Source organism: Ambystoma mexicanum, chromosome 11, assembly GCF_040938575.1.
Source record: "Ambystoma mexicanum isolate Mex_15411 chromosome 11, UKY_AmexF1_1, whole genome shotgun sequence".
Classification (NCBI taxonomy): domain Eukaryota; kingdom Metazoa; phylum Chordata; class Amphibia; order Caudata; family Ambystomatidae; genus Ambystoma; species Ambystoma mexicanum.
Window position 1 is genome coordinate 252,076,918 of NC_090934.1, and position 72,089 is coordinate 252,149,006.

The window sequence follows — 72,089 nt, forward strand, 5'->3', positions numbered from 1 at the left end:
ATCAGAGATACAGTACCCTTCTTACTGCCAGTAAGGAATATGGCACCTTTTCCAATCTCAATCAGAAATAGAGTACCCTTCTCACTTCTAGTAAGGAATAATGCACCCTCACTCTCAATCAGAGATACATTACCCTTCTCACTCCCAGTAATGAATAATGCACCCTTCTCATTCTCAATCAGATATACAGTACCCTTCCCACTCCCAGTAATGAATATGGCACCCTTTCCAAGCTCAATCAGAGATAGAGTACCCTTCTCACTCCCAGTAAGGAATATGGCACCCTTTTCAATCGCATTCAGAAATACAGTACCCTCTCACTGCCAGTAAGAAATATGGCACATTTTTCAATCTCAATCGGAGATACAGTACCCTTTTCACTCTCAGTAAGGAATAATGCACCCTTCTCACTCTCAATCAGAGAAACAGTACCCTTCTCACCACCAGTAAGGGATATGGCACCCTTTCCAATCTCAATCAGAGAAAGAGGACCGTCTCACTGCCAGTAAGGAATATGGCACTCTTTCCAATCTCAATCAGAGATAGGGTACCCTTCCTACTGCCAGTAAGGAATATGGCACAATTTTCAATCGCATTCAGAGATACAGTACCCTTCTCACTGCCAGTAATAAATATGGCACATTTTTCAATCTCAATCGGAGATACAGCAGCCTTTTCACTCCCAGTAAGGAATAATGAACTCTCAATCAGAGATACAGTACCCTTCTCACTCCCAGTAAGGAATAATGCACCCTTCTCATTCTCAATCAGAGATACAGTACCCTTCTCACTCCCAGTAATGAATATGGCACCCTTTCCAAGCTCAATCAGAGATAGAGTACCCTTCTCACTCCCAGTTAGGAATATGGCACCCTTTTCAATCGCATTCAGAGATACAGTACCCTTCTCACTGTCAGTAAGAAATATGGCACATTTTTCAATCTCAATTGGAGATACAGTACCATTTTCACTCCCAGTAAGGAATAATGCACCCTTCTCACTCTCAATCAGAGATACAGTACCCTTCTCACTCCCAGTAAGGAATAATGCATCCTTCTCATTCTCAATCAGAGATACAGTACCCTTCTGACTCCCAGTAATAAATATGGCAGCCTTTCCAAGCTCAATCAGAGATAGAGTACCCTTCTCACTTCCAGTAAGGAATATGGCACCCTTTTCAATCGCATTCAGAGATAGAGGACCCGTCTCACTGCCAGTAAGGTATATGGCACCCTTTCCATTCTAAATCAGAGATAAAGTACCCTTCTTACTGCCACTAAGGAATATGGCACTTTTTTCAATCTCAATCAGAGATACAGAAACCTTTTCACTTCCAGTAAGGAATATGGCACCCTTGCCATGCTCAATCAAACATACAGTACCATTCACACTCTCAGTATCCTTCTCACTTCCAGTAAGGAATATGGCACCCTTCTCACTCTCAATCAGAGATACAGTACCGTTCTCACTCTCAGTAAAGAATATAGGACCCTTCTCACTCTCAATCAGAGAAACCATACACTTCCCACTCCCAGTAAGGGATATGGCACCCTTTCCAATCTCAATTAGAGAGAGACTACCCTTCGCACTGCCAGTATGGAATATGGCACCCTTTTCAATCTCAATCAGAGATACAGTATCCATCTCACTCCCAGTAAGGAATATGGCACCCTTCCCATGCTCAATCAAACATACAGTACCATTCACACTCTCAGTATCCTTCTCACTCCCAGTAAGGAATATGGCACCCTTTTCAATAGCATTCAGAAATACAGTACCCTTCTCACTGCCAGTAGGAAATATGGCACATTTTTCAATCTCAATCGGAGATACAGTACCATTCTCACTCCGAGTAAGGAATATGGCACCCTTTCCAATCTCAATCAGAGATAGAGGACCCGTCTCACTGCCAGTAAGGAATATGGCACCCTTTCCAATCTAAATCAGAGATAAACTACCCATCTTACTGCCAGTAAGGAATATGGCACCTTTTCCAATCTCAATCACAAATAGAATACCCTTCTCACTCCCAGTAAGGAATAATGCACTCTCACTCTCAATCAGCGATACAGTGCCCTTCTCACTCCCAGTAAAGAATATAGGACCTTTCTCACTCTCAATCAGAGATACAGTGCCCTTCTCACTCCCAGTAAGGAATAATTCACCCTTCTCGCTCTCAATCCGAGATACAGTACCCTTCTCACTCCCTGTAAGGAATATGGCACCCTTTCCAAGCTCAATCAGAGATAGAGTACCCTTCTCACTCCCAGTAAGGAATATGGCACCCTTTTCAATCTCATTCAGAGATAGAGTACCCTTCTCACTGCCAGTAAGGAATATGGCACCTTTTCCAATCTCAATCAGAAATAGAGTACCCTTCTCACTCCCAGTAAGGAATAATGCACTCTCACTCTCAATCAGAGATACAGTACCCTTCTCACTCCCAGTAAGGAAGAATGCACCCTTCTCATTCTCAATCAGAGATACAGTACCCTTCTCACTCCCAGTAATAGATATGACACCTTTCCAAGCTCAATCAGAGATAGAGTACCCTTCTCACCCCCAGTAAGGAATATGGCACCCTTTTCAATCGCATTCAGAGATAGAGTACCCTTCTCACTGCCAGTATGAAATATGGCACATTGTTCAATCTTAATCGGAGATACAGTACCATTCTCACTCCCAGTAAGGAATATGGCATCCTTCTCACTCTCAATCAGAGAAACAGTACCCTTCTCACCCCCAGTAAGGGATATGGCACCCTTTCCAATCTCAATCAGAGATAGAGGAACCCGTCTCACTGCCAGTAAGGAATATGGCACCCTTTCCAATCTCAATCAGAGATGAAGTACCCTTCTTACTGCAAGTAAGGAATATGGCACCTTTTCCAATCTCAATCAGAAATAGAATACCCTTCTCACTCCCAGTAAGGAATAATGCACTCTCACTCTCAATCAGAGATACAGTACCCTTCTCACTCCCAGTAAGGAATAATGCACCCTTCTCATTCTCAATCAGAGATACAGTACCCTTCTCACTCCCAGTAATGAATATGGCTCCCTTTCCATGCTCAATCAGAGATAGAGTACCCTTCTCACTCCCAGTAAGCAATATGGCACCCTTTTCAATCGCATTCAGAGATAGAGTACCCTTCTCACAGCCAGTAAGAAATATGGCACATTTTTCAATCTTAATCGGAGATACAGTACCATTCTCACTCCGAGTAAGGAATATGGCACCCTTCTCACTCTCAATCAGAGAAACAGTACCCTTCTCACCACCAGTAAGGGATATGGCACCCTTTCCAATCTCAATCAGAGATAGAGGACCCGTCTCACTGCCAGTAAGGAATATGGCACCCTTTCCAATCTCAATCAGAGATAAAGTACCCTTCTTACTGCCAGTAAGGAATATGGCACCTTTTCCAATCTCAATCAGAAATAAAGTACCCTTTTCACTCCTAGTAAGGAATAATGCACCCTCACTCTCAATCAGAGATACATTACCCTTCTCACTCCCAGTAATGAATAATGCACCCTTCGCATTCTCAATCAGAGATAAAGTACCGTTCCCACTCCCAGTAATGAATATGGCACCCTTTCCAAGCTCAATCAGAGATAGAGTACCCTTCTCACTCCCAGTAAGGAATATGGCACGCTTTTCAAACGCATTCAGAGATAGAGTACCCTTCTCACTCCCATTAAGGAATAATGCACTCTCACTCTCAATCAGAGATACAGTACCCTTCTCACTCCCAGTAAGGAATAATGCACCCTTCTCATTCTCAATCAAGATACAGTACCCTTCTCACTCCCAGTAATAAATATGGCACCCTTTCCAATCTCAATCAGAGATAGAGGACCCGTCTCACTGCCAGTAAGGAATATGGCACCATTTCCAATATCAATCAGAGATAAAGTACCTTTCTTACTACCAGGAAGGAATATGGCACCTTTTCCAATCTCAATCAGAAATAGAATACCCTTCTCATTCCCAGTAAGGAATAATGCACTCTCACTCTCAATCAGAGATACAGTACCCTTCTCACTCCCAGTAAGGAATAATGCACCCTTCTCATCGCATTCAGAGATACAGTACCCTTCTCACTGCCAGTAAGAAATATGGCACATTTTTCAATCTCAATCGGAGATACAGTACCCTTTTCACTCCCAGTAAGGAATAATGCACCCTTCTCACTCTCAATCAGAGATACAGTACCCTTCTCACTCCCAGTAAGGAATAATGCACCCTTCTCATTCTCAATCAGAGATACAGTACCCTCTCACTGCCAGTAAGAAATATGGCACATTTTTCAATCTCAATCGGAGATACAGTACCCTTTTCACTCTCAGTAAGGAATAATGCACCCTTCTCACTCTCAATCAGAGAAACAGTACCCTTCTCCCCACCAGTAAGGGATATGGCACCCTTTCCAATCTCAATCAGAGATAGAGGACCGTCTCACTGCCAGTAAGGAATATGGCACTCTTTCCAATCTCAATCAGAGATAGGGTACCCTTCTTACTGCCAGTAAGGAATATGGCACCATTTTCAATCGCATTCAGAGATACAGTACCCTTCTCACTTCCAGTAATAAATATGGCACATTTTTCAATCTCAATCGGAGATACAGCACCCTTTTCACTCCCAGTAAGGAATAATGCACTCTCAATCAGAGATACAGTACCCTTTTCACTCCCAGTAAGGAATAATGCACGCTTCTCATTCTCAATCAGAGATACAGTACCCTTCTCACTCCCAGTAAGGAATAATGCACCCTTCTCATTCTCAATCAGAGATACAGTACCCTTCTCACTCCCAGTAAAATATATGGCACCCTTTCCAAGCTCAATCAGAGATAGAGTACCCTTCTCACTCCCAGTAAGGAATATGGCAGCCTTTTCAATCGCATTCAGAGATAGAGTACCCTTCTCACAGCCAGTAAGAAATATGGCATATTTTTCAATCTTAATCGGAGATACAGTACCATTCTCACTCCGAGTAAGGAATATGGCACCCTTCTCACTCTCAATCAGAGAAACAGTACCCTTCTCACCCCCAGTAAGGGATATGGCACCCTTTCCAATCTCAATCAGAGATAGAGGACCCGTCTCACTGCCAGTAAGGAATATGGCACCCTTTCCAATCTCAATCAGAGATAAAGTACCCTTCTTACTGCCAGTAAGGAATATGGCACCCTTTTCAATCGCAATCAGAAATACAGTACCCTCTCACTGCCAGTAAGAAATATGGCACATTTTTCAATCTCAATTGGAGATACAGTACCCTTTTCACTCTCAATAAGGAATAATGCGCCCTTCTCACTCTCAATCAGAGAAACAGTACCCTTCTCACCACCAGTAAGGGATATGGCACCCTTTCCAATCTCAATCAGAGATAGAGGACCGTCTCACTGCCAGTAAGGAATATGGCACTCTTTCCAATCTCAATCAGAGATAGGGTACCCTTCTTACTGCCAGTAAGGAATATGGCACCATTTTCAATCGCATTCAGAGATACAGTACCCTTCTCACTGCCAGTAATAAATATGGCACATTTTTCAATCTCAATCGGAGATACAGCACCCTTTTCACTCCAAGTAAGGAATAATGCACTCTCAATCAGAGATACAGTACCCTTCTCACTCCCAGTAAGGAATAATGCACCCTTCTCATTCTCAATCAGCGATACAGTACCCTTCTCACTCCCAGTAATGAATATGGCACCCTTTCCAAGCTCAATCAGAGATAGAGTACCCTTCTCACTCCCAGTTAGGAATATGGCACCCTTTTCAATCGCATTCAGAGATACAGTACCCTTCTCACTGCCAGCAAGAAATATGGCACATTTTTCAATCTCAATTGGAGATACAGTACCATTTTCACTCCCAGTAAGGAATAATGCACCCTTCTCACTCTTAATCAGAGATACAGTACCCTTCTAACTCCCAGTAAGGAATAATGCATCCTTCTCATTCTCAATCAGAGATACAGTACCCTTCTCACTCCCAGTAATAAATATGGCACCCTTTCCAAGCTCAATCAGAGATAGAGTACCCTTCTCACTTCCAGTAAGGAATATGGCACCCTTTTCAATCGCATTCAGAGATAGAGGACCCGTCTCACTGCCAGTAAGGAATATGGCACCTTTTTCAATCTCAATCAGAGATACAGAAACCTTTTCACTTCCAGTAAGGAATATGGAACCCTTCCCATGCTCAATCAAACATACAGTACCGTTCACACTCTCAGTATCCTTCTCACTTCCAGTAAGGAATATGGCACCCTTCTCACTCTCAATCAGAGATACAGTACCGTTCTCACTCTCAGTAAAGAATATAGGACCCTTCTCACTCTCAATCAGAGAAACCATACACTTCCCACTCCCAGTAAGGGATATGGCACCCTTTCCAATCTCAATTAGAGAGAGACTACCCTTCTCACTGCCAGTAAGGAATATGGCACCCTTTTCAATCTCAATCAGAGATACAGTATCCTTTTCACTCCCAGTAAGGAATATGGCACCCTTCCCATGCTCAATCAAACATACAGTACCATTCACACTCCCAGTACCCTTCTCACTCCCAGTAAGGAATATGGCACCCTTCTAACTCTCAATCAGTGATACAGTGCCCTTCTCAGTCCCAGTAAAGAATATAGGACCTTTCTCACTCTCAAACAGAGATAGAGTACCCTTCTCACTCCCAGTAAGGAATATGGCACCCTTTTCAATCGCATTCAGAAATACAGTACCCTTCTCACTCCCAGTAAGAAATATGGCACATTTTTCAATCTTAATTGGAGATACAGTACCATTCTCACTCCCAGTAAGGAATATGGCACCCTTCTCACTCTCAATCAGAGAAACAGTACCCTTCTCACCCCCAGTAAGGGATATTGCACCCTTTCCAATCTCAATCAGAGATAAAGTACCCTTCTTACTACCAGGAAGGAATATGGCACCTTTTCCAATCTCAATCAGAAATAGAACACCCTTCTCATTCCCAGTAAGGAATAATGCACTCTCACTCTCAATCAGAGATACAGTACCCTTCTCACTCCCAGTAAGGAATAATGCACCCTTCTCATCGCATTCAGAGATACAGTACCCTTCTCACTCCCAGTAAGGAATATGGCACCCTTTTCAATCGCATTCACAGATACAGTACCCTTCTCACTGCCAGTAAGAAATATGGCACATTTTTCAATCTCAATCGGAGATACAGTACCCTTTTCGCTCCCAGTAAGGAATAATGCACCCTTCTCACTCTCAATCAGAGATAGAGTACCCTTCTCACTCCCAGTAAGGAATAATGCACCCTTCTCATTCTCAATCAGAGATACAGTACCCTTCTCACTCCCAGTAAAAAATATGGCACCCTTTCCAAGCTCAATCAGAGTTAGAGTACCCTTCTCACTCCCAGTAAGCAATATGGCACCCTTTTCAATCGCATTCAGAGATAGAGTACCCTTCTCACAGCCAGTAAGAAATATGGCACATTTTTCAATCTTAATCGGAGATACAGTACCATTCTCACTCCGAGTAAGGAATATGGCACCCTTCTCACTCTCAATCAGAGAAACAGTACCCTTCTCACCACCAGTAAGGGATATGGCACCCTTTCCAATCTCAATCAGAGATAGAGGACCCGTCTCACTGCCAGTAAGGAATATGGCACCCTTTCCAATCTCAATCAGAGATAAAGTACCCTTCTTACTGCCAGTAAGGAATATGGCACCTTTTCCAATCTCAATCAGAAATAAAGTACCCTTTTCACTCCTAGTAAGGAATAATGCACCCTCACTCTCAATCAGAGATACATTACCCTTCTCACTCCCAGTAATGAATAATGCACCCTTCGCATTCTCAATCAGAGATAAAGTACCGTTCCCACTCCCAGTAATGAATATGGCACCCTTTCCAAGCTCAATCAGAGATAGAGTACCCTTCTCACTCCCAGTAAGGAATATGGCACGCTTTTCAAACGCATTCAGAGATAGAGTACCCTTCTCACTCCCATTAAGGAATAATGCACTCTCACTCTCAATCAGAGATACAGTACCCTTCTCACTCCCAGTAAGGAATAATGCACCCTTCTCATTCTCAATCAAGATACAGTACCCTTCTCACTCCCAGTAATAAATATGGCACCCTTTCCAATCTCAATCAGAGATAGAGGACCCGTCTCACTGCCAGTAAGGAATATGGCACCATTTCCAATATCAATCAGAGATAAAGTACCCTTCTTACTACCAGGAAGGAATATGGTACCTTTTCCAATCTCAATCAGAAATAGAATACCCTTCTCATTCCCAGTAAGGAATAATGCACTCTCACTCTCAAACAGAGATACAGTACCCTTCTCACTCCCAGTAAGGAATAATGCACCCTTCTCATCGCATTCAGAGATACAGTAACCTTCTCACTGCCAGTAAGAAATATGGCACATTTTTCAATCTCAATCGGAGATACAGTACCCTTTTCACTCCCAGTAAGGAATAATGCACCCTTCTCACTCTCAATCAGAGATACAGTACCCTTCTCACTCCCAGTAAGGAATAATGCACCCTTCTCATTCTCAATCAGAGATACAGTACCCTCTCACTGCCAGTAAGAAATATGGCACATTTTTCAATCTCAATCGGAGATACAGTACCCTTTTCACTCTCAGTAAGGAATAATGCACCCTTCTCACTCTCAATCAGAGAAACAGTACCCTTCTCCCCACCAGTAAGGGATATGGCACCCTTTCCAATCTCAATCAGAGATAGAGGACCGTCTCACTGCCAGTAAGGAATATGGCACTCTTTCCAATCTCAATCAGAGATAGGGTACCCTTCTTACTGCCAGTAAGGAATATGGCACAATTTTCAATCGCATTCAGAGATACAGTACCCTTCTCACTTCCAGTAATAAATATGGCACATTTTTCAATCTCAATCGGAGATACAGCACCCTTTTCACTCCCAGTAAGGAATAATGCACTCTCAATCAGAGATACAGTACCCTTCTCACTCCCAGTAAGGAATAATGCACGCTTCTCATTCTCAATCAGAGATACAGTACCCTTCTCACTCCCAGTAATGAATATGGCACCCTTTCCAAGCTCAATCAGAGATAGAGTATCCTTCTCACTCCCAGTAAGAAATATGGCACATTTTTCAATCTTAATTGGAGATACAGTACCATTCTCACTCCCAATAAGGAATATGGCACCCTTCTCACTCTCAATCAGAGAAACAGTACCCTTCTCACCCCCAGTAAGGGATATGGCACCCTTTCCAATCTCAATCAGAGATAGAGGACCCGTCTCACTGCCAGTAAGGAATATGGCACCCTTCTCACTCTCAATCAGAGATACAGTACCCTTCTCACTCCCAGTAAGGAATAATGCACCCTTCTCATTCTCAATCAAGATACAGTACCCTTCTCACTCCCAGTAATAAATATGGCACCCTTTCCAATCTCAATCAGAGATAGAGGACCCGTCTCACTGCCAGTAAGGAATATGGCACCATTTCCAATATCAATCAGAGATAAAGTACCCTTCTTACTACCAGGAAGGAATATGGCACCTTTTCCAATCTCAATCAGAAATAGAATACCCTTCTCATTCCCAGTAAGGAATAATGCACTCTCACTCTCAATCAGAGATACAGTACCCTTCTCACTCCCAGTAAGGAATAATGCACGCTTCTCATTCTCAATCAGAGATACAGTACCCTTCTCACTCCCAGTAATGAATATGGCACCCTTTCCAAGCTCAATCAGAGATAAAGTATCCTTCTCACTCCCAGTAAGAAATATGGCACATTTTTCAATCTTAATTGGAGATACAGTACCATTCTCACTCCCAATAAGGAATATGGCACCCTTCTCACTCTCAATCAGAGAAACAGTACCCTTCTCACCCCCAGTAAGGGATATGGCACCCTTTCCAATCTCAATCAGAGATAGAGGACCCGTCTCACTGCCAGTAAGGAATATGGCACCCTTCTCACTCTCAATCAGAGATACAGTACCCTTCTCACTCCCAGTAAGGAATAATGCACCCTTCTCATTCTCAATCAGAGATACAGTACCCTTCTCACTCCCAGTAATATATATGGCACCCTTTCCAAGCTCAATCAGAGATAGAGTACCCTTCTCACTCCCAGTAAGAAATATGGCACATTTTTCAATCTTAATTGGAGATACAGTACCATTCTCACTCCCAGTAAGGAATATGGCACCCTTCTCACTCTCAATCAGAGAAACAGTACCCTTCTCACCCCCAGTAAGGGATATGGCACCCTTTCCAATCTCAATCAGAGATAGAGGACCCGTCTCACTGCCAGTAAGGAATATGGCACCCTTCTCACTCTCAATCAGAGATACAGTACCCTTCTCACTCCCAGTAAGGAATAATGCACCCTTCTCATTCTCAATCAGAGATACAGTACCCTTCTCACTCCCAGTAATAAATATGGCACCCTTTCCAAGCTCAATCAGAGATAGAGTACCCTTCTCACTCCCAGTAAGGAATATGGCACCCTTTTCAATCACATTCAGAGATAGAGTACCCTTCTCACAGCCAGTAAGAAATATGGCACATTTTTCAATCTTAATCGGAGATACAGTACCATTCTCACTCCGAGTAAGGAATATGGCACCCTTCTCACTCTCAATCAGAGAAACAGTACCCTTCTCACCCCCAGTAAGGGATATGGCATCCTTTCCAATCTCAATCAGAGATAGAGGACCCGTCTCACTGCCAGTAAGAAATATGGCACCCTTTCGAATCTCAATCAGAGATAAAGTACCCTTCTTACTACCAGGAAGGAATATGGCACCTTTTCCAATCTCAATCAGAAATAGAATACCCTTCTCATTCCCAGTAAGGAATAATGCACTCTCACTTTCAATCAGAGATACAGTACCCTTCTCACTCCCAGTAAGGAATATGGCACCCTTTTCAATCGCATTCAGAGATACAGTACCCTTCTCACTGCCAGTAAGAAATATGGCACATTTTTCAATCTCAATCGGAGATACAGTACCCTTTTCACTCCCAGTAAGGAATAATGCACCCTTCTCACTCTCAATCAGAGATACAGTACCCTTCTCACTCCCAGTAAGGAATAATGCACCCTTCTCATTCTCAATCAGAGATAGAGGACCCGTCTCACTGCCAATAAGGAATATGGCACCCTTCTCACTCTCAATCAGAGATACAGTACCCTTCTTACTGCCAGTAAGGAATATGGCACCTTTTCCAATCTCAATCAGAAATAGAGTACCCTTCTCACTTCTAGTAAGGAATAATGCACCCTCACTCTCAATCAGAGATACATTACCCTTCTCACTCCCAGTAATGAATAATGCACCCTTCTCATTCTCAATCAGAGATACAGTACCCTTCCCACTCCCAGTAATGAATATGGCACCCTTTCCAAGCTCAATCAGAGATAGAGTACCCTTCTCACTCCCAGTAAGGAATATGGCACCCTTTTCAATCGCATTCAGAAATACAGTACCCTCTCACTGCCAGTAAGAAATATGGCACATTTTTCAATCTCAATCGGAGATACAGTACCCTTTTCACTCTCAGTAAGGAATAATGCACCCTTCTCACTCTCAATCAGAGAAACAGTACCCTTCTCACCACCAGTAAGGGATATGGCACCCTTTCCAATCTCAATCAGAGAAAGAGGACCGTCTCACTGCCAGTAAGGAATATGGCACTCTTTCCAATCTAAATCAGAGATAGGGTACCCTTCCTACTGCCAGTAAGGAATATGGCACAATTTTCAATCGCATTCAGAGATACAGTACCCTTCTCACTGCCAGTAATAAATATGGCACATTTTTCAATCTCAATCGGAGATACAGCAGCCTTTTCACTCCCAGTAAGGAATAATGCACTCTCAATCAGAGATACAGTACCCTTCTCACTCCCAGTAAAAAATATGGCACCCTTTCCAAGCTCAATCAGAGTTAGAGTACCCTTCTCACTCCCAGTAAGCAATATGGCACCCTTTTCAATCGCATTCAGAGATAGAGTACCCTTCTCACAGCCAGTAAGAAATATGGCACATTTTTCAATCTTAATCGGAGATACAGTACCATTCTCACTCCGAGTAAGGAATATGGCACCCTTCTCACTCTCAATCAGAGAAACAGTACCCTTCTCACCACCAGTAAGGGATATGGCACCCTTTCCAATCTCAATCAGAGATAGAGGACCCGTCTCACTGCCAGTAAGGAATATGGCACCCTTTCCAATCTCAATCAGAGATAAAGTACCCTTCTTACTGCCAGTAAGGAATATGGCACCTTTTCCAATCTCAATCAGAAATAGAGTACCCTTTTCACTCCTAGTAAGGAATAATGCACCCTCACTCTCAATCAGAGATACATTACCCTTCTCACTCCCAGTAATGAATAATGCACCCTTCGCATTCTCAATCAGAGATAAAGTACCCTTCCCACTCCCAGTAATGAATATGGCACCCTTTCCAAGCTCAATCAGAGATAGAGTACCCTTCTCACTCCCAGTAAGGAATATGGCACGCTTTTCAAACGCATTCAGAGATAGAGTACCCTTCTCACTCCCATTAAGGAATAATGCACTCTCACTCTCAATCAGAGATACAGTACCCTTCTCACTCCCAGTAAGGAATAATGCACCCTTCTCATTCTCAATCAAGATACAGTACCCTTCTCACTCCCAGTAATAAATATGGCACCCTTTCCAATCTCAATCAGAGATAGAGGACCCGTCTCACTGCCAGTAAGGAATATGGCACCATTTCCAATATCAATCAGAGATAAAGTACCCTTCTTACTACCAGGAAGGAATATGGCACCTTTTCCAATCTCAATCAGAAATAGAATACCCTTCTCATTCCCAGTAAGGAATAATGCACTCTCACTCTCAATCAGAGATACAGTACCCTTCTCACTCCCAGTAAGGAATAATGCACCCTTCTCATCGCATTCAGAGATACAGTACCCTTCTCACTGCCAGTAAGAAATATGGCACATTTTTCAATCTCAATCGGAGATACAGTACCCTTTTCACTCCCAGTAAGGAATAATGCACCCTTCTCACTCTCAATCAGAGATACAGTACCCTTCTCACTCCCAGTAAGGAATAATGCACCCTTCTCATTCTCAATCAGAGATACAGTACCCTCTCACTGCCAGTAAGAAATATGGCACATTTTTCAATCTCAATCGGAGATACAGTACACTTTTCACTCTCAGTAAGGAATAATGCACCCTTCTCACTCTCAATCAGAGAAACAGTACCCTTCTCCCCACCAGTAAGGGATATGGCACCCTTTCCAATCTCAATCAGAGATAGAGGACCGTCTCACTGCCAGTAAGGAATATGGCACTCTTTCCAATCTCAATCAGAGATAGGGTACCCTTCTTACTGCCAGTAAGGAATATGGCACCATTTTCAATCGCATTCAGAGATACAGTACCCTTCTCACTTCCAGTAATAAATATGGCACATTTTTCAATCTCAATCGGAGATACAGCACCCTTTTCACTCCCAGTAAGGAATAATGCACTCTCAATCAGAGATACAGTACCCTTCTCACTCCCAGTAAGGAATAATGCACGCTTCTCATTCTCAATCAGAGATACAGTACCCTTCTCACTCCCAGTAATGAATATGGCACCCTTTCCAAGCTCAATCAGAGATAGAGTATCCTTCTCACTCCCAGTAAGAAATATGGCACATTTTTCAATCTTAATTGGAGATACAGTACCATTCTCACTCCCAATAAGGAATATGGCACCCTTCTCACTCTCAATCAGAGAAACAGTACCCTTCTCACCCCCAGTAAGGGATATGGCACCCTTTCCAATCTCAATCAGAGATACAGTACCCTTCTCACTCCCAGTAAGGAATAATGCACCCTTCTCATTCTCAATCAAGATACAGTACCCTTCTCACTCCCAGTAATAAATATGGCACCCTTTCCAATCTCAATCAGAGATAGAGGACCCGTCTCACTGCCAGTAAGGAATATGGCACCATTTCCAATATCAATCAGAGATAAAGTACCCTTCTTACTACCAGGAAGGAATATGGCACCTTTTCCAATCTCAATCAGAAATAGAATACCCTTCTCATTCCCAGTAAGGAATAATGCACTCTCACTCTCAATCAGAGATACAGTACCCTTCTCACTCCCAGTAAGGAATAATGCACCCTTCTCATCGCATTCAGAGATACAGTACCCTTCTCACTGCCAGTAAGAAATATGGCACATTTTTCAATCTCAATCGGAGATACAGTACCCTTTTCACTCCCAGTAAGGAATAATGCACCCTTCTCACTCTCAATCAGAGATACAGTACCCTTCTCACTCCCAGTAAGGAATAATGCACCCTTCTCATTCTCAATCAGAGATACAGTACCCTCTCACTGCCAGTAAGAAATATGGCACATTTTTCAATCTCAATCGGAGATACAGTACCCTTTTCACTCTCAGTAAGGAATAATGCACCCTTCTCACTCTCAATCAGAGAAACAGTACCCTTCTCACCACCAGTAAGGGATATGGCACCCTTTCCAATCTCAATCAGAGATAGAGGACCGTCTCACTGCCAGTAAGGAATATGGCACTCTTTCCAATCTCAATCAGAGATAGGGTACCCTTCTTACTGCCAGTAAGGAATATGGCACCATTTTCAATCGCATTCAGAGATACAGTACCCTTCTCACTTCCAGTAATAAATATGGCACATTTTTCAATCTCAATCGGAGATACAGCACCCTTTTCACTCCCAGTAAGGAATAATGCACTCTCAATCAGAGATACAGTACCCTTCTCACTCCCAGTAAGGAATAATGCACGCTTCTCATTCTCAATCAGAGATACAGTACCCTTCTCACTCCCAGTAATGAATATGGCACCCTTTCCAAGCTCAATCAGAGATAGAGTATCCTTCTCACTCCCAGTAAGAAATATGGCACATTTTTCAATCTTAATTGGAGATACAGTACCATTCTCACTCCCAATAAGGAATATGGCACCCTTCTCACTCTCAATCAGAGAAACAGTACCCTTCTCACCCCCAGTAAGGGATATGGCACCCTTTCCAATCTCAATCAGAGATAGAGGACCCGTCTCACTGCCAGTAAGGAATATGGCACCCTTCTCACTCTCAATCAGAGATACAGTACCCTTCTCACTCCCAGTAAGGAATAATGCACCCTTCTCATTCTCAATCAGAGATACAGTACCCTTCTCACTCCCAGTAATATATATGGCACCCTTTCCAAGCTCAATCAGAGATAGAGTACCCTTCTCACTCCCAGTAAGAAATATGGCACATTTTTCAATCTTAATTGGAGATACAGTACCATTCTCACTCCCAGTAAGGAATATGGCACCCTTCTCACTCTCAATCAGAGAAACAGTACCCTTCTCACCCCCAGTAAGGGATATGGCACCCTTTCCAATCTCAATCAGAGATAGAGGACCCGTCTCACTGCCAGTAAGGAATATGGCACCCTTCTCACTCTCAATCAGAGATACAGTACCCTTCTCACTCCCAGTAAGGAATAATGCACCCTTCTCATTCTCAATCAGAGATACAGTACCCTTCTCACTCCCAGTAATAAATATGGCACCCTTTCCAAGCTCAATCAGAGATAGAGTACCCTTCTCACTCCCAGTAAGGAATATGGCACCCTTTTCAATCACATTCAGAGATAGAGTACCCTTCTCACAGCCAGTAAGAAATATGGCACATTTTTCAATCTTAATCGGAGATACAGTACCATTCTCACTCCGAGTAAGGAATATGGCACCCTTCTCACTCTCAATCAGAGAAACAGTACCCTTCTCACCCCCAGTAAGGGATATGGCATCCTTTCCAATCTCAATCAGAGATAGAGGACCCGTCTCACTGCCAGTAAGAAATATGGCACCCTTTCGAATCTCAATCAGAGATAAAGTACCCTTCTTACTACCAGGAAGGAATATGGCACCTTTTCCAATCTCAATCAGAAATAGAATACCCTTCTCATTCCCAGTAAGGAATAATGCACTCTCACTCTCAATCAGAGATACAGTACCCTTCTCACTCCCAGTAAGGAATATGGCTCCCTTTTCAATCGCATTCAGAGATACAGTACCCTTCTCACTGCCAGTAAGAAATATGGCACATTTTTCAATCTCAATCGGAGATACAGTACCCTTTTCACTCCCAGTAAGGAATAATGCACCCTTCTCACTCTCAATCAGAGATAGAGTACCCTTCTCACTCCCAGTAAGAAATATGGCACATTTTTCAATCTTAATTGGAGATACAGTACCATTCTCACTCCCAGTAAGGAATATGGCACCCTTCTCACTCTCAATCAGAGAAACAGTACCCTTCTCACCCCCAGTAAGGGATATGGCACCCTTTCCAATCTCAATCAGAGATAGAGGACCCGTCTCACTGCCAGTAAGGAATATGGCACCCTTCTCACTCTCAATCAGAGATACAGTACCCTTCTCACTCCCAGTAAGGAATAATGCACCCTTCTCATTCTCAATCAGAGATACAGTACCCTTCTCACTCCCAGTAATAAATATGGCACCCTTTCCAAGCTCAATCAGAGATAGAGTACCCTTCTCACTCCCAGTAAGGAATATGGCACCCTTTTCAATCACATTCAGAGATAGAGTACCCTTCTCACAGCCAGTAAGAAATATGGCACATTTTTCAATCTTAATCGGAGATACAGTACCATTCTCACTCCGAGTAAGGAATATGGCACCCTTCTCACTCTCAATCAGAGAAACAGTACCCTTCTCACCCCCAGTAAGGGATATGGCATCCTTTCCAATCTCAATCAGAGATAGAGGACCCGTCTCACTGCCAGTAAGAAATATGGCACCCTTTCGAATCTCAATCAGAGATAAAGTACCCTTCTTACTACCAGGAAGGAATATGGCACCTTTTCCAATCTCAATCAGAAATAGAATACCCTTCTCATTCCCAGTAAGGAATAATGCACTCTCACTCTCAATCAGAGATACAGTACCCTTCTCACTTCCAGTAAGGAATATGGCACCCTTTTCAATCGCATTCAGAGATACAGTACCCTTCTCACTGCCAGTAAGAAATATGGCACATTTTTCAATCTCAATCGGAGATACAGTACCCTTTTCACTCCCAGTAAGGAATAATGCACCCTTCTCACTCTCAATCAGAGATACAGTACCCTTCTCACTCCCAGTAAGGAATAATGCACCCTTCTCATTCTCAATCAGAGATAGAGGACCCGTCTCACTGCCAATAAGGAATATGGCACCCTTCTCACTCTCAATCAGAGATACAGTACCCTTCTTACTGCCAGTAAGGAATATGGCACCTTTTCCAATCTCAATCAGAAATAGAGTACCCTTCTCACTTCTAGTAAGGAATAATGCACCCTCACTCTCAATCAGAGATACATTACCCTTCTCACTCCCAGTAATGAATAATGCACCCTTCTCATTCTCAATCAGATATACAGTACCCTTCCCACTCCCAGTAATGAATATGGCACCCTTTCCAAGCTCAATCAGAGATAGAGTACCCTTCTCACTCCCAGTAAGGAATATGGCACCCTTTTCAATCGCATTCAGAAATACAGTACCCTCTCACTGCCAGTAAGAAATATGGCACATTTTTCAATCTCAATCGGAGATACAGTACCCTTTTCACTCTCAGTAAGGAATAATGCACCCTTCTCACTCTCAATCAGAGAAACAGTACCCTTCTCACCACCAGTAAGGGATATGGCACCCTTTCCAATCTCAATCAGAGAAAGAGGACCGTCTCACTGCCAGTAAGGAATATGGCACTCTTTCCAATCTCAATCAGAGATAGGGTACCCTTCCTACTGCCAGTAAGGAATATGGCACAATTTTCAATCGCATTCAGAGATACAGTACCCTTCTCACTGCCAGTAATAAATATGGCACATTTTTCAATCTCAATCGGAGATACAGCAGCCTTTTCACTCCCAGTAAGGAATAATGAACTCTCAATCAGAGATACAGTACCCTTCTCACTCCCAGTAAGGAATAATGCACCCTTCTCATTCTCAATCAGAGATACAGTACCCTTCTCACTCCCAGTAATGAATATGGCACCCTTTCCAAGCTCAATCAGAGATAGAGTACCCTTCTCACTCCCAGTTAGGAATATGGCACCCTTTTCAATCGCATTCAGAGATACAGTACCCTTCTCACTGTCAGTAAGAAATATGGCACATTTTTCAATCTCAATTGGAGATACAGTACCATTTTCACTCCCAGTAAGGAATAATGCACCCTTCTCACTCTCAATCAGAGATACAGTACCCTTCTCACTCCCAGTAAGGAATAATGCATCCTTCTCATTCTCAATCAGAGATACAGTACCCTTCTGACTCCCAGTAATAAATATGGCAGCCTTTCCAAGCTCAATCAGAGATAGAGTACCCTTCTCACTTCCAGTAAGGAATATGGCACCCTTTTCAATCGCATTCAGAGATAGAGGACCCGTCTCACTGCCAGTAAGGTATATGGCACCCTTTCCATTCTAAATCAGAGATAAAGTACCCTTCTTACTGCCACTAAGGAATATGGCACTTTTTTCAATCTCAATCAGAGATACAGAAACCTTTTCACTTCCAGTAAGGAATATGGCACCCTTGCCATGCTCAATCAAACATACAGTACCATTCACACTCTCAGTATCCTTCTCACTTCCAGTAAGGAATATGGCACCCTTCTCACTCTCAATCAGAGATACAGTACCGTTCTCACTCTCAGTAAAGAATATAGGACCCTTCTCACTCTCAATCAGAGAAACCATACACTTCCCACTCCCAGTAAGGGATATGGCACCCTTTCCAATCTCAATTAGAGAGAGACTACCCTTCGCACTGCCAGTATGGAATATGGCACCCTTTTCAATCTCAATCAGAGATACAGTATCCATCTCACTCCCAGTAAGGAATATGGCACCCTTCCCATGCTCAATCAAACATACAGTACCATTCACACTCTCAGTATCCTTCTCACTCCCAGTAAGGAATATGGCACCCTTTTCAATAGCATTCAGAAATACAGTACCCTTCTCACTGCCAGTAGGAAATATGGCACATTTTTCAATCTCAATCGGAGATACAGTACCATTCTCACTCCGAGTAAGGAATATGGCACCCTTTCCAATCTCAATCAGAGATAGAGGACCCGTCTCACTGCCAGTAAGGAATATGGCACCCTTTCCAATCTAAATCAGAGATAAACTACCCATCTTACTGCCAGTAAGGAATATGGCACCTTTTCCAATCTCAATCACAAATAGAATACCCTTCTCACTCCCAGTAAGGAATAATGCACTCTCACTCTCAATCAGCGATACAGTGCCCTTCTCACTCCCAGTAAAGAATATAGGACCTTTCTCACTCTCAATCAGAGATACAGTGCCCTTCTCACTCCCAGTAAGGAATAATTCACCCTTCTCGCTCTCAATCCGAGATACAGTACCCTTCTCACTCCCTGTAAGGAATATGGCACCCTTTCCAAGCTCAATCAGAGATAGAGTACCCTTCTCACTCCCAGTAAGGAATATGGCACCCTTTTCAATCTCATTCAGAGATAGAGTACCCTTCTCACTGCCAGTAAGGAATATGGCACCTTTTCCAATCTCAATCAGAAATAGAGTACCCTTCTCACTCCCAGTAAGGAATAATGCACTCTCACTCTCAATCAGAGATACAGTACCCTTCTCACTCCCAGTAAGGAAGAATGCACCCTTCTCATTCTCAATCAGAGATACAGTACCCTTCTCACTCCCAGTAATAGATATGACACCTTTCCAAGCTCAATCAGAGATAGAGTACCCTTCTCACCCCCAGTAAGGAATATGGCACCCTTTTCAATCGCATTCAGAGATAGAGTACCCTTCTCACTGCCAGTATGAAATATGGCACATTGTTCAATCTTAATCGGAGATACAGTACCATTCTCACTCCCAGTAAGGAATATGGCATCCTTCTCACTCTCAATCAGAGAAACAGTACCCTTCTCACCCCCAGTAAGGGATATGGCACCCTTTCCAATCTCAATCAGAGATAGAGGAACCCGTCTCACTGCCAGTAAGGAATATGGCACCCTTTCCAATCTCAATCAGAGATGAAGTACCCTTCTTACTGCAAGTAAGGAATATGGCACCTTTTCCAATCTCAATCAGAAATAGAATACCCTTCTCACTCCCAGTAAGGAATAATGCACTCTCACTCTCAATCAGAGATACAGTACCCTTCTCACTCCCAGTAAGGAATAATGCACCCTTCTCATTCTCAATCAGAGATACAGTACCCTTCTCACTCCCAGTAATGAATATGGCTCCCTTTCCATGCTCAATCAGAGATAGAGTACCCTTCTCACTCCCAGTTAGGAATATGACACCCTTTTCAATCGCATTCAGAGATACAGTACCCTTCTCACTGCCAGTAAGAAATATGGCACATTTTTCAATCTCAATCGTAGATACAGTACCCTTTTCACTCCCAGTAAGGAATAATGCACCCTTCTCACTCTCAATCAGAGATACAGTACCCTTCTCACTCCCAGTAAGGAATAATGCATCCTTCTCATTCTCAATCAGAGATACAGTACCCTTCTCACTCCCAGTAATAAATATGGCACCCTTTCAAAGCTCAATCAGAGATAGAGTACCCTTTTCACTCCCAGTAAGGAATATGGCACCCTTTTCAATCACATTCAGAGATAGAGGACCCATCTCACTGCCAGTAAGGAATATGGCACCCTTTCCAATCTCAATCAGAGATAAAGTACCCTTCTTATTGCCAATAAGGAATATGGCACCTTTTTCAATCTCAATCAGCGATACAGTACCATTCACACTCTCAGTATCCTTCTCACTTCCAGTAAGGAATATGGCACCCTTCTCACTCTCAATCAGAGATACAGTACCGTTTTCACTCTCAGTACAGAATATAGGGCCCTTCTCACTCTCAATCAGAGAAACCATACACTTCCCACTCCCAGTAAGGGATATGGCACCCTTTCCAATCTCAATTAGAGGACGACAACCCTTCTCACTGCCAGTAAGGAATATGGCACCCTTTTCAATCTCAATCAGAGATACAGTATCCTTTACACTCCCAGTAAGGAATATGGCACCCTTCCCACGCTCAATCAAACATACAGTACCATTCAGACTCCCAGTACCCTTCTCACTCCCAGTAGGGAATATGGCACCCTTCTAACTCTCAATCAGAGATACAGAAACCTTTTCACTTCCAGTAAGGAATATGGCACCCTTCCCATGCTCAATCAAACATACAGTACCATTCACACTCCGAGTATCCTTCTCACTTCCAGTAAGGAATATGGCACCCTTCTCACTCTCAATCAGAGATACAGTACCGTTCTCACTCTCAGTAAAGAATATAGGACCCTTCTCACTCTCAATCAGAGAAACCGTACACTTCCCACTCCCAGTAAGGGATATGGCACCCTTTCCAATCTCAATTAGAGAGAGACTACCCTTCTCACTGCCAGTAAGGAATATGGCACCCTTTTCAATCTCAATCACAGATACAGTACCCTTTTCACTCCCAGTAAGGAATATGGCACCCTTCCCACGCTCAATCAAACATACAGTACCATTCACACTCCCAGTACCCTTCCTACTCCCAGTAAGGAATATGGCACCCTTCTAACTCTCAATCAGCGATACAGTGCCCTTCTCAGTCCCATTAAAGAATTTAGGACCTTTCTCACTCTCAATCAGAGATACAGTACCCTTCTCACTCCCAGTAAGGAATAATGCACCCTTCTCATCTCAATCAGAGATACAGTACCCTTCTCACTCCCAGTAATGAATATGGCACCCTTTCCAAGCTCAATCAGAGATAGAGTACCCTTCTCACTCCGAGTAAGGAATATAGCACCCTTTTCAATCGCATTCAGAGATACAGTACCCTTTTCACTGCCAGTAAGAAATATGGCACATTTTTCAATCCCAATCGGAGATACAGTAGCCTTTTCACTCCCAGTAAGGAATAATGCACCCTTCTCACTCTCAATCAGAGATACAGTACCCTTCTCACTCCCAGTAAGGAATAATGCACCCTTCTCATTCTCAATCAGAGATACAGTACCCTTCTCACTCCCAGTAAAATATATGGCACCCTTTCCAAGCTCAATCAGAGATAGAGTACCCTTCTCACTCCCAGTAAGGAATATGGCACCCTTTTCAATCGCATTCAGAGATAGAGTACCCTTCTCACAGCCAGTAAGAAATATGGCATATTTTTCAATCTTAATCGGAGATACAGTACCATTCTCACTCCGAGTAAGGAATATGGCACCCTTCTCACTCTCAATCAGAGAAACAGTACCCTTCTCACCCCCAGTAAGGGATATGGCACCCTTTCCAATCTCAATCAGAGATACAGTACCCTTCTCACTCCCAGTAAGGAATAATGCACCCTTCTCATTCTCAATCAGAGATACAGTACCCTTCTCACTCCCAGTAATAAATATGGCACCCTTTCCAAGCTCAATCAGAGATAGAGTACCCTTCTCACTCCCAGTAAGGAATATGGCACCCTTTTCAATCGCATTCAGAGATAGAGTACCCTTCTCACAGCCAGTAAGAAATATGGCACATTTTTCAATCTTAATCGGAGATACAGTACCATTCTCACTCCGAGTAAGGAATATGGCACCCTTCTCACTCTCAATCAGAGAAACAGTACCCTTCTCACCCCCAGTAAGGGATATGGCACCCTTTCCAATCTCAATCAGAGATAGAGGACCCGTCTCACTGCCAGTAAGGAATATGGCACCCTTTCCAATCTCAATCAGAGATAAAGTACCCTTCTTACTACCAGGAAGGAATATGGCACCTTTTCCAATCCCAATCAGAAATAGAATACCCTTCTCATTCCCAGTAAGGAATAATGCACTCTCACTCTCAATCAGAGATACAGTACCCTTCTCACTCCCAGTAAGGAATAATGCACCCTTCTCATCTCAATCAGAGATACAGTACCCTTCTCACTCCCAGTAATGAATATGGCACCCTTTCCAAGCTCAATCAGAGATAGAGTACCCTTCTCACTCCCAGTAAGGAATATGGCACCCTTTTCAATCGCATTCAGAGATACAGTACCCTTCTCACTGCCAGTAAGAAATATGGCACATTATTCAATCCCAATCGGAGATACAGTACCCTTTTCACTCCCAGTAAGGAATAATGCACCCTTCTCACTCTCAATCAGAGATACAGTACCCTTCTCACTCCCAGTAAGGAATAATGCACCCTTCTCATTCTCAATCAGAGATACAGTAACCTTCTCACTCCCAGTAAAATATATGGCACCCTTTCCAAGCTCAATCAGAGATAGAGTACCCTTCTCACTCCCAGTAAGGAATATGGCACCCTTTTCAATCGCATTCAGAGATAGAGTACCCTTCTCACAGCCAGTAAGAAATATGGCACATTTTTCAATCTTAATCGGAGATACAGTACCGTTCTCACTCCGAGTAAGGAATATGGCACCCTTCTCACTCTCAATCAGAGAAACAGTACCCTTCCCACCCCCAGTAAGGGATATGGCACCCTTTCCAATCTCAATCAGAGATAGAGGACCCGTCTCACTGCCAGTAAGGAATATGGCACCCTTTCCAATCTCAATCAGAGATAAAGTACCCTTCTTACTGCCAGTAAGGAATATGGCACCCTTTTCAATCGCAATCAGAAATACAGTACCCTCTCACTGCCAGTAAGAAATATGGCACATTTTTCAATCTCAATTGGAGATACAGTACCCTTTTCACTCTCAATAAGGAATAATGCACCCTTCTCACTCTCAATCAGAGAAACAGTACCCTTCTCACCACCAGTAAGGGATATGGCACCCTTTCCAATCTCAATCAGTGATAGAGGACCGTCTCACTGCCAGTAAGGAATATGGCACTCTTTCCAATCTCAATCAGAAATAGGGTACCCTTCTTACTGCCAGTAAGGAATATGGCACCATTTTCAATCGCATTCAGAGATACAGTACCCTTCTCACTGCCAGTAATAAATATGGCACATTTTTCAATCTCAGTCGGAGATACAGCACCCTTTTCACTCCCAGTAAGGAATAATGCACTCTCAATCAGAGATACAGTACCCATCTCACTCCCAGTAAGGAATAATGCACGCTTCTCAATCTCAATCAGAGATACAGTACCCTTCTCACTCCCAGTAATGAATATGGCACCCTTTCCAAGCTCAATCAGAGATAGAGTACCCTTCTCACTCCCAGTAAGAAATATGGCACATTTTGTCAATCTTAATTGGAGATACAGTACCATTCTCACTCCCAGTAAGGAATATGGCACCCTTCTCACTCTCAATCAGAGAAACAGTACCCTTCTCACCCCCAGTAAGGGATATGGCACCCTTTCCAATCTCAATCAGAGATAGAGGACCCGTCTCACTGCCAGTAAGGAATATGGCACCCTTTCCAATCTCAATCAGAGATAAAGTACCCTTCTTACTGCCAGTAAGGAATATGGCACCCTTTTCAATCGCAATCAGAAATACAGTACTCTCTCACTGCCAGTAAGAAATATGGCACATTTTTCAATCTCAATTGGAGATACAGTACCCTTTTCACTCTCAATAAGGAATAATGCACCCTTCTCACTCTCAATCAGAGAAACAGTACCCTTCTCACCACCAGTAAGGGATATGGCACCCTTTCCAATCTCAATCAGAGATAGAGGACCGTCTCACTGCCAGTAAGGAATATGGCACTCTTTCCAATCTCAATCAGAAATAGGGTACCCTTCTTACTGCCAGTAAGGAATATGGCACCATTTTCAATCGCATTCAGAGATACAGTACCCTTCTCACTGCCAGTAATAAATATGGCACATTTTTCAATCTCAGTCAGAGATACAGCACCCTTTTCACTCCCAGTAAGGAATAATGCACTCTCATTCAGAGATACAGTACCCTTCTCACTCCCAGTAAGGAATAATGCACGCTTCTCAATCTCAATCAGAGATACAGTACCCTTCTCACTCCCAGTAATGAATATGGCACCCTTTCCAAGCTCAATCAGAGATAGAGTACCCTTCTCACTCCCAGTAAGAAATATGGCACATTTTGTCAATCTTAATTGGAGATACAGTACCATTCTCACTCCCAGTAAGGAATATGGCACCCTTCTCACTCTCAATCAGAGAAACAGTACCCTTCTCACCCCCAGTAAGGGATATGGCACCCTTTCCAATCTCAATCAGAGATAGAGGACCCGTCTCATTGCCAGTAAGGAATATGGCACCCTTCTCACTCTCAATCAGAGATACAGTACCCTTCTCACTCCCAGTAAGGAATAATGCACCCTTCTCATTCTCAATCAGAGATACAGTACCCTTCTCACTCCCAGTAATAAATATGGCACCCTTTCCAAGCTCAATCAGAGATAGAGTACCCTTCTCACTCCCAGTAAGAAATATGGCACATTTTTCAATCTTAATTGGAGATACAGTACCATTCTCACTCCCAGTAAGGAATATGGCACCCTTCTCACTCTCAATCAGAGAAACAGTACCCTTCTCACCCCCAGTAAGGGATATGGCACCCTTTCCAATCTCAATCAGAGATAGAGGACCCGTCTCACTGCCAGTAAGCAATATGGCACCCTTCTCACTCTCAATCAGAGATACAGTACCCTTCTCACTCCCAGTAAGGAATAATGCACCCTTCTCATTCTCAATCAGAGATACAGTACCCTTCTCACTCCCAGTAATAAATATGGCACCCTTTCCAAGCTCAATCAGAGATAGAGTACCCTTCTCACTCCCAGTAAGGAATATGGCACCCTTTTCAATCGCATTCAGAGATAGAGTACCCTTCTCACAGCCAGTAAGAAATATGGCACATTTTTCAATCCTAATCGGAGATACAGTACCATTCTCACTCCGAGTAAGGAATATGGCACCCTTCTCACACTCAATCAGAGAAACAGTACCCTTCTCACCCCCAGTAAGGGATATGGCACCCTTTCCAATCTCAATCAGAGATAGAGGACCCGTCTCACTGTCAGTAAGGAATATGGCACCCTTTCCAATCTCAATCAGAGATAAAGTACCCTTCTTACTACCAGGAAGGAATATGGCACCTTTTCCAATCTCAATCAGAAATAGAATACCCTTCTCATTCCCAGTAAGGAATAATGCACTCTCACTCTCAATCAGAGATACAGTACCCTTCTCACTCCCAGTAAGGAATAATGCACCCTTCTCATCTCAATCAGAGATACAGTACCCTTCTCACTCCCAGTAATGAATATGGCACCCTTTCCAATCTCAATCAGAGATAGAGGACCCGTCTCACTGCCAGTAAGGAATATGGCACCCTTTCCAATCTCAATCAGAGATAAAGTACCCTTCTTACTGCCAGTAAGGAATATGGCACCCTTTTCAATCGCAATCAGAAATACAGTACCCTCTCACTGCCAGTAAGAAATATGGCACATTTTTCAATCTCAATTGGAGATACAGTACCCTTTTCACTCTCAATAAGGAATAATGCGCCCTTCTCACTCTCAATCAGAGAAACAGTACCCTTCTCACCACCAGTAAGGGATATGGCACCCTTTCCAATCTCAATCAGAGATAGAGGACCGTCTCACTGCCAGTAAGGAATATGGCACTCTTTCCAATCTCAATCAGAGATAGGGTACCCTTCTTACTGCCAGTAAGGAATATGGCACCATTTTCAATCGCATTCAGAGATACAGTACCCTTCTCACTGCCAGTAATAAATATGGCACATTTTTCAATCTCAATCGGAGATACAGCACCCTTTTCACTCCAAGTAAGGAATAATGCACTCTCAATCAGAGATACAGTACCCTTCTCACTCCCAGTAAGGAATAATGCACCCTTCTCATTCTCAATCAGCGATACAGTACCCTTCTCACTCCCAGTAATGAATATGGCACCCTTTCCAAGCTCAATCAGAGATAGAGTACCCTTCTCACTCCCAGTTAGGAATATGGCACCCTTTTCAATCGCATTCAGAGATACAGTACCCTTCTCACTGCCAGTAAGAAATATGGCACATTTTTCAATCTCAATTGGAGATACAGTACCATTTTCACTCCCAGTAAGGAATAATGCACCCTTCTCACTCTCAATCAGAGATACAGTACCCTTCTAACTCCCAGTAAGGAATAATGCATCCTTCTCATTCTCAATCAGAGATACAGTACCCTTCTCACTCCCAGTAATAAATATGGCACCCTTTCCAAGCTCAATCAGAGATAGAGTACCCTTCTCACTTCCAGTAAGGAATATGGCACCCTTTTCAATCGCATTCAGAGATAGAGGACCCGTCTCACTGCCAGTAAGGAATATGGCACCTTTTTCAATCTCAATCAGAGATACAGAAACCTTTTCACTTCCAGTAAGGAATATGGAACCCTTCCCATGCTCAATCAAACATACAGTACCGTTCACACTCTCAGTATCCTTCTCACTTCCAGTAAGGAATATGGCACCCTTCTCACTCTCAATCAGAGATACAGTACCGTTCTCACTCTCAGTAAAGAATATAGGACCCTTCTCACTCTCAATCAGAGAAACCATACACTTCCCACTCCCAGTAAGGGATATGGCACCCTTTCCAATCTCAATTAGAGAGAGACTACCCTTCTCACTGCCAGTAAGGAATATGGCACCCTTTTCAATCTCAATCAGAGATACAGTATCCTTTTCACTCCCAGTAAGGAATATGGCACCCTTCCCATGCTCAATCAAACATACAGTACCATTCACACTCCCAGTACCCTTCTCACTCCCAGTAAGGAATATGGCACCCTTCTAACTCTCAATCAGTGATACAGTGCCCTTCTCAGTCCCAGTAAAGAATATAGGACCTTTCTCACTCTCAAACAGAGATAGAGTACCCTTCTCACTCCCAGTAAGGAATATGGCACCCTTTTCAATCGCATTCAGAAATACAGTACCCTTCTCACTCCCAGTAAGAAATATGGCACATTTTTCAATCTTAATTGGAGATACAGTACCATTCTCACTCCCAGTAAGGAATATGGCACCCTTCTCACTCTCAATCAGAGAAACAGTACCCTTCTCACCCCCAGTAAGGGATATGGCACCCTTTCCAATCTCAATCAGAGATAGAGGACCCGTCTCACTGTCAGTAAGGAATATGGCACCCTTTCCAATCTCAATCAGAGATAAAGTACCCTTCTTACTACCAGGAAGGAATATGGCACCTTTTCCAATCTCAATCAGAAATAGAATACCCTTCTCATTCCCAGTAAGGAATAATGCACTCTCACTCTCAATCAGAGATACAGTACCCTTCTCACTCCCAGTAAGGAATAATGCACCCTTCTCATCTCAATCAGAGATACAGTACCCTTCTCACTCCCAGTAATGAATATGGCACCCTTTCCAAGCTCAATCAGAGATAGAGTACCCTTCTCACTCCCAGTAAGGAATATGGCACCCTTTTCAATCGCATTCAGAGATACAGTACCCTTCTCACTGCCAGTAAGAAATATGGCACATTTTTCAATCCCAATCGGAGATACAGTACCCTTTTCACTCCCAGTAAGGAATAATGCACCCTTCTCACTCTCAATCAGAGATACAGTACCCTTCTCACTCCCAGTAAGGAATAATGCACCCTTCTCATTCTCAATCAGAGATACAGTACCCTTCTCACTCCCAGTAAAATATATGGCACCCTTTCCAAGCTCAATCAGAGATAGAGTACCCTTCTCACTCCCAGTAAGGAATATGGCAGCCTTTTCAATCGCATTCAGAGATAGAGTACCCTTCTCACAGCCAGTAAGAAATATGGCATATTTTTCAATCTTAATCGGAGATACAGTACCATTCTCACTCCCAGTAAGGAATAATGCACCCTTCTCATTCTCAATCAGAGATACAGTACCCTTCTCACTCCCAGTAAAATATATGGCACCCTTTCCAAGCTCAATCAGAGATAGAGTACCCTTCTCACTCCCAGTAAGGAATATGGCAGCCTTTTCAATCGCATTCAGAGATAGAGTACCCTTCTCACAGCCAGTAAGAAATATGGCATATTTTTCAATCTTAATCGGAGATACAGTACCATTCTCACTCCCAGTAAGGAATATGGCACCCTTCTCACTCTCAATCAGAGATACAGTACCCTTCTCACTCCCAGTAAGGAATAATGCACCCTTCTCATTCTCAATCAGAAATACAGTACCCTTCTCACTCCCAGTAATAAATATGGCACCCTTTCCAAGCTCAATCAGAGATAGAGTACCCTTCTCACTCCCAGTAAGGAATATGGCACCCTTTTCAATCACATTCAGAGATAGAGTACCCTTCTCACAGCCAGTAAGAAATATGGCACATTTTTCAATCTTAATCGGAGATACAGTACCATTCTCACTCCGAGTAAGGAATATGGCACCCTTCTCACTCTCAATCAGAGAAACAGTACCCTTCTCACCCCCAGTAAGGGATATGGCATCCTTTCCAATCTCAATCAGAGATAGAGGACCCGTCTCACTGCCAGTAAGAAATATGGCACCCTTTCGAATCTCAATCAGAGATAAAGTACCCTTCTTACTACCAGGAAGGAATATGGCACCTTTTCCAATCTCAATCAGAAATAGAATACCCTTCTCATTCCCAGTAAGGAATAATGCACTCTCACTCTCAATCAGAGATACAGTACCCTTCTCACTCCCAGTAAGGAATATGGCACCCTTTTCAATCGCATTCAGAGATACAGTACCCTTCTCACTGCCAGTAAGAAATATGGCACATTTTTCAATCTCAATCGGAGATACAGTACCCTTTTCACTCCCAGTAAGGAATAATGCACCCTTCTCACTCTCAATCAGAGATACAGTACCCTTCTCACTCCCAGTAAGGAATAATGCACCCTTCTCATTCTCAATCAGAGATAGAGGACCCGTCTCACTGCCAATAAGGAATATGGCACCCTTCTCACTCTCAATCAGAGATACAGTACCCTTCTTACTGCCAGTAAGGAATATGGCACCTTTTCCAATCTCAATCAGAAATAGAGTACCCTTCTCACTTCTAGTAAGGAATAATGCACCCTCACTCTCAATCAGAGATACATTACCCTTCTCACTCCCAGTAATGAATAATGCACCCTTCTCATTCTCAATCAGAGATACAGTACCCTTCCCACTCCCAGTAATGAATATGGCACCCTTTCCAAGCTCAATCAGAGATAGAGTACCCTTCTCACTCCCAGTAAGGAATATGGCACCCTTTTCAATCGCATTCAGAAATACAGTACCCTCTCACTGCCAGTAAGAAATATGGCACATTTTTCAATCTCAATCGGAGATACAGTACCCTTTTCACTCTCAGTAAGGAATAATGCACCCTTCTCACTCTCAATCAGAGAAACAGTACCCTTCTCACCACCAGTAAGGGATATGGCACCCTTTCCAATCTCAATCAGAGAAAGAGGACCGTCTCACTGCCAGTAAGGAATATGGCACTCTTTCCAATCTCAATCAGAGATAGGGTACCCTTCCTACTGCCAGTAAGGAATATGGCACAATTTTCAATCGCATTCAGAGATACAGTACCCTTCTCACTGCCAGTAATAAATATGGCACATTTTTCAATCTCAATCGGAGATACAGCAGCCTTTTCACTCCCAGTAAGGAATAATGCACTCTCAATCAGAGATACAGTACCCTTCTCACTCCCAGTAAGGAATAATGCACCCTTCTCATTCTCAATCAGAGATACAGTACCCTTCTCACTCCCAGTAATGAATATGGCACCCTTTCCAAGCTCAATCAGAGATAGAGTACCCTTCTCACTCCCAGTTAGGAATATGGCACCCTTTTCAATCGCATTCAGAGATACAGTACCCTTCTCACTGTCAGTAAGAAATATGGCACATTTTTCAATCTCAATTGGAGATACAGTACCATTTTCACTCCCAGTAAGGAATAATGCACCCTTCTCACTCTCAATCAGAGATACAGTACCCTTCTCACTCCCAGTAAGGAATAATGCATCCTTCTCATTCTCAATCAGAGATACAGTACCCTTCTCACTCCCAGTAATAAATATGGCAGCCTTTCCAAGCTCAATCAGAGATAGAGTACCCTTCTCACTTCCAGTAAGGAATATGGCACCCTTTTCAATCGCATTCAGAGATAGAGGACCCGTCTCACTGCCAGTAAGGTATATGGCACCCTTTCCATTCTAAATCAGAGATAAAGTACCCTTCTTACTGCCACTAAGGAATATGGCACTTTTTTTCAATCTCAATCAGAGATACAGAAACCTTTTCACTTCCAGTAAGGAATATGGCACCCTTGCCATGCTCAATCAAACATACAGTACCATTCACACTCTCAGTATCCTTCTCACTTCCAGTAAGGAATATGGCACCCTTCTCACTCTCAATCAGAGATACAGTACCGTTCTCACTCTCAGTAAAGAATATAGGACCCTTCTCACTCTCAATCAGAGAAACCATACACTTCCCACTCCCAGTAAGGGATATGGCACCCTTTCCAATCTCAATTAGAGAGAGACTACCCTTCGCACTGCCAGTATGGAATATGGCACCCTTTTCAATCTCAATCAGAGATACAGTATCCATCTCACTCCCAGTAAGGAATATGGCACCCTTCCCATGCTCAATCAAACATACAGTACCATTCACACTCTCAGTATCCTTCTCACTCCCAGTAAGGAATATGGCACCCTTTTCAATAGCATTCAGAAATACAGTACCCTTCTCACTGCCAGTAGGAAATATGGCACATTTTTCAATCTCAATCGGAGATACAGTACCATTCTCACTCCGAGTAAGGAATATGGCACCCTTTCCAATCTCAATCAGAGATAGAGGACCCGTCTCACTGCCAGTAAGGAATATGGCACCCTTTCCAATCTAAATCAGAGATAAACTACCCATCTTACTGCCAGTAAGGAATATGGCACCTTTTCCAATCTCAATCACAAATAGAATACCCTTCTCACTCCCAGTAAGGAATAATGCACTCTCACTCTCAATCAGCGATACAGTGCCCTTCTCACTCCCAGTAAAGAATATAGGACCTTTCTCACTCTCAATCAGAGATACAGTGCCCTTCTCACTCCCAGTAAGGAATAATTCACCCTTCTCGCTCTCAATCCGAGATACAGTACCCTTCTCACTCCCTGTAAGGAATATGGCACCCTTTCCAAGCTCAATCAGAGATAGAGTACCCTTCTCACTCCCAGTAAGGAATATGGCACCCTTTTCAATCTCATTCAGAGATAGAGTACCCTTCTCACTGCCAGTAAGGAATATGGCACCTTTTCCAATCTCAATCAGAAATAGAGTACCCTTCTCACTCCCAGTAAGGAATAATGCACTCTCACTCTCAATCAGAGATACAGTACCCTTCTCACTCCCAGTAAGGAAGAATGCACCCTTCTCATTCTCAATCAGAGATACAGTACCCTTCTCACTCACAGTAATAGATATGACACCTTTCCAAGCTCAATCAGAGATAGAGTACCCTTCTCACCCCCAGTAAGGAATATGGCACCCTTTTCAATCGCATTCAGAGATAGAGTACCCTTCTCACTGCCAGTATGAAATATGGCACATTGTTCAATCTTAATCGGAGATACAGTACCATTCTCACTCCCAGTAAGGAATATGGCATCCTTCTCACTCTCAATCAGAGAAACAGTACCCTTCTCACCCCCAGTAAGGGATATGGCACCCTTTCCAATCTCAATCAGAGATAGAGGAACCCGTCTCACTGCCAGTAAGGAATATGGCACCCTTTCCAATCTCAATCAGAGATGAAGTACCCTTCTTACTGCCAGTAAGGAATATGGCACCTTTTCCAATCTCAATCAGAAATAGAATACCCTTCTCACTCCCAGTAAGGAATAATGCACTCTCACTCTCAATCAGAGATACAGTACCCTTCTCACTCCCAGTAAGGAATAATGCACCCTTCTCATTCTCAATCAGAGATACAGTACCCTTCTCACTCCCAGTAATGAATATGGCTCCCTTTCCAAGCTCAATCAGAGATAGAGTACCCTTCTCACTCCCAGTTAGGAATATGACACCCTTTTCAATCGCATTCAGAGATACAGTACCCTTCTCACTGCCAGTAAGAAATATGGCACATTTTTCAATCTCAATCGTAGATACAGTACCCTTTTCACTCCCAGTAAGGAATAATGCACCCTTCTCACTCTCAATCAGAGATACAGTACCCTTCTCACTCCCAGTAAGGAATAATGCATCCTTCTCATTCTCAATCAGAGATACAGTACCCTTCTCACTCCCAGTAATAAATATGGCACCCTTTCAAAGCTCAATCAGAGATAGAGTACCCTTTTCACTCCCAGTAAGGAATATGGCACCCTTTTCAATCACATTCAGAGATAGAGGACCCATCTCACTGCCAGTAAGGAATATGGCACCCTTTCCAATCTCAATCAGAGATAAAGTACCCTTCTTATTGCCAATAAGGAATATGGCACCTTTTTCAATCTCAATCAGCGATACAGTACCATTCACACTCTCAGTATCCTTCTCACTTCCAGTAAGGAATATGGCACCCTTCTCACTCTCAATCAGAGATACAGTACCGTTTTCACTCTCAGTACAGAATATAGGGCCCTTCTCACTCTCAATCAGAGAAACCATACACTTCCCACTCCCAGTAAGGGATATGGCACCCTTTCCAATCTCAATTAGAGGACGACAACCCTTCTCACTGCCAGTAAGGAATATGGCACCCTTTTCAATCTCAATCAGAGATACAGTATCCTTTACACTCCCAGTAAGGAATATGGCACCCTTCCCACGCTCAATCAAACATACAGTACCATTCACACTCCCAGTACCCTTCTCACTCCCAGTAGGGAATATGGCACCCTTCTAACTCTCAATCAGAGATACAGAAACCTTTTCACTTCCAGTAAGGAATATGGCACCCTTCCCATGCTCAATCAAACATACAGTACCATTCACACTCCGAGTATCCTTCTCACTTCCAGTAAGGAATATGGCACCCTTCTCACTCTCAATCAGAGATACAGTACCGTTCTCACTCTCAGTAAAGAATATAGGACCCTTCTCACTCTCAATCAGAGAAACCGTACACTTCCCACTCCCAGTAAGGGATATGGCACCCTTTCCAATCTCAATTAGAGAGAGACTACCCTTCTCACTGCCAGTAAGGAATATGGCACCCTTTTCAATCTCAATCACAGATACAGTACCCTTTTCACTCCCAGTAAGGAATATGGCACATTTTTCAATCCCAATCGGAGATACAGTAGCCTTTTCACTCCCAGTAAGGAATAATGCACCCTTCTCACTCTCAATCAGAGATACAGTACCCTTCTCACTCCCAGTAAGGAATAATGCACCCTTCTCATTCTCAATCAGAGATACAGTACCCTTCTCACTCCCAGTAAAATATATGGCACCCTTTCCAAGCTCAATCAGAGATAGAGTACCCTTCTCACTCCCAGTAAGGAATATGGCACCCTTTTCAATCGCATTCAGAGATAGAGTACCCTTCTCACAGCCAGTAAGAAATATGGCATATTTTTCAATCTTAATCGGAGATACAGTACCATTCTCACTCCGAGTAAGGAATATGGCACCCTTCTCACTCTCAATCAGAGAAACAGTACCCTTCTCACCCCCAGTAAGGGATATGGCACCCTTTCCAATCTCAATCAGAGATACAGTACCCTTCTCACTCCCAGTAAGGAATAATGCACCCTTCTCATTCTCAATCAGAGATACAGTACCCTTCTCACTCCCAGTAAGGAATAATGCACCCTTCTCATTCTCAATCAGAGATACAGTACCCTTCTCACTCCCAGCAATAAATATGGCACCCTTTCCAAGCTCAATCAGAGATAGAGTACCCTTCTCACTCCCAGTAAGGAATATGGCACCCTTTTCAATCGCATTCAGAGATAGAGTACCCTTCTCACAGCCAGTAAGAAATATGGCACATTTTTCAATCTTAATCGGAGATACAGTACCATTCTCACTCCGAGTAAGGAATATGGCACCCTTCTCACTCTCAATCAGAGAAACAGTACCCTTCTCACCCCCAGTAAGGGATATGGCACCCTTTCCAATCTCAATCAGAGATAGAGGACCCGTCTCACTGCCAGTAAGGAATATGGCACCCTTTCCAATCTCAATCAGAGATAAAGTACCCTTCTTACTACCAGGAAGGAATATGGCACCTTTTCCAATCCCAATCAGAAATAGAATACCCTTCTCATTCCCAGTAAGGAATAATGCACTCTCACTCTCAATCAGAGATACAGTACCCTTCTCACTCCCAGTAAGGAATAATGCACCCTTCTCATCTCAATCAGAGATACAGTACCCTTCTCACTCCCAGTAATGAATATGGCACCCTTTCCAAGCTCAATCAGAGATAGAGTACCCTTCTCACTCCCAGTAAGGAATATGGCACCCTTTTCAATCGCATTCAGAGATACAGTACCCTTCTCACTGCCAGTAAGAAATATGGCACATTATTCAATCCCAATCGGAGATACAGTACCCTTTTCACTCCCAGTAAGGAATAATGCACCCTTCTCACTCTCAATCAGAGATACAGTACCCTTCTCACTCCCAGTAAGGAATAATGCACCCTTCTCATTCTCAATCAGAGATACAGTAACCTTCTCACTCCCAGTAAAATATATGGCACCCTTTCCAAGCTCAATCAGAGATAGAGTACCCTTCTCACTCCCAGTAAGGAATATGGCACCCTTTTCAATCGCATTCAGAGATAGAGTACCCTTCTCACAGCCAGTAAGAAATATGGCACATTTTTCAATCTTAATCGGAGATACAGTACCGTTCTCACTCCGAGTAAGGAATATGGCACCCTTCTCACTCTCAATCAGAGAAACAGTACCCTTCTCACCCCCAGTAAGGGATATGGCACCCTTTCCAATCTCAATCAGAGATAGAGGACCCGTCTCACTGCCAGTAAGGAATATGGCACCCTTTCCAATCTCAATCAGAGATAAAGTACCCTTCTTACTGCCAGTAAGGAATATGGCACCCTTTTCAATCGCAATCAGAAATACAGTACCCTCTCACTGCCAGTAAGAAATATGGCACATTTTTCAATCTCAATTGGAGATACAGTACCCTTTTCACTCTCAATAAGGAATAATGCACCCTTCTCACTCTCAATCAGAGAAACAGTACCCTTCTCACCACCAGTAAGGGATATGGCACCCTTTCCAATCTCAATCAGTGATAGAGGACCGTCTCACTGCCAGTAAGGAATATGGCACTCTTTCCAATCTCAATCAGAAATAGGGTACCCTTCTTACTGCCAGTAAGGAATATGGCACCATTTTCAATCGCATTCAGAGATACAGTACCCTTCTCACTGCCAGTAATAAATATGGCACATTTTTCAATCTCAGTCGGAGATACAGCACCCTTTTCACTCCCAGTAAGGAATAATGCACTCTCAATCAGAGATACAGTACCCTTCTCACTCCCAGTAAGGAATAATGCACGCTTCTCAATCTCAATCAGAGATACAGTACCCTTCTCACTCCCAGTAATGAATATGGCACCCTTTCCAAGCTCAATCAGAGATAGAGTACCCTTCTCACTCCCAGTAAGAAATATGGCACATTTTGTCAATCTTAATTGGAGATACAGTACCATTCTCACTCCCAGTAAGGAATATGGCACCCTTCTCACTCTCAATCAGAGAAACAGTACCCGTCTCACTGCCAGTAAGGAATATGGCACCCTTTCCAATCTCAATCAGAGATAAAGTACCCTTCTTACTGCCAGTAAGGAATATGGCACCCTTTTCAATCGCAATCAGAAATACAGTACCCTCTCACTGCCAGTAAGAAATATGGCACATTTTTCAATCTCAATTGGAGATACAGTACCCTTTTCACTCTCAATAAGGAATAATGCACTCTTCTCACTCTCAATCAGAGAAACAGTACCCTTCTCACCACCAGTAAGGGATATGGCACCCTTTCCAATCTCAATCAGAGATAGAGGACCGTCTCACTGCCAGTAAGGAATATGGCACTCTTTCCAATCTCAATCAGAAATAGGGTACCCTTCTTACTGCCAGTAAGGAATATGGCACCATTTTCAATCGCATTCAGAGATACAGTACCCTTCTCACTGCCAGTAATAAATATGGCACATTTTTCAATCTCAGTCAGAGATACAGCACCCTTTTCACTCCCAGTAAGGAATAATGCACTCTCATTCAGAGATACAGTACCCTTCTCACTCCCAGTAAGGAATAATGCACGCTTCTCAATCTCAATCAGAGATACAGTACCCTTCTCACTCCCAGTAATGAATATGGCACCCTTTCCAAGCTCAATCAGAGATAGAGTACCCTTCTCACTCCCAGTAATAAATATGGCACATTTTGTCAATCTTAATTGGAGATACAGTACCATTCTCACTCCCAGTAAGGAATATGGCACCCTTCTCACTCTCAATCAGAGAAACAGTACCCTTCTCACCCCCAGTAAGGGATATGGCACCCTTTCCAATCTCAATCAGAGATAGAGGACCCGTCTCACTGCCAGTAAGGAATATATCACCCTTCTCACTCTCAATCAGAGATACAGTACCCTTCTCACTCCCAGTAAGGAATAATGCACCTTTCTCATTCTCAATCAGAGATACAGTACCCTTCTCACTCCCAGTAATAAATATGGCACCCTTTCCAAGCTCAATCAGAGATAGAGTACCCTTCTCACTCGCAGTAAGAAATATGGCACATTTTTCAATCTTAATTGGAGATACAGTACCATTCTCACTCCCAGTAAGGAATATGGCACCCTTCTCACTCTCAATCAGAGAAACAGTACCCTTCTCACCCCCAGTAAGGGATATGGCACCCTTTCCAATCTCAATCAGAGATAGAGGACCCGTCTCACTGCCAGTAAGCAATATGGCACCCTTCTCACTCTCAATCAGAGATACAGTACCCTTCTCACTCCCAGTAAGGAATAATGCACCCTTCTCATTCTCAATCAGAGATACAGTACCCTTCTCACTCCCAGTAATAAATATGGCACCCTTTCCAAGCTCAATCAGAGATAGAGTACCCTTCTCACTCCCAGTAAGGAATATGGCACCCTTTTCAATCGCATTCAGAGATAGAGTACCCTTCTCACAGCCAGTAAGTAATATGGCACATTTTTCAATCCTAATCGGAGATACAGTACCATTCTCACTCCGAGTAAGGAATATGGCACCCTTCTCACACTCAATCAGAGAAACAGTACCCTTCTCACCCCCAGTAAGGGATATGGCACCCTTTCCAATCTCAATCAGAGATAGAGGACCCGTCTCACTGTCAGTAAGGAATATGGCACCCTTTCCAATCTCAATCAGAGATAAAGTACCCTTCTTACTACCAGGAAGGAATATGGCACCTTTTCCAATCTCAATCAGAAATAGAATACCCTTCTCATTCCCAGTAAGGAATAATGCACTCTCACTCTCAATCAGAGATACAGTACCCTTCTCACTCCCAGTAAGGAATAATGCACCCTTCTCATCTCAATCAGAGATACAGTACCCTTCTCACTCCCAGTAATGAATATGGCACCCTTTCCAAGCTCAATCAGAGATAGAGTACCCTTCTCACTCCCAGTAAGGAATATGGCACCCTTTTCAATCGCATTCAGAGATACAGTACCCTTCTCACTGCCAGTAAGAAATATGGCACATTTTTCAATCCCAATCGGAGATACAGTACCCTTTTCACTCCCAGTAAGGAATAATGCACCCTTCTCACTCTCAATCAGAGATACAGTACCCTTCTCACTCCCAGTAAGGAATAATGCACCCTTCTCATTCTCAATCAGAGATACAGTACCCTTCTCACTCCCAGTAAAATATATGGCACCCTTTCCAAGCTCAATCAGAGATAGAGTACCCTTCTCACTCCCAGTAAGGAATATGGCAGCCTTTTCAATCGCATTCAGAGATAGAGTACCCTTCTCACAGCCAGTAAGAAATATGGCATATTTTTCAATCTTAATCGGAGATATAGTACCATTCTCACTCCGAGTAAGGAATATGGCACCCTTCTCACTCTCAATCAGAGAAACAGTACCCTTCTCACCCCCAGTAAGGGATATGGCACCCTTTCCAATCTCAATCAGAGATAGAGGACCCGTCTCACTGCCAGTAAGGAATATGGCACCCTTTCCAATCTCAATCAGGGATAAAGTACCCTTCTTACTGCCAGTAAGGAATATGGCACCCTTTTCAATCGCAATCAGAAATACAGTACCCTCTCACTGCCAGTAAGAAATATGGCACATTTTTCAATCTCAATTGGAGATACAGTACCCTTTTCACTCTCAATAAGGAATAATGCGCCCTTCTCACTCTCAATCAGAGAAACAGTACCCTTCTCACCACCAGTAAGGGATATGGCACCCTTTCCAATCTCAATCAGAGATAGAGGACCGTCTCACTGCCAGTAAGGAATATGGCACTCTTTCCAATCTCAATCAGAGATAGGGTACCCTTCTTACTGCCAGTAAGGAATATGGCACCATTTTCAATCGCATTCAGAGATACAGTACCCTTCTCACTGCCAGTAATAAATATGGCACATTTTTCAATCTCAATCGGAGATACAGCACCCTTTTCACTCCAAGTAAGGAATAATGCACTCTCAATCAGAGATACAGTACCCTTCTCACTCCCAGTAAGGAATAATGCACCCTTCTCATTCTCAATCAGCGATACAGTACCCTTCTCACTCCCAGTAATGAATATGGCACCCTTTCCAAGCTCAATCAGAGATAGAGTACCCTTCTCACTCCCAGTTAGGAATATGGCACCCTTTTCAATCGCATTCAGAGATACAGTACCCTTCTCACTGCCAGTAAGAAATATGGCACATTTTTCAATCTCAATTGGAGATACAGTACCATTTTCACTCCCAGTAAGGAATAATGCACCCTTCTCACTCTCAATCAGAGATACAGTACCCTTCTAACTCCCAGTAAGGAATAATGCATCCTTCTCATTCTCAATCAGAGATACAGTACCCTTCTCACTCCCAGTAATAAATATGGCACCCTTTCCAAGCTCAATCAGAGATAGAGTACCCTTCTCACTTCCAGTAAGGAATATGGCACCCTTTTCAATCGCATTCAGAGATAGAGGACCCGTCTCACTGCCAGTAAGGAATATGGCACCTTTTTCAATCTCAATCAGAGATACAGAAACCTTTTCACTTCCAGTAAGGAATATGGAACCCTTCCCATGCTCAATCAAACATACAGTACCGTTCACACTCTCAGTATCCTTCTCACTTCCAGTAAGGAATATGGCACCCTTCTCACTCTCAATCAGAGATACAGTACCGTTCTCACTCTCAGTAAAGAATATAGGACCCTTCTCACTCTCAATCAGAGAAACCATACACTTCCCACTCCCAGTAAGGGATATGGCACCCTTTCCAATCTCAATTAGAGAGAGACTACCCTTCTCACTGCCAGTAAGGAATATGGCACCCTTTTCAATCTCAATCAGAGATACAGTATCCTTTTCACTCCCAGTAAGGAATATGGCACCCTTCCCATGCTCAATCAAACATACAGTACCATTCACACTCCCAGTACCCTTCTCACTCCCAGTAAGGAATATGGCACCCTTCTAACTCTCAATCAGTGATACAGTGCCCTTCTCAGTCCCAGTAAAGAATATAGGACCTTTCTCACTCTCAAACAGAGATAGAGTACCCTTCTCACTCCCAGTAAGGAATATGGCACCCTTTTCAATCGCATTCAGAAATACAGTACCCTTCTCACTCCCAGTAAGAAATATGGCACATTTTTCAATCTTAATTGGAGATACAGTACCATTCTCACTCCCAGTAAGGAATATGGCACCCTTCTCACTCTCAATCAGAGAAACAGTACCCTTCTCACCCCCAGTAAGGGATATGGCACCCTTTCCAATCTCAATCAGAGATAGAGGACCCGTCTCACTGTCAGTAAGGAATATGGCACCCTTTCCAATCTCAATCAGAGATAAAGTACCCTTCTTACTACCAGGAAGGAATATGGCACCTTTTCCAATCTCAATCAGAAATAGAATACCCTTCTCATTCCCAGTAAGGAATAATGCACTCTCACTCTCAATCAGAGATACAGTACCCTTCTCACTCCCAGTAAGGAATAATGCACACTTCTCATCTCAATCAGAGATACAGTACCCTTCTCACTCCCAGTAAGGAATATGGCACCCTTTTCAATCGCATTCAGAGATACAGTACCCTTCTCACTGCCAGTAAGAAATATGGCACATTTTTCAATCCCAATCGGAGATACAGTACCCTTTTCACTCCCAGTAAGGAATAATGCACCCTTCTCACTCTCAATCAGAGATACAGTACCCTTCTCACTCCCAGTAAGGAATAATGCACCCTTCTCATTCTCAATCAGAGATACAGTACCCTTCTCACTCCCAGTAAAATATATGGCACCCTTTCCAAGCTCAATCAGAGATAGAGTACCCTTCTCACTCCCAGTAAGGAATATGGCAGCCTTTTCAATCGCATTCAGAGATAGAGTACCCTTCTCACAGCCAGTAAGAAATATGGCATATTTTTCAATCTTAATCGGAGATACAGTACCATTCTCACTCCCAGTAAGTAATATGGCACCCTTCTCACTCTCAATCAGAGAAACAGTACCCTTCTCACCCCCAGTAAGGGATATGGCACCCTTTCCAATCTCAATCAGAGATAGAGGACCCGTCTCACTGCCAGTAAGGAATATGGCACCCTTCTCACTCTCAATCAGAGATACAGTACCCTTCTCACTCCCAGTAAGGAATAATGCACCCTTCTCATTCTCAATCAGAGATACAGTACCCTTCTCACTCCCAGTAATAAATATGGCACCCTTTCCAAGCTCAATCAGAGATAGAGTACCCTTCTCACTCCCAGTAAGGAATATGGCACCCTTTTCAATCACATTCAGAGATAGAGTACCCTTCTCACAGCCAGTAAGAAATATGGCACATTTTTCAATCTTAATCGGAGATACAGTACCATTCTCACTCCGAGTAAGGAATATGGCACCCTTCTCACTCTCAATCAGAGAAACAGTACCCTTCTCACCCCCAGTAAGGGATATGGCATCCTTTCCAATCTCAATCAGAGATAGAGGACCCGTCTCACTGCCAGTAAGAAATATGGCACCCTTTCGAATCTCAATCAGAGATAAAGTACCCTTCTTACTACCAGGAAGGAATATGGCACCTTTTCCAATCTCAATCAGAAATAGAATACCCTTCTCATTCCCAGTAAGGAATAATGCACTCTCACTCTCAATCAGAGATACAGTACCCTTCTCACTCCCAGTAAGGAATATGGCACCCTTTTCAATCGCATTCAGAGATACAGTACCCTTCTCACTGCCAGTAAGAAATATGGTACATTTTTCAATCTCAATCGGAGATACAGTACCCTTTTCACTCCCAGTAAGGAATAATGCACCCTTCTCACTCTCAATCAGAGATACAGTACCCTTCTCACTCCCAGTAAGGAATAATGCACCCTTCTCATTCTCAATCAGAGATAGAGGACCCGTCTCACTGCCAATAAGGAATATGGCACCCTTCTCACTCTCAATCAGAGATACAGTACCCTTCTTACTGCCAGTAAGGAATATGGCACCTTTTCCAATCTCAATCAGAAATAGAGTACCCTTCTCACTTCTAGTAAGGAATAATGCACCCTCACTCTCAATCAGAGATACATTACCCTTCTCACTCCCAGTAATGAATAATGCACCCTTCTCATTCTCAATCAGAGATACAGTACCCTTCCCACTCCCAGTAATGAATATGGCACCCTTTCCAAGCTCAATCAGAGATAGAGTACCCTTCTCACTCCCAGTAAGGAATATGGCACCCTTTTCAATCGCATTCAGAAATACAGTACCCTCTCACTGCCAGTAAGAAATATGGCACATTTTTCAATCTCAATCGGAGATACAGTACCCTTTTCACTCTCAGTAAGGAATAATGCACCCTTCTCACTCTCAATCAGAGAAACAGTACCCTTCTCACCACCAGTAAGGGATATGGCACCCTTTCCAATCTCAATCAGAGAAAGAGGACCGTCTCACTGCCAGTAAGGAATATGGCACTCTTTCCAATCTCAATCAGAGATAGGGTACCCTTCCTACTGCCAGTAAGGAATATGGCACAATTTTCAATCGCATTCAGAGATACAGTACCCTTCTCACTGCCAGTAATAAATATGGCACATTTTTCAATCTCAATCGGAGATACAGCAGCCTTTTCACTCCCAGTAAGGAATAATGCACTCTCAATCAGAGATACAGTACCCTTCTCACTCCCAGTAAGGAATAATGCACCCTTCTCATTCTCAATCAGAGATACAGTACCCTTCTCACTCCCAGTAATGAATATGGCACCCTTTCCAAGCTCAATCAGAGATAGAGTACCCTTCTCACTCCCAGTTAGGAATATGGCACCCTTTTCAATCGCATTCAGAGATACAGTACCCTTCTCACTGTCAGTAAGAAATATGGCACATTTTTCAATCTCAATTGGAGATACAGTACCATTTTCACTCCCAGTAAGGAATAATGCACCCTTCTCACTCTCAATCAGAGATACAGTACCCTTCTCACTCCCAGTAAGGAATAATGCATCCTTCTCATTCTCAATCAGAGATACAGTACCCTTCTCACTCCCAGTAATAAATATGGCAGCCTTTCCAAGCTCAATCAGAGATAGAGTACCCTTCTCACTTCCAGTAAGGAATATGGCACCCTTTTCAATCGCATTCAGAGATAGAGGACCCGTCTCACTGCCAGTAAGGTATATGGCACCCTTTCCATTCTAAATCAGAGATAAAGTACCCTTCTTATTGCCACTAAGGAATATGGCACTTTTTTCAATCTCAATCAGAGATACAGAAACCTTTTCACTTCCAGTAAGGAATATGGCACCCTTGCCATGCTCAATCAAACATACAGTACCATTCACACTCTCAGTATCCTTCTCACTTCCAGTAAGGAATATGGCACCCTTCTCACTCTCAATCAGAGATACAGTACCGTTCTCACTCTCAGTAAAGAATATAGGACCCTTCTCACTCTCAATCAGAGAAACCATACACTTCCCACTCCCAGTAAGGGATATGGCACCCTTTCCAATCTCAATTAGAGAGAGACTACCCTTCGCACTGCCAGTATGGAATATGGCACCCTTTTCAATCTCAATCAGAGATACAGTATCCATCTCACTCCCAGTAAGGAATATGGCACCCTTCCCATGCTCAATCAAACATACAGTACCATTCACACTCTCAGTATCCTTCTCACTCCCAGTAAGGAATATGGCACCCTTTTCAATAGCATTCAGAAATACAGTACCCTTCTCACTGCCAGTAGGAAATATGGCACATTTTTCAATCTCAATCGGAGATACAGTACCATTCTCACTCCGAGTAAGGAATATGGCACCCTTTCCAATCTCAATCAGAGATAGAGGACCCGTCTCACTGCCAGTAAGGAATATGGCACCCTTTCCAATCTAAATCAGAGATAAACTACCCATCTTACTGCCAGTAAGGAATATGGCACCTTTTCCAATCTCAATCACAAATAGAATACCCTTCTCACTCCCAGTAAGGAATAATGCACTCTCACTCTCAATCAGCGATACAGTGCCCTTCTCACTCCCAGTAAAGAATATAGGACCTTTCTCACTCTCAATCAGAGATACAGTGCCCTTCTCACTCCCAGTAAGGAATAATTCACCCTTCTCGCTCTCAATCCGAGATACAGTACCCTTCTCACTCCCTGTAAGGAATATGGCACCCTTTCCAAGCTCAATCAGAGATAGAGTACCCTTCTCACTCCCAGTAAGGAATATGGCACCCTTTTCAATCTCATTCAGAGATAGAGTACCCTTCTCACTGCCAGTAAGGAATATGGCACCTTTTCCAATCTCAATCAGAAATAGAGTACCCTTCTCACTCCCAGTAAGGAATAATGCACTCTCACTCTCAATCAGAGATACAGTACCCTTCTCACTCCCAGTAAGGAAGAATGCACCCTTCTCATTCTCAATCAGAGATACAGTACCCTTCTCACTCCCAGTAATAGATATGACACCTTTCCAAGCTCAATCAGAGATAGAGTACCCTTCTCACCCCCAGTAAGGAATATGGCACCCTTTTCAATCGCATTCAGAGATAGAGTACCCTTCTCACTGCCAGTATGAAATATGGCACATTGTTCAATCTTAATCGGAGATACAGTACCATTCTCACTCCCAGTAAGGAATATGGCATCCTTCTCACTCTCAATCAGAGAAACAGTACCCTTCTCACCCCCAGTAAGGGATATGGCACCCTTTCCAATCTCAATCAGAGATAGAGGAACCCGTCTCACTGCCAGTAAGGAATATGGCACCCTTTCCAATCTCAATCAGAGATGAAGTACCCTTCTTACTGCCAGTAAGGAATATGGCACCTTTTCCAATCTCAATCAGAAATAGAATACCCTTCTCACTCCCAGTAAGGAATAATGCACTCTCACTCTCAATCAGAGATACAGTACCCTTCTCACTCCCAGTAAGGAATAATGCACCCTTCTCATTCTCAATCAGAGATACAGTACCCTTCTCACTCCCAGTAATGAATATGGCTCCCTTTCCAAGCTCAATCAGAGATAGAGTACCCTTCTCACTCCCAGTTAGGAATATGACACCCTTTTCAATCGCATTCAGAGATACAGTAGCCTTCTCACTGCCAGTAAGAAATATGGCACATTTTTCAATCTCAATCGTAGATACAGTACCCTTTTCACTCCCAGTAAGGAATAATGCACCCTTCTCACTCTCAATCAGAGATACAGTACCCTTCTCACTCCCAGTAAGGAATAATGCATCCTTCTCATTCTCAATCAGAGATACAGTACCCTTCTCACTCCCAGTAATAAATATGGCATCCTTTCAAAGCTCAATCAGAGATAGAGTACCCTTTTCACTCCCAGTAAGGAATATGGCACCCTTTTCAATCACATTCAGAGATAGAGGACCCATCTCACTGCCAGTAAGGAATATGGCACCCTTTCCAATCTCAATCAGAGATAAAGTACCCTTCTTATTGCCAATAAGGAATATGGCACCTTTTTCAATCTCAATCAGCGATACAGTACCATTCACACTCTCAGTATCCTTCTCACTTCCAGTAAGGAATATGGCACCCTTCTCACTCTCAACCAGAGATACAGTACCGTTTTCACTCTCAGTACAGAATATAGGGCCCTTCTCACTCTCAATCAGAGAAACCATACACTTCCCACTCCCAGTAAGGGATATGGCACCCTTTCCAATCTCAATTAGAGGACGACAACCCTTCTCACTGCCAGTAAGGAATATGGCACCCTTTTCAATCTCAATCAGAGATACAGTATCCTTTACACTCCCAGTAAGGAATATGGCACCCTTCCCACGCTCAATCAAACATACAGTACCATTCACACTCCCAGTACCCTTCTCACTCCCAGTAGGGAATATGGCACCCTTCTAACTCTCAATCAGAGATACAGAAACCTTTTCACTTCCAGTAAGGAATATGGCACCCTTCCCATGCTCAATCAAACATACAGTACCATTCACACTCTGAGTATCCTTCTCACTTCCAGTAAGGAATATGGCACCCTTCTCACTCTCAATCAGAGATACAGTACCGTTCTCACTCTCAGTAAAGAATATAGGACCCTTCTCACTCTCAATCAGAGAAACCGTACACTTCCCACTCCCAGTAAGGGATATGGCACCCTTTCCAATCTCAATTAGAGAGAGACTACCCTTCTCACTGCCAGTAAGGAATATGGCACCCTTTTCAATCTCAATCACAGATACAGTACCCTTTTCACTCCCAGTAAGGAATATGGCACCCTTCCCACGCTCAATCAAACATACAGTACCATTCACACTCCCAGTACCCTTCCTACTCCCAGTAAGGAATATGGCACCCTTCTAACTCTCAATCAGCGATACAGTGCCCTTCTCAGTCCCATTAAAGAATTTAGGACCTTTCTCACTCTCAATCAGAGATACAGTACCCTTCTCACTCCCAGTAAGGAATAATGCACCCTTCTCATCTCAATCAGAGATACAGTACCCTTCTCACTCCCAGTAATGAATATGGCACCCTTTCCAAGCTCAATCAGAGATAGAGTACCCTTCTCACTCCCAGTAAGGAATATAGCACCCTTTTCAATCGCATTCAGAGATACAGTACCCTTTTCACTGCCAGTAAGAAATATGGCACATTTTTCAATCCCAATCGGAGATACAGTAGCCTTTTCACTCCCAGTAAGGAATAATGCACCCTTCTCACTCTCAATCAGAGATACAGTACCCTTCTCACTCCCAGTAAGGAATAATGCACCCTTCTCATTCTCAATCAGAGATACAGTACCCTTCTCACTCCCAGTAAAATATATGGCACCCTTTCCAAGCTCAATCAGAGATAGAGTACCCTTCTCACTCCCAGTAAGGAATATGGCACCCTTTTCAATCGCATTCAGAGATAGAGTACCCTTCTCACAGCCAGTAAGAAATATGGCATATTTTTCAATCTTAATCGGAGATACAGTACCATTCTCACTCCGAGTAAGGAATATGGCACCCTTCTCACTCTCAATCAGAGAAACAGTACCCTTCTCACCCCCAGTAAGGGATATGGCACCCTTTCCAATCTCAATCAGAGATACAGTACCCTTCTCACTCCCAGTAAGGAATAATGCACCCTTCTCATTCTCAATCAGAGATACAGTACCCTTCTCACTCCCAGTAAGGAATAATGCACCCTTCTCATTCTCAATCAGAGATACAGTACCCTTCTCACTCCCAGTAATAAATATGGCACCCTTTCCAAGCTCAATCAGAGATAGAGTACCCTTCTCACTCCCAGTAAGGAATATGGCACCCTTTTCAATCGCATTCAGAGATAGAGTACCCTTCTCACAGCCAGTAAGAAATATGGCACATTTTTCAATCTTAATCGGAGATACAGTACCATTCTCACTCCGAGTAAGGAATATGGCACCCTTCTCACTCTCAATCAGAGAAACAGTACCCTTCTCACCCCCAGTAAGGGATATGGCACCCTTTCCAATCTCAATCAGAGATAGAGGACCCGTCTCACTGCCAGTAAGGAATATGGCACCCTTTCCAATCTCAATCAGAGATAAAGTACCCTTCTTACTACCAGGAAGGAATATGGCACCTTTTCCAATCCCAATCAGAAATAGAATACCCTTCTCATTCCCAGTAAGGAATAATGCACTCTCACTCTCAATCAGAGATACAGTACCCTTCTCACTCCCAGTAAGGAATAATGCACCCTTCTCATCTCAATCAGAGATACAGTACCCTTCTCACTCCCAGTAATGAATATGGCACCCTTTCCAAGCTCAATCAGAGATAGAGTACCCTTCTCACTCCCAGTAAGGAATATGGCACCCTTTTCAATCGCATTCAGAGATACAGTACCCTTCTCACTGCCAGTAAGAAATATGGCACATTATTCAATCCCAATCGGAGATACAGTACCCTTTTCACTCCCAGTAAGGAATAATGCACCCTTCTCACTCTCAATCAGAGATACAGTACCCTTCTCACTCCCAGTAAGGAATAATGCACCCTTCTCATTCTCAATCAGAGATACAGTAACCTTCTCACTCCCAGTAAAATATATGGCACCCTTTCCAAGCTCAATCAGAGATAGAGTACCCTTCTCACTCCCAGTAAGGAATATGGCACCCTTTTCAATCGCATTCAGAGATAGAGTACCCTTCTCACAGCCAGTAAGAAATATGGCACATTTTTCAATCTTAATCGGAGATACAGTACCGTTCTCACTCCGAGTAAGGAATATGGCACCCTTCTCACTCTCAATCAGAGAAACAGTACCCTTCTCACCCCCAGTAAGGGATATGGCACCCTTTCCAATCTCAATCAGAGATAGAGGACCCGTCTCACTGCCAGTAAGGAATATGGCACCCTTTCCAATCTCAATCAGAGATAAAGTACCCTTCTTACTGCCAGTAAGGAATATGGCACCCTTTTCAATCGCAATCAGAAATACAGTACCCTCTCACTGCCAGTAAGAAATATGGCACATTTTTCAATCTCAATTGGAGATACAGTACCCTTTTCACTCTCAATAAGGAATAATGCACCCTTCTCACTCTCAATCAGAGAAACAGTACCCTTCTCACCACCAGTAAGGGATATGGCACCCTTTCCAATCTCAATCAGTGATAGAGGACCGTCTCACTGCCAGTAAGGAATATGGCACTCTTTCCAATCTCAATCAGAAATAGGGTACCCTTCTTACTGCCAGTAAGGAATATGGCACCATTTTCAATCGCATTCAGAGATACAGTACCCTTCTCACTGCCAGTAATAAATATGGCACATTTTTCAATCTCAGTCGGAGATACAGCACCCTTTTCACTCCCAGTAAGGAATAATGCACTCTCAATCAGAGATACAGTACCGTTCTCACTCCCAGTAAGGAATAATGCACGCTTCTCAATCTCAATCAGAGATACAGTACCCTTCTCACTCCCAGTAATGAATATGGCACCCTTTCCAAGCTCAATCAGAGATAGAGTACCCTTCTCACTCCCAGTAAGAAATATGGCACATTTTGTCAATCTTAATTGGAGATACAGTACCATTCTCACTCCCAGTAAGGAATATGGCACCCTTCTCACTCTCAATCAGAGAAACAGTACCCTTCTCACCCCCAGTAAGGGATATGGCACCCTTTCCAATCTCAATCAGAGATAGAGGACCCGTCTCACTGCCAGTAAGGAATATGGCACCCTTTCCAATCTCAATCAGAGATAAAGTACCCTTCTTACTGCCAGTAAGGAATATGGCACCCTTTTCAATCGCAATCAGAAATACAGTACCCTCTCACTGCCAGTAAGAAATATGGCACATTTTTCAATCTCAATTGGAGATACAGTACCCTTTTCACTCTCAATAAGGAATAATGCACCCTTCTCACTCTCAATCAGAGAAACAGTACCCTTCTCACCACCAGTAAGGGATATGGCACCCTTTCCAATCTCAATCAGAGATAGAGGACCGTCTCACTGCCAGTAAGGAATATGGCACTCTTTCCAATCTCAATCAGAAATAGGGTACCCTTCTTACTGCCAGTAAGGAATATGGCACCATTTTCAATCGCATTCAGAGATACAGTACCCTTCTCACTGCCAGTAATAAATATGGCACATTTTTCAATCTCAGTCAGAGATACAGCACCCTTTTCACTCCCAGTAAGGAATAATGCACTCTCATTCAGAGATACAGTACCCTTCTCACTCCCAGTAAGGAATAATGCACGCTTCTCAATCTCAATCAGAGATACAGTACCCTTCTCACTCCCAGTAATGAATATGGCACCCTTTCCAAGCTCAATCAGAGATAGAGTACCCTTCTCACTCCCAGTAAGAAATATGGCACATTTTGTCAATCTTAATTGGAGATACAGTACCATTCTCACTCCCAGTAAGGAATATGGCACCCTTCTCACTCTCAATCAGAGAAACAGTACCCTTCTCACCCCCAGTAAGGGATATGGCACCCTTTCCAATCTCAATCAGAGATAGAGGACCCGTCTCACTGCCAGTAAGGAATATGGCACCCTTCTCACTCTCAATCAGAGATACAGTACCCTTCTCACTCCCAGTAAGGAATAATGCACCCTTCTCATTCTCAATCAGAGATACAGTACCCTTCTCACTCCCAGTAATAAATATGGCACCCTTTCCAAGCTCAATCAGAGATAGAGTACCCTTCTCACTCCCAGTAAGAAATATGGCACATTTTTCAATCTTAATTGGAGATACAGTACCATTCTCACTCCCAGTAAGGAATATGGCACCCTTCTCACTCTCAATCAGAGAAACAGTACCCTTCTCACCCCCAGTAAGGGATATGGCACCCTTTCCAATCTCAATCAGAGATAGAGGACCCGTCTCACTGCCAGTAAGCAATATGGCACCCTTCTCACTCTCAATCAGAGATACAGTACCCTTCTCACTCCCAGTAAGGAATAATGCACCCTTCTCATTCTCAATCAGAGATACAGTACCCTTCTCACTCCCAGTAATAAATATGGCACCCTTTCCAAGCTCAATCAGAGATAGAGTACCCTTCTCACTCCCAGTAAGGAATATGGCACCCTTTTCAATCGCATTCAGAGATAGAGTACCCTTCTCACAGCCAGTAAGAAATATGGCACATTTTTCAATCCTAATCGGAGATACAGTACCATTCTCACTCCGAGTAAGGAATATGGCACCCTTCTCACACTCAATCAGAGAAACAGTACCCTTCTCACCCCCAGTAAGGGATATGGCACCCTTTCCAATCTCAATCAGAGATAGAGGACCCGTCTCACTGTCAGTAAGGAATATGGCACCCTTTCCAATCTCAATCAGAGATAAAGTACCCTTCTTACTACCAGGAAGGAATATGGCACCTTTTCCAATCTCAATCAGAAATAGAATACCCTTCTCATTCCCAGTAAGGAATAATGCACTCTCACTCTCAATCAGAGATACAGTACCCTTCTCACTCCCAGTAAGGAATAATGCACCCTTCTCATCTCAATCAGAGATACAGTACCCTTCTCACTCCCAGTAATGATTATGGCACCCTTTCCAAGCTCAATCAGAGATAGAGTACCCTTCTCACTCCCAGTAAGGAATATGGCACCCTTTTCAATCGCATTCAGAGATACAGTACCCTTCTCACTGCCAGTAAGAAATATGGCACATTTTTCAATCCCAATCGGAGATACAGTACCCTTTTCACTCCCAGTAAGGAATAATGCACCCTTCTCACTCTCAATCAGAGATACAGTACCCTTCTCACTCCCAGTAAGGAATAATGCACCCTTCTCATTCTCAATCAGAGATACAGTACCCTTCTCACTCCCAGTAAAATATATGGCACCCTTTCCAAGCTCAATCAGAGATAGAGTACCCTTCTCACTCCCAGTAAGGAATATGGCAGCCTTTTCAATCGCATTCAGAGATAGAGTACCCTTCTCACAGCCAGTAAGAAATATGGCATATTTTTCAATCTTAATCGGAGATACAGTACCATTCTCACTCCGAGTAAGGAATATGGCACCCTTCTCACTCTCAATCAGAGAAACAGTACCCTTATCACCCCCAGTAAGGGATATGGCACCCTTTCCAATCTCAATCAGAGATAGAGGACCCGTCTCACTGCCAGTAAGGAATATGGCACCCTTTCCAATCTCAATCAGAGATAAAGTACCCTTCTTACTGCCAGTAAGGAATATGGCACCCTTTTCAATCGCAATCAGAAATACAGTACCCTCTCACTGCCAGTAAGAAATATGGCACATTTTTCAATCTCAATTGGAGATACAGTACCCTTTTCACTCTCAATAAGGAATAATGCGCCCTTCTCACTCTCAATCAGAGAAACAGTACCCTTCTCACCACCAGTAAGGGATATGGCACCCTTTCCAATCTCAATCAGAGATAGAGGACCGTCTCACTGCCAGTAAGGAATATGGCACTCTTTCCAATCTCAATCAGAGATAGGGTACCCTTCTTACTGCCAGTAAGGAATATGGCACCATTTTCAATCGCATTCAGAGATACAGTACCCTTCTCACTGCCAGTAATAAATATGGCACATTTTTCAATCTCAATCGGAGATACAGCACCCTTTTCACTCCAAGTAAGGAATAATGCACTCTCAATCAGAGATACAGTACCCTTCTCACTCCCAGTAAGGAATAATGCACCCTTCTCATTCTCAATCAGCGATACAGTACCCTTCTCACTCCCAGTAATGAATATGGCACCCTTTCCAAGCTCAATCAGAGATAGAGTACCCTTCTCACTCCCAGTTAGGAATATGGCACCCTTTTCAATCGCATTCAGAGATACAGTACCCTTCTCACTGCCAGTAAGAAATATGGCACATTTTTCAATCTCAATTGGAGATACAGTACCATTTTCACTCCCAGTAAGGAATAATGCACCCTTCTCACTCTCAATCAGAGATACAGTACCCTTCTAACTCCCAGTAAGGAATAATGCATCCTTCTCATTCTCAATCAGAGATACAGTACCCTTCTCACTCCCAGTAATAAATATGGCACCCTTTCCAAGCTCAATCAGAGATAGAGTACCCTTCTCACTTCCAGTAAGGAATATGGCACCCTTTTCAATCGCATTCAGAGATAGAGGACCCGTCTCACTGCCAGTAAGGAATATGGCACCTTTTTCAATCTCAATCAGAGATACAGAAACCTTTTCACTTCCAGTAAGGAATATGGAACCCTTCCCATGCTCAATCAAACATACAGTACCGTTCACACTCTCAGTACCCTTCTCACTTCCAGTAAGGAATATGGCACCCTTTTCAATCGCATTCAGAGATAGAGGACCCGTCTCACTGCCAGTAAGGAATATGGCACCTTTTTCAATCTCAATCAGAGATACAGAAACCTTTTCACTTCCAGTAAGGAATATGGCACCCTTCTCACTCTCAATCAGAGATACAGTACCGTTCTCACTCTCAGTAAAGAATATAGGACCCTTCTCACTCTCAATCAGAGAAACCATACACTTCCCACTCCCAGTAAGGGATATGGCACCCTTTCCAATCTCAATTAGAGAGAGACTACCCTTCTCACTGCCAGTAAGGAATATGGCACCCTTTTCAATCTCAATCAGAGATACAGTATCCTTTTCACTCCCAGTAAGGAATATGGCACCCTTCCCATGCTCAATCAAACATACAGTACCATTCACACTCCCAGTACCCTTCTCACTCCCAGTAAGGAATATGGCACCCTTCTAACTCTCAATCAGTGATACAGTGCCCTTCTCAGTCCCAGTAAAGAATATAGGACCTTTCTCACTCTCAAACAGAGATAGAGTACCCTTCTCACTCCCAGTAAGGAATATGGCACCCTTTTCAATCGCATTCAGAAATACAGTACCCTTCTCACTCCCAGTAAGAAATATGGCACATTTTTCAATCTTAATTGGAGATACAGTACCATTCTCACTCCCAGTAAGGAATATGGCACCCTTCTCACTCTCAATCAGAGAAACAGTACCCTTCTCACCCCCAGTAAGGGATATGGCACCCTTTCCAATCTCAATCAGAGATAGAGGACCCGTCTCACTGTCAGTAAGGAATATGGCACCCTTTCCAATCTCAATCAGAGATAAAGTACCCTTCTTACTACCAGGAAGGAATATGGCACCTTTTCCAATCTCAATCAGAAATAGAATACCCTTCTCATTCCCAGTAAGGAATAATGCACTCTCACTCTCAATCAGAGATACAGTACCCTTCTCACTCCCAGTAAGGAATAATGCACCCTTCTCATCTCAATCAGAGATACAGTACCCTTCTCACTCCCAGTAATGAATATGGCACCCTTTCCAAGCTCAATCAGAGATAGAGTACCCTTCTCACTCCCAGTAAGGAATATGGCACCCTTTTCAATCGCATTCAGAGATACAGTACCCTTCTCACTGCCAGTGAGAAATATGGCACATTTTTCAATCCCAATCGGAGATACAGTACCCTTTTCACTCCCAGTAAGGAATAATGCACCCTTCTCACTCTCAATCAGAGATACAGTACCCTTCTCACTCCCAGTAAGGAATAATGCACCCTTCTCATTCTCAATCAGAGATACAGTACCCTTCTCACTCCCAGTAAAATATATGGCACCCTTTCCAAGCTCAATCAGAGATAGAGTACCCTTCTCACTCCCAGTAAGGAATATGGCAGCCTTTTCAATCGCATTCAGAGATAGAGTACCCTTCTCACAGCCAGTAAGAAATATGGCATATTTTTCAATCTTAATCGGAGATACAGTACCATTCTCACTCCCAGTAAGGAATATGGCACCCTTCTCACTCTCAATCAGAGAAACAGTACCCTTCTCACTCCCAGTAAGGGATATGGCACCCTTTCCAATCTCAATCAGAGATAGAGGACCCGTCTCACTGCCAGTAAGGAATATGGCACCCTTCTCACTCTCAATCAGAGATACAGTACCCTTCTCACTCCCAGTAAGGAATAATGCACCCTTCTCATTCTCAATCAGAGATACAGTACCCTTCTCACTCCCAGTAATAAATATGGCACCCTTTCCAAGCTCAATCAGAGATAGAGTACCCTTCTCACTCCCAGTAAGGAATATGGCACCCTTTTCAATCACATTCAGAGATAGAGTACCCTTCTCACAGCCAGTAAGAAATATGGCACATTTTTCAATCTTAATCGGAGATACAGTACCATTCTCACTCCGAGTAAGGAATATGGCACCCTTCTCACTCTCAATCAGAGAAACAGTACCCTTCTCACCCCCAGTAAGGGATATGGCATCCTTTCCAATCTCAATCAGAGATAGAGGACCCGTCTCACTGCCAGTAAGAAATATGGCACCCTTTCGAATCTCAATCAGAGATAAAGTACCCTTCTTACTACCAGGAAGGAATATGGCACCTTTTCCAATCTCAATCAGAAATAGAATACCCTTCTCATTCCCAGTAAGGAATAATGCACTCTCACTCTCAATCAGAGATACAGTACCCTTCTCACTCCCAGTAAGGAATATGGCACCCTTTTCAATCGCATTCAGAGATACAGTACCCTTCTCACTGCCAGTAAGAAATATGGCACATTTTTCAATCTCAATCGGAGATACAGTACCCTTTTCACTCCCAGTAAGGAATAATGCACCCTTCTCACTCTCAATCAGAGATACAGTACCCTTCTCACTCCCAGTAAGGAATAATGCACCCTTCTCATTCTCAATCAGAGATAGAGGACCCGTCTCACTGCCAATAAGGAATATGGCACCCTTCTCACTCTCAATCAGAGATACAGTACCCTTCTTACTGCCAGTAAGGAATATGGCACCTTTTCCAATCTCAATCAGAAATAGAGTACCCTTCTCACTTCTAGTAAGGAATAATGCACCCTCACTCTCAATCAGAGATACATTACCCTTCTCACTCCCAGTAATGAATAATGCACCCTTCTCATTCTCAATCAGAGATACAGTACCCTTCCCACTCCCAGTAATGAATATGGCACCCTTTCCAAGCTCAATCAGAGATAGAGTACCCTTCTCACTCCCAGTAAGGAATATGGCACCCTTTTCAATCGCATTCAGAAATACAGTACCCTCTCACTGCCAGTAAGAAATATGGCACATTTTTCAATCTCAATCGGAGATACAGTACCCTTTTCACTCTCAGTAAGGAATAATGCACCCTTCTCACTCTCAATCAGAGAAACAGTACCCTTCTCACCACCAGTAAGGGATATGGCACCCTTTCCAATCTCAATCAGAGAAAGAGGACCGTCTCACTGCCAGTAAGGAATATGGCACTCTTTCCAATCTCAATCAGAGATAGGGTACCCTTCCTACTGCCAGTAAGGAATATGGCACAATTTTCAATCGCATTCAGAGATACAGTACCCTTCTCACTGCCAGTAATAAATATGGCACATTTTTCAATCTCAATCGGAGATACAGCAGCCTTTTCACTCCCAGTAAGGAATAATGCACTCTCAATCAGAGATACAGTACCCTTCTCACTCCCAGTAAGGAATAATGCACCCTTCTCATTCTCAATCAGAGATACAGTACCCTTCTCACTCCCAGTAATGAATATGGCACCCTTTCCAAGCTCAATCAGAGATAGAGTACCCTTCTCACTCCCAGTTAGGAATATGGCACCCTTTTCAATCGCATTCAGAGATACAGTACCCTTCTCACTGTCAGTAAGAAATATGGCACATTTTTCAATCTCAATTGGAGATACAGTACCATTTTCACTCCCAGTTAGGAATAATGCACCCTTCTCACTCTCAATCAGAGATACAGTACCCTTCTCACTCCCAGTAAGGAATAATGCATCCTTCTCATTCTCAATCAGAGATACAGTACCCTTCTCACTCCCAGTAATAAATATGGCAGCCTTTCCAAGCTCAATCAGAGATAGAGTACCCTTCTCACTTCCAGTAAGGAATATGGCACCCTTTTCAATCGCATTCAGAGATAGAGGACCCGTCTCACTGCCAGTAAGGTATATGGCACCCTTTCCATTCTAAATCAGAGATAAAGTACCCTTCTTACTGCCACTAAGGAATATGGCACTTTTTTCAATCTCAATCAGAGATACAGAAACCTTTTCACTTCCAGTAAGGAATATGGCACCCTTGCCATGCTCAATCAAACATACAGTACCATTCACACTCTCAGTATCCTTCTCACTTCCAGTAAGGAATATGGCACCCTTCTCACTCTCAATCAGAGATACAGTACCGTTCTCACTCTCAGTAAAGAATATAGGACCCTTCTCACTCTCAATCAGAGAAACCATACACTTCCCACTCCCAGTAAGGGATATGGCACCCTTTCCAATCTCAATTAGAGAGAGACTACCCTTCGCACTGCCAGTATGGAATATGGCACCCTTTTCAATCTCAATCAGAGATACAGTATCCATCTCACTCCCAGTAAGGAATATGGCACCCTTCCCATGCTCAATCAAACATACAGTACCATTCACACTCTCAGTATCCTTCTCACTCCCAGTAAGGAATATGGCACCCTTTTCAATAGCATTCAGAAATACAGTACCCTTCTCACTGCCAGTAGGAAATATGGCACATTTTTCAATCTCAATCGGAGATACAGTACCATTCTCACTCCGAGTAAGGAATATGGCACCCTTTCCAATCTCAATCAGAGATAGAGGACCCGTCTCACTGCCAGTAAGGAATATGGCACCCTTTCCAATCTAAATCAGAGATAAACTACCCATCTTACTGCCAGTAAGGAATATGGCACCTTTTCCAATCTCAATCACAAATAGAATACCCTTCTCACTCCCAGTAAGGAATAATGCACTCTCACTCTCAATCAGCGATACAGTGCCCTTCTCACTCCCAGTAAAGAATATAGGACCTTTCTCACTCTCAATCAGAGATACAGTGCCCTTCTCACTCCCAGTAAGGAATAATTCACCCTTCTCGCTCTGAATCCGAGATACAGTACCCTTCTCACTCCCTGTAAGGAATATGGCACCCTTTCCAAGCTCAATCAGAGATAGAGTACCCTTCTCACTCCCAGTAAGGAATATGGCACCCTTTTCAATCTCATTCAGAGATAGAGTACCCTTCTCACTGCCAGTAAGGAATATGGCACCTTTTCCAATCTCAATCAGAAATAGAGTACCCTTCTCACTCCCAGTAAGGAATAATGCACTCTCACTCTCAATCAGAGATACAGTACCCTTCTCACTCCCAGTAAGGAAGAATGCACCCTTCTCATTCTCAATCAGAGATACAGTACCCTTCTCACTCCCAGTAATAGATATGACACCTTTCCAAGCTCAATCAGAGATAGAGTACCCTTCTCACCCCCAGTAAGGAATATGGCACCCTTTTCAATCGCATTCAGAGATAGAGTACCCTTCTCACTGCCAGTATGAAATATGGCACATTGTTCAATCTTAATCGGAGATACAGTACCATTCTCACTCCCAGTAAGGAATATGGCATCCTTCTCACTCTCAATCAGAGAAACAGTACCCTTCTCACCCCCAGTAAGGGATATGGCACCCTTTCCAATCTCAATCAGAGATAGAGGAACCCGTCTCACTGCCAGTAAGGAATATGGCACCCTTTCCAATCTCAATCAGAGATGAAGTACCCTTCTTACTGCCAGTAAGGAATATGGCACCTTTTCCAATCTCAATCAGAAATAGAATACCCTTCTCACTCCCAGTAAGGAATAATGCACTCTCACTCTCAATCAGAGATACAGTACCCTTCTCACTCCCAGTAAGGAATAATGCACCCTTCTCATTCTCAATCAGAGATACAGTACCCTTCTCACTCCCAGTAATGAATATGGCTCCCTTTCCAAGCTCAATCAGAGATAGAGTACCCTTCTCACTCCCAGTTAGGAATATGACACCCTTTTCAATCGCATTCAGAGATACAGTACCCTTCTCACTGCCAGTAAGAAATATGGCACATTTTTCAATCTCAATCGTAGATACAGTACCCTTTTCACTCCCAGTAAGGAATAATGCACCCTTCTCACTCTCAATCAGAGATACAGTACCCTTCTCACTCCCAGTAAGGAATAATGCATCCTTCTCATTCTCAATCAGAGATACAGTACCCTTCTCACTCCCAGTAATAAATATGGCACCCTTTCAAAGCTCAATCAGAGATAGAGTACCCTTTTCACTCCCAGTAAGGAATATGGCACCCTTTTCAATCACATTCAGAGATAGAGGACCCATCTCACTGCCAGTAAGGAATATGGCACCCTTTCCAATCTCAATCAGAGATAAAGTACCCTTCTTATTGCCAATAAGGAATATGGCACCTTTTTCAATCTCAATCAGCGATACAGTACCATTCACACTCTCAGTATCCTTCTCACTTCCAGTAAGGAATATGGCACCCTTCTCACTCTCAATCAGAGATACAGTACCGTTTTCACTCTCAGTACAGAATATAGGGCCCTTCTCACTCTCAATCATAGAAACCATACACTTCCCACTCCCAGTAAGGGATATGGCACCCTTTCCAATCTCAATTAGAGGACGACAACCCTTCTCACTGCCAGTAAGGAATATGGCACCCTTTTCAATCTCAATCAGAGATACAGTATCCTTTACACTCCCAGTAAGGAATATGGCACCCTTCCCACGCTCAATCAAACATACAGTACCATTCACACTCCCAGTACCCTTCTCACTCCCAGTAGGGAATATGGCACCCTTCTAACTCTCAATCAGAGATACAGAAACCTTTTCACTTCCAGTAAGGAATATGGCACCCTTCCCATGCTCAATCAAACATACAGTACCATTCACACTCCGAGTATCCTTCTCACTTCCAGTAAGGAATATGGCACCCTTCTCACTCTCAATCAGAGATACAGTACCGTTCTCACTCTCAGTAAAGAATATAGGACCCTTCTCACTCTCAATCAGAGAAACCGTACACTTCCCACTCCCAGTAAGGGATATGGCACCCTTTCCAATCTCAATTAGAGAGAGACTACCCTTCTCACTGCCAGTAAGGAATATGGCACCCTTTTCAATCTCAATCACAGATACAGTACCCTTTTCACTCCCAGTAAGGAATATGGCACCCTTCCCACGCTCAATCAAACATACAGTACCATTCACACTCCCAGTACCCTTCCTACTCCCAGTAAGGAATATGGCACCCTTCTAACTCTCAATCAGCGATACAGTGCCCTTCTCAGTCCCATTAAAGAATTTAGGACCTTTCTCACTCTCAATCAGAGATACAGTACCCTTCTCACTCCCAGTAAGGAATAATGCACCCTTCTCATCTCAATCAGAGATACAGTACCCTTCTCACTCCCAGTAATGAATATGGCACCCTTTCCAAGCTCAATCAGAGATAGAGTACCCTTCTCACTCCCAGTAAGGAATATAGCACCCTTTTCAATCGCATTCAGAGATACAGTACCCTTTTCAATGCCAGTAAGAAATATGGCACATTTTTCAATCCCAATCGGAGATACAGTAGCCTTTTCACTCCCAGTAAGGAATAATGCACCCTTCTCACTCTCAATCAGAGATACAGTACCCTTCTAACTCCCAGTAAGGAATAATGCACCCTTCTCATTCTCAATCAGAGATACAGTACCCTTCTCACTCCCAGTAAAATATATGGCACCCTTTCCAAGCTCAATCAGAGATAGAGTACCCTTCTCACTCCCAGTAAGGAATATGGCACCCTTTTCAATCGCATTCAGAGATAGAGTACCCTTCTCACAGCCAGTAAGAAATATGGCATATTTTTCAATCTTAATCGGAGATACAGTACCATTCTCACTCCGAGTAAGGAATATGGCACCCTTCTCACTCTCAATCAGAGAAACAGTACCCTTCTCACCCCCAGTAAGGGATATGGCACCCTTTCCAATCTCAATCAGAGATACAGTACCCTTCTCACTCCCAGTAAGGAATAATGCACCCTTCTCATTCTCAATCAGAGATACAGTACCCTTCTCACTCCCAGTAAGGAATAATGCACCCTTCTCATTCTCAATCAGAGATACAGTACCCTTCTCACTCCCAGTAATAAATATGGCACCCTTTCCAAGCTCAATCAGAGATAGAGTACCCTTCTCACTCCCAGTAAGGAATATGGCACCCTTTTCAATCGTATTCAGAGATAGAGTACCCTTCTCACAGCCAGTAAGAAATATGGCACATTTTTCAATCTTAATCGGAGATACAGTACCATTCTCACTCCGAGTAAGGAATATGGCACCCTTCTCACTCTCAATCAGAGAAACAGTACCCTTCTCACCCCCAGTAAGGGATATGGCACCCTTTCCAATCTCAATCAGAGATAGAGGACCCGTCTCACTGCCAGTAAGGAATATGGCACCCTTTCCAATCTCAATCAGAGATAAAGTACCCTTCTTACTACCAGGAAGGAATATGGCACCTTTTCCAATCCCAATCAGAAATAGAATACCCTTCTCATTCCCAGTAAGGAATAATGCACTCTCACTCTCAATCAGAGATACAGTACCCTTCTCACTCCCAGTAAGGAATAATGCACCCTTCTCATCTCAATCAGAGATACAGTACCCTTCTCACTCCCAGTAATGAATATGGCACCCTTTCCAAGCTCAATCAGAGATAGAGTACCCTTCTCACTCCCAGTAAGGAATATGGCACCCTTTTCAATCGCATTCAGAGATACAGTACCCTTCTCACTGCCAGTAAGAAATATGGCACATTATTCAATCCCAATCGGAGATACAGTACCCTTTTCACTCCCAGTAAGGAATAATGCACCCTTCTCATTCTCAATCAGAGATACAGTACCCTTCTCACTCCCAGTAATAAATATGGCACCCTTTCCAAGCTCAATCAGAGATAGAGTACCCTTCCCACTCCCAGTAAGAAATATGGCACATTTTTCAATCTTAATTGGAGATACAGTACCATTCTCACTCCCAGTAAGGAATATGGCACCCTTCTCACTCTCAATCAGAGAAACAGTACCCTTCTCACCCCCAGTAAGGGATATGGCACCCTTTCCAATCTCAATCAGAGATAGAGGACCCGTCTCACTGCCAGTAAGCAATATGGCACCCTTCTCACTCTCAATCAGAGATACAGTACCCTTCTCACTCCCAGTAAGGAATAATGCACCCTTCTCATTCTCAATCAGAGATACAGTACCCTTCTCACTCCCAGTAATAAATATGGCACCCTTTCCAAGCTCAATCAGAGATAGAGTACCCTTCTCACTCCCAGTAAGGAATATGGCACCCTTTTCAATCGCATTCAGAGATAGAGTACCCTTCTCACAGCCAGTAAGAAATATGGCACATTTTTCAATCCTAATCGGAGATACAGTACCATTCTCACTCCGAGTAAGGAATATGGCACCCTTCTCACACTCAATCAGAGAAACAGTACCCTTCTCACCCCCAGTAAGGGATATGGCACCCTTTCCAATCTCAATCAGAGATAGAGGACCCGTCTCACTGTCAGTAAGGAATATGGCACCCTTTCCAATCTCAATCAGAGATAAAGTACCCTTCTTACTACCAGGAAGGAATATGGCACCTTTTCCAATCTCAATCAGAAATAGAATACCCTTCTCATTCCCAGTAAGGAATAATGCACTCTCACTCTCAATCAGAGATACAGTACCCTTCTCACTCCCAGTAAGGAATAATGCACCCTTCTCATCTCAATCAGAGATACAGTACCCTTCTCACTCCCAGTAATGAATATGGCACCCTTTCCAAGCTCAATCAGAGATAGAGTACCCTTCTCACTCCCAGTAAGGAATATGGCACCCTTTTCAATCGCATTCAGAGATACAGTACCCTTCTCACTGCCAGTAAGAAATATGGCACATTTTTCAATCCCAATCGGAGATACAGTACCCTTTTCACTCCCAGTAAGGAATAATGCACCCTTCTCACTCTCAATCAGAGATACAGTACCCTTCTCACTCCCAGTAAGGAATAATGCACCCTTCTCATTCTCAATCAGAGATACAGTACCCTTCTCACTCCCAGTAAAATATATGGCACCCTTTCCAAGCTCAATCAGAGATAGAGTACCCTTCTCACTCCCAGTAAGGAATATGGCAGCCTTTTCAATCGCATTCAGAGATAGAGTACCCTTCTCACAGCCAGTAAGAAATATGGCATATTTTTCAATCTTAATCGGAGATACAGTACCATTCTCACTCCGAGTAAGGAATATGGCACCCTTCTCACTCTCAATCAGAGAAACAGTACCCTTATCACCCCCAGTAAGGGATATGGCACCCTTTCCAATCTCAATCAGAGATAGAGGACCCGTCTCACTGCCAGTAAGGAATATGGCACCCTTTCCAATCTCAATCAGAGATAAAGTACCCTTCTTACTGCCAGTAAGGAATATGGCACCCTTTTCAATCGCAATCAGAAATACAGTACCCTCTCACTGCCAGTAAGAAATATGGCACATTTTTCAATCTCAATTGGAGATACAGTACCCTTTTCACTCTCAATAAGGAATAATGCGCCCTTCTCACTCTCAATCAGAGAAACAGTACCCTTCTCACCACCAGTAAGGGATATGGCACCCTTTCCAATCTCAATCAGAGATAGAGGACCGTCTCACTGCCAGTAAGGAATATGGCACTCTTTCCAATCTCAATCAGAGATAGGGTACCCTTCTTACTGCCAGTAAGGAATATGGCACCATTTTCAATTGCATTCAGAGATACAGTACCCTTCTCACTGCCAGTAATAAATATGGCACATTTTTCAATCTCAATCGGAGATACAGCACCCTTTTCACTCCAAGTAAGGAATAATGCACTCTCAATCAGAGATACAGTACCCTTCTCACTCCCAGTAAGGAATAATGCACCCTTCTCATTCTCAATCAGCGATACAGTACCCTTCTCACTCCCAGTAATGAATATGGCACCCTTTCCAAGCTCAATCAGAGATAGAGTACCCTTCTCACTCCCAGTTAGGAATATGGCACCCTTTTCAATCGCATTCAGAGATACAGTACCCTTCTCACTGCCAGTAAGAAATATGGCACATTTTTCAATCTCAATTGGAGATACAGTACCATTTTCACTCCCAGTAAGGAATAATGCACCCTTCTCACTCTCAATCAGAGATACAGTACCCTTCTAACTCCCAGTAAGGAATAATGCATCCTTCTCATTCTCAATCAGAGATACAGTACCCTTCTCACTCCCAGTAATAAATATGGCACCCTTTCCAAGCTCAATCAGAGATAGAGTACCCTTCTCACTTCCAGTAAGGAATATGGCACCCTTTTCAATCGCATTCAGAGATAGAGGACCCGTCTCACTGCCAGTAAGGAATATGGCACCTTTTTCAATCTCAATCAGAGATACAGAAACCTTTTCACTTCCAGTAAGGAATATGGAACCCTTCCCATGCTCAATCAAACATACAGTACCGTTCACACTCTCAGTACCCTTCTCACTTCCAGTAAGGAATATGGCACCCTTTTCAATCGCATTCAGAGATAGAGGACCCGTCTCACTGCCAGTAAGGAATATGGCACCTTTTTCAATCTCAATCAGAGATACAGAAACCTTTTCACTTCCAGTAAGGAATATGGCACCCTTCTCACTCTCAATCAGAGATACAGTACCGTTCTCACTCTCAGTAAAGAATATAGGACCCTTCTCACTCTCAATCAGAGAAACCATACACTTCCCACTCCCAGTAAGGGATATGGCACCCTTTCCAATCTCAATTAGAGAGAGACTACCCTTCTCACTGCCAGTAAGGAATATGGCACCCTTTTCAATCTCAATCAGAGATACAGTATCCTTTTCACTCCCAGTAAGGAATATGGCACCCTTCCCATGCTCAATCAAACATACAGTACCATTCACACTCCCAGTACCCTTCTCACTCCCAGTAAGGAATATGGCACCCTTCTAACTCTCAATCAGTGATACAGTGCCCTTCTCAGTCCCAGTAAAGAATATAGGACCTTTCTCACTCTCAAACAGAGATAGAGTACCCTTCTCACTCCCAGTAAGGAATATGGCACCCTTTTCAATCGCATTCAGAAATACAGTACCCTTCTCACTCCCAGTAAGAAATATGGCACATTTTTCAATCTTAATTGGAGATACAGTACCATTCTCACTCCCAGTAAGGAATATGGCACCCTTCTCACTCTCAATCAGAGAAACAGTACCCTTCTCACCCCCAGTAAGGGATATGGCACCCTTTCCAATCTCAATCAGAGATAGAGGACCCGTCTCACTGTCAGTAAGGAATATGGCACCCTTTCCAATCTCAATCAGAGATAAAGTACCCTTCTTACTACCAGGAAGGAATATGGCACCTTTTCCAATCTCAATCAGAAATAGAATACCCTTCTCATTCCCAGTAAGGAATAATGCACTCTCACTCTCAATCAGAGATACAGTACCCTTCTCACTCCCAGTAAGGAATAATGCACCCTTCTCATCTCAATCAGAGATACAGTACCCTTCTCACTCCCAGTAATGAATATGGCACCCTTTCCAAGCTCAATCAGAGATAGAGTACCCTTCTCACTCCCAGTAAGGAATATGGCACCCTTTTCAATCGCATTCAGAGATACAGTACCCTTCTCACTGCCAGTAAGAAATATGGCACATTTTTCAATCCCAATCGGAGATACAGTACCCTTTTCACTCCCAGTAAGGAATAATGCACCCTTCTCACTCTCAATCAGAGATACAGTACCCTTCTCACTCCCAGTAAGGAATAATGCACCCTTCTCATTCTCAATCAGAGATACAGTACCCTTCTCACTCCCAGTAAAATATATGGCACCCTTTCCAAGCTCAATCAGAGATAGAGTACCCTTCTCACTCCCAGTAAGGAATATGGCAGCCTTTTCAATCGCATTCAGAGATAGAGTACCCTTCTCACAGCCAGTAAGAAATATGGCATATTTTTCAATCTTAATCGGAGATACAGTACCATTCTCACTCCCAGTAAGGAATATGGCACCCTTCTCACTCTCAATCAGAGAAACAGTACCCTTCTCACTCCCAGTAAGGGATATGGCACCCTTTCCAATCTCAATCAGAGATAGAGGACCCGTCTCACTGCCAGTAAGGAATATGGCACCCTTCTCACTCTCAATCAGAGATACAGTACCCTTCTCACTCCCAGTAAGGAATAATGCACCCTTCTCATTCTCAATCAGAGATACAGTACCCTTCTCACTCCCAGTAATAAATATGGCACCCTTTCCAAGCTCAATCAGAGATAGAGTACCCTTCTCACTCCCAGTAAGGAATATGGCACCCTTTTCAATCACATTCAGAGATAGAGTACCCTTCTCACAGCCAGTAAGAAATATGGCACATTTTTCAATCTTAATCGGAGATACAGTACCATTCTCACTCCGAGTAAGGAATATGGCACCCTTCTCACTCTCAATCAGAGAAACAGTACCCTTCTCACCCCCAGTAAGGGATATGGCATCCTTTCCAATCTCAATCAGAGATAGAGGACCCGTCTCACTGCCAGTAAGAAATATGGCACCCTTTCGAATCTCAATCAGAGATAAAGTACCCTTCTTACTACCAGGAAGGAATATGGCACCTTTTCCAATCTCAATCAGAAATAGAATACCCTTCTCATTCCCAGTAAGGAATAATGCACTCTCACTCTCAATCAGAGATACAGTACCCTTCTCACTCCCAGTAAGGAATATGGCACCCTTTTCAATCGCATTCAGAGATACAGTACCCTTCTCACTGCCAGTAAGAAATATGGCACATTTTTCAATCTCAATCGGAGATACAGTACCCTTTTCACTCCCAGTAAGGAATAATGCACCCTTCTCACTCTCAATCAGAGATAGAGGACCCGTCTCACTGCCAATAAGGAATATGGCACCCTTCTCACTCTCAATCAGAGATACAGTACCCTTCTTACTGCCAGTAAGGAATATGGCACCTTTTCCAATCTCAATCAGAAATAGAGTACCCTTCTCACTTCTAGTAAGGAATAATGCACCCTCACTCTCAATCAGAGATACATTACCCTTCTCACTCCCAGTAATGAATAATGCACCCTTCTCATTCTCAATCAGAGATACAGTACCCTTCCCACTCCCAGTAATGAATATGGCACCCTTTCCAAGCTCAATCAGAGATAGAGTACCCTTCTCACTCCCAGTAAGGAATATGGCACCCTTTTCAATCGCATTCAGAAATACAGTACCCTCTCACTGCCAGTAAGAAATATGGCACATTTTTCAATCTCAATCGGAGATACAGTACCCTTTTCACTCTCAGTAAGGAATAATGCACCCTTCTCACTCTCAATCAGAGAAACAGTACCCTTCTCACCACCAGTAAGGGATATGGCACCCTTTCCAATCTCAATCAGAGAAAGAGGACCGTCTCACTGCCAGTAAGGAATATGGCACTCTTTCCAATCTCAATCAGAGATAGGGTACCCTTCCTACTGCCAGTAAGGAATATGGCACAATTTTCAATCGCATTCAGAGATACAGTACCCTTCTCACTGCCAGTAATAAATATGGCACATTTTTCAATCTCAATCGGAGATACAGCAGCCTTTTCACTCCCAGTAAGGAATAATGCACTCTCAATCAGAGATACAGTACCCTTCTCACTCCCAGTAAGGAATAATGCACCCTTCTCATTCTCAATCAGAGATACAGTACCCTTCTCACTCCCAGTAATGAATATGGCACCCTTTCCAAGCTGAATCAGAGATAGAGTACCCTTCTCACTCCCAGTTAGGAATATGGCACCCTTTTCAATCGCATTCAGAGATACAGTACCCTTCTCACTGTCAGTAAGAAATATGGCACATTTTTCAATCTCAATTGGAGATACAGTACCATTTTCACTCCCAGTTAGGAATAATGCACCCTTCTCACTCTCAATCAGAGATACAGTACCCTTCTCACTCCCAGTAAGGAATAATGCATCCTTCTCATTCTCAATCAGAGATACAGTACCCTTCTCACTCCCAGTAATAAATATGGCAGCCTTTCCAAGCTCAATCAGAGATAGAGTACCCTTCTCACTTCCAGTAAGGAATATGGCACCCTTTTCAATCGCATTCAGAGATAGAGGACCCGTCTCACTGCCAGTAAGGTATATGGCACCCTTTCCATTCTAAATCAGAGATAAAGTACCCTTCTTACTGCCACTAAGGAATATGGCACTTTTTTCAATCTCAATCAGAGATACAGAAACCTTTTCACTTCCAGTAAGGAATATGGCACCCTTGCCATGCTCAATCAAACATACAGTACCATTCACACTCTCAGTATCCTTCTCACTTCCAGTAAGGAATATGGCACCCTTCTCACTCTCAATCAGAGATACAGTACCGTTCTCACTCTCAGTAAAGAATATAGGACCCTTCTCACTCTCAATCAGAGAAACCATACACTTCCCACTCCCAGTAAGGGATATGGCACCCTTTCCAATCTCAATTAGAGAGAGACTACCCTTCGCACTGCCAGTATGGAATATGGCACCCTTTTCAATCTCAATCAGAGATACAGTATCCATCTCACTCCCAGTAAGGAATATGGCACCCTTCCCATGCTCAATCAAACATACAGTACCATTCACACTCTCAGTATCCTTCTCACTCCCAGTAAGGAATATGGCACCCTTTTCAATAGCATTCAGAAATACAGTACCCTTCTCACTGCCAGTAGGAAATATGGCACATTTTTCAATCTCAATCGGAGATACAGTACCATTCTCACTCCGAGTAAGGAATATGGCACCCTTTCCAATCTCAATCAGAGATAGAGGACCCGTCTCACTGCCAGTAAGGAATATGGCACCCTTTCCAATCTAAATCAGAGATAAACTACCCATCTTACTGCCAGTAAGGAATATGGCACCTTTTCCAATCTCAATCACAAATAGAATACCCTTCTCACTCCCAGTAAGGAATAATGCACTCTCACTCTCAATCAGCGATACAGTGCCCTTCTCACTCCCAGTAAAGAATATAGGACCTTTCTCACTCTCAATCAGAGATACAGTGCCCTTCTCACTCCCAGTAAGGAATAATTCACCCTTCTCGCTCTCAATCCGAGATACAGTACCCTTCTCACTCCCTGTAAGGAATATGGCACCCTTTCCAAGCTCAATCAGAGATAGAGTACCCTTCTCACTCCCAGTAAGGAATATGGCACCCTTTTCAATCTCATTCAGAGATAGAGTACCCTTCTCACTGCCAGTAAGGAATATGGCACCTTTTCCAATCTCAATCAGAAATAGAGTACCCTTCTCACTCCCAGTAAGGAATAATGCACTCTCACTCTCAATCAGAGATACAGTACCCTTCTCACTCCCAGTAAGGAAGAATGCACCCTTCTCATTCTCAATCAGAGATACAGTACCCTTCTCACTCCCAGTAATAGATATGACACCTTTCCAAGCTCAATCAGAGATAGAGTACCCTTCTCACCCCCAGTAAGGAATATGGCACCCTTTTCAATCGCATTCAGAGATAGAGTACCCTTCTCACTGCCAGTATGAAATATGGCACATTGTTCAATCTTAATCGGAGATACAGTACCATTCTCACTCCCAGTAAGGAATATGGCATCCTTCTCACTCTCAATCAGAGAAACAGTACCCTTCTCACCCCCAGTAAGGGATATGGCACCCTTTCCAATCTCAATCAGAGATAGAGGAACCCGTCTCACTGCCAGTAAGGAATATGGCACCCTTTCCAATCTCAATCAGAGATGAAGTACCCTTCTTACTGCCAGTAAGGAATATGGCACCTTTTCCAATCTCAATCAGAAATAGAATACCCTTCTCACTCCCAGTAAGGAATAATGCACTCTCACTCTCAATCAGAGATACAGTACCCTTCTCACTCCCAGTAAGGAATAATGCACCCTTCTCATTCTCAATCAGAGATACAGTACCCTTCTCACTCCCAGTAATGAATATGGCTCCCTTTCCAAGCTCAATCAGAGATAGAGTACCCTTCTCACTCCCAGTTAGGAATATGACACCCTTTTCAATCGCATTCAGAGATACAGTACCCTTCTCACTGCCAGTAAGAAATATGGCACATTTTTCAATCTCAATCGTAGATACAGTACCCTTTTCACTCCCAGTAAGGAATAATGCACCCTTCTCACTCTCAATCAGAGATACAGTACCCTTCTCACTCCCAGTAAGGAATAATGCATCCTTCTCATTCTCAATCAGAGATACAGTACCCTTCTCACTCCCAGTAATAAATATGGCACCCTTTCAAAGCTCAATCAGAGATAGAGTACCCTTTTCACTCCCAGTAAGGAATATGGCACCCTTTTCAATCACATTCAGAGATAGAGGACCCATCTCACTGCCAGTAAGGAATATGGCACCCTTTCCAATCTCAATCAGAGATAAAGTACCCTTCTTATTGCCAATAAGGAATATGGCACCTTTTTCAATCTCAATCAGCGATACAGTACCATTCACACTCTCAGTATCCTTCTCACTTCCAGTAAGGAATATGGCACCCTTCTCACTCTCAATCAGAGATACAGTACCGTTTTCACTCTCAGTACAGAATATAGGGCCCTTCTCACTCTCAATCATAGAAACCATACACTTCCCACTCCCAGTAAGGGATATGGCACCCTTTCCAATCTCAATTAGAGGACGACAACCCTTCTCACTGCCAGTAAGGAATATGGCACCCTTTTCAATCTCAATCAGAGATACAGTATCCTTTACACTCCCAGTAAGGAATATGGCACCCTTCCCACGCTCAATCAAACATACAGTACCATTCACACTCCCAGTACCCTTCTCACTCCCAGTAGGGAATATGGCACCCTTCTAACTCTCAATCAGAGATACAGAAACCTTTTCACTTCCAGTAAGGAATATGGCACCCTTCCCATGCTCAATCAAACATACAGTACCATTCATACTCCGAGTATCCTTCTCACTTCCAGTAAGGAATATGGCACCCTTCTCACTCTCAATCAGAGATACAGTACCGTTCTCACTCTCAGTAAAGAATATAGGACCCTTCTCACTCTCAATCAGAGAAACCGTACACTTCCCACTCCCAGTAAGGGATATGGCACCCTTTCCAATCTCAATTAGAGAGAGACTACCCTTCTCACTGCCAGTAAGGAATATGGCACCCTTTTCAATCTCAATCACAGATACAGTACCCTTTTCACTCCCAGTAAGGAATATGGCACCCTTCCCACGCTCAATCAAACATACAGTACCATTCACACTCCCAGTACCCTTCCTACTCCCAGTAAGGAATATGGCACCCTTCTAACTCTCAATCAGCGATACAGTGCCCTTCTCAGTCCCATTAAAGAATTTAGGACCTTTCTCACTCTCAATCAGAGATACAGTACCCTTCTCACTCCCAGTAAGGAATAATGCACCCTTCTCATCTCAATCAGAGATACAGTACCCTTCTCACTCCCAGTAATGAATATGGCACCCTTTCCAAGCTCAATCAGAGATAGAGTACCCTTCTCACTCCCAGTAAGGAATATAGCACCCTTTTCAATCGCATTCAGAGATACAGTACCCTTTTCACTGCCAGTAAGAAATATGGCACATTTTTCAATCCCAATCGGAGATACAGTAGCCTTTTCACTCCCAGTAAGGAATAATGCACCCTTCTCACTCTCAATCAGAGATACAGTACCCTTCTAACTCCCAGTAAGGAATAATGCACCCTTCTCATTCTCAATCAGAGATACAGTACCCTT